The sequence below is a fragment of the Acipenser ruthenus genome, chromosome 49 (assembly GCF_902713425.1).
Source record: "Acipenser ruthenus chromosome 49, fAciRut3.2 maternal haplotype, whole genome shotgun sequence".
Lineage (NCBI taxonomy): Eukaryota > Metazoa > Chordata > Actinopteri > Acipenseriformes > Acipenseridae > Acipenser > Acipenser ruthenus.
This window is the reverse complement of record NC_081237.1, coordinates 3,873,125-3,926,283: the sequence shown is the minus strand read 5'-3', so window position 1 is coordinate 3,926,283 and position 53,159 is coordinate 3,873,125. Positions and strand designations below refer to the sequence as shown.

Sequence of the window (53,159 nt, the reverse complement as noted above, 5' to 3'; positions counted from 1 at the left end):
TACTGCCCAAACTTAAGCTAAAAAGACAAAAACACGTTCTACTAAACAAAAACAACGTCTTCCTTTATTATTGAGCTGTATGTACAGATTAGCTTGCAGTACCACAGCGCCACCTATTGACTGAAATTCACTGTGCTGCTTATACAGGATGGATTCAGCCCCAAATCAAGAGGTATCAGAGTTGTCACGTTTCGTGACGGGTTTTATTGTTGATGCTATATGTAAAATAGATGCAAGCTTTGCACAGGGTGAATGGACCCATGCCGTTATTTTCAGGTGAAAATAAATAAATAAATCAAACATTTGAAACGTTTGCGAAGAGCACACAGACCCGCGGTGCTCCCCTATAATTGCCTGGTCAGACAGAACGCTCCTGCCTATTTCAGAGTTCATTCTAGCACTGCATGAGAATACTCTGGGTGCTTTAACACATACAGGCACAAGAGGGCAGCAGAACCACAGAGAGCACAGCTTTATCAGTCCCTGTACGGCCACAGTGTTCCGATTTGTGGTTCTGATGTTCCAACAGAGTTATCATATTTTCCCTTGAATTTTGCCTTCACCTGGCTTTAAAATTGCTCTGAGCTTGTCTGGAGAACCCTAAGTGCCGGGACGGAACAGCCTTCCTTATTGAATTCAAATCATGTGACAGTGTGACCAGCACCCTGTCTAGTCGTGTAGAGCAGGAAGGGCTGACAAGGCTGTCATTGATTTAAGTGGAATGAGAAAGGCTGGTCAGTTCCGGCAGTTAGGATTCTCCAAGCAGCTCCCAGGCAGGTAAAGGCAATTTCAAAATGTAAGTGGTTACAACTCAGTAGTGGAGCGACAGTACCCAGCCCACTCCTAATGGTTTCAGACCCCATGACTAGCAAGGGGAGCTAGCCCCTTACTTCATGGTGCGGTCCTGTCCCAACATTTTCAAGAAACATCCATTCGATTCAAATTTCAGTGCAGGGTGGACTGTCCTGATCTATTAAAACTGACACAATGGGGACGCACCCGAAACAGGCCACAGCAAATACAATCTTGTATTCCTGTTCATACTGCATTTTCTTTTCTTTTTCAGAAAAAAAACAAGTGCTGTGTCTTTAAACTCCTTGCTGAGTGCTTTAGACTTCCAGCAGCATCCGACAGGGAGAAGTTAACTGGGAGGTTGCCGTGGAAACCAGCTCACCTCATCTCTGCCTGAGGTGGCCTCTGTCCAATCAAAAGCCCCCCTCTACAGTCACCTGACAGCTACCTTTCAGGAGGTCAACATTTTGCAGCAGCCTTGGAAACAACACAGTCTTGAGTCTAATGAGCTGCTGCAAGCAGATGGCATAACTGCTTGTTCAGCAACATTTTCTTTTAGATGAGGAGAGTGAAGTTTTGCAAGTCTAAATATTTAGCCCCTTCCCCAAAAGCAATGCTTTGATGCTGGTCTCTGCGTACTGTTCACACAACAGACACTTCTACACAAAACGTTACCCACTATTCTTAAGGAATCGACACAGTAGAAGATGATAGGATACCATTTACATGACAAATGAATCAGCCATGCATATTCAAGGACAGGTCATACTGCTAATGTTTCCAAAGCGTTGTGCATGTCGAGTATAGTAATAGGAAACGTTTGGACTATGAAGACATGTTCATTAGATTAGAAGAGAGTGCCACGTTTCCCTAATGTACTTCTAGATGCATCTCGACTGTGTTTAACGTTATGGATGATAGCGGAGGTCACCTGTAATATCAGGTGTTGTGTCTACTCTGCATGAATAAGACATGTAAACCAAAGAAACTACAAAATGTAAGTCTACTGGAAGCCATAATAGCAGGACAGCATTTCATGTTCGATTCGGACATTTTTCAATTTGTCTTTTTTTCGTTCAGTATATGGAAAACTACAAAGCGGTGCGTAATTCAACAGGTTAACGTAACATTATTCAGCAGGTTTCAATTTGACTTTATGAAGCAACAGGAGTGAATTCTATCGGGTGATGCAAAACGTTTGGCCACAGCTGTAGTGTTCGTGTTAACCGTGGGCTGTGAAACCAGCCAATTGCAACTCAGCTGTTATAAAACCCAGCTGTACAACATTACACACACACTTCCCTATACAAACATGAAAAACACACAGACACACAAACACATCAAAATAAACTACAGCACACAGCAGTGGGGGTGGTTCACAGGTTTATTGAGCTCTGGAGTCTCATTACCTAACCCGACTGTACACTGCAGCTTCACAAACACACCGTATAGATCTATAGGGGGGTTGGTGGCTTTTGTATCTATAGGACCCATGAGTGAGTGAGGCGTGTGAGGTACTGTAGACAAAAACCCTGACCCCTCCACAATTACAGCAGCGAGCATATGTTATCATGGTTACATTAAGAATGAAATACTTCACTGCAGAAACCCTCTCCTTTGAAAGCACATAGGATAATAATAGCTACTCCATGACATCCCTGCATACAACAATGCACAGCCTTCCCTAGGGGCATCCTTCTCACATACTGTGGATGCTCTATGAACCCTGTGCCAAGTCACAACGAGAGCCAGTTGACATCTTTGAATAAATTACTGTGTTTCATCTCACAGGATATCTTTAACTTTATAAAGGCAAGTAAATCTCAAAAGCAGCATACATTAAAACTTGCACTTGAGGTATAGATCACTCAAAGTTACATTGAACAGCATCCAAGATGACTTCTGTTATTGTTTTGTGCAGCTATCATTTCTTTGGTTTTGTTTTGCATGAAAATGAGTTTGCATTCTGGTTCAGTTACAATTTGCATATTCAGTTTGCATTGCAATGACATGCTTACTCTTCGTTCATGCACATTTGCACAGAACGCTAATCTGGCAAACATTCTGAATGTCAAGCGATACCTGTTGACATCCCTTTCAAATCCATTTTGAATGCAAACATAATCCTGAATGAATGCATTTAGAATCTATAGAATTTTAACTTGGGGATGAAATGCAAATTCATTTCCTCAAAAAGTTGGCAATGCTGCAGTTTGAGAGCCAGATGAAGAACACAGAGCCAAAGACACTTCCTTGGATAATTTATTCTTTTTATATTATTAGTTATTGATTTTTTATATTAAAAAGTGATGCTATAGGTTTATAAACCAAAGGAATCCAATATCGTAAGTTTATCAATCAATATTAATCAAAAACAATATTATCAGGGTAATATTGGTTGTAATTTAGGGCACAGTCTGTTTTTCTATACTGCACACTAGTCTGCATATAAAGAGATTTCCGTTGATTTAATTTGGCATCAAGCATCCTATATCAATCCTATATCTTTCCAACATGGCACTTAACATTCACTTATTAGTACATCACTTAGACATCTTTCTGAAAAAAAGAAAGAAAGAAACTTAATTGGGTTATAAAAGAAGCATATTTATTGAAAGAAAAAAAAACAAACATTAGTGTTCAATACTGAATCAGCCTTCATTAAAATACACTCCTTTCCCCTCTGTTACCAAAAGCACAGGAAAATCACAAGCGTCTCACTGTGCAGCTAAGCAGCCCACAAGGACAGATTCTTACAGCTGTGATAGAGCTACAAACATTCAACACTGCAAATAAGCAAACATGATCACTTATTTTCAGAGTTTTGTTTTACGTTTTAAATAAGGGGGAGGGAGGGGGAATGTAAATGTTGTCAACATGTGGCAATAGCAGGGTTTCCTGTCAATTACCATATCTGTCCACCAGGTGGCATGTGTTTATTATGAATAATGTCCTTCTGAATATCTCACAACAACAAATCGCCAAACACAAACTTCAGGAGCATTTACTTGTTTTGTTATTTTTAGGGGAAGACATTATAACCTAAAGAGCCACCTGATGCTTTAGACTAGTCCTTCAAGGGGAAAGGATTAATTCAAATAGGAGGCACCTGTTATTCCTAAAGTTTACAGATCTTCCCAAACTGAATTAATTGATACTGCAAAAAAAAACAAAAACAAACAAAAAACACAATATATTAATTTAAAACAAAAATAAATAAAGATGGGCAATTGAATTTGCTTCTTTTTGTTTTTTTACATTATATTTGAATGGATACATGTTGAATAATTGTACAAAGTTAAATAAAAAACAAAACACTAATTTGCAAGGTCACAGCTTGTATCTATTACTGCACATGTAAACAAGGAGTTAACAGGCCTCTGTTGTTGCCCCTAGCAACATACATAACAGGAAGTCTCCAACATGCCGAATTGTTCATTAATATTCTACATTGTCTGTTTAAGGCCCTGTTCATTTCCTCAAAATATTTGAAAAAAACCCCACAAAACCACATTTATAAAGCTAATCTAAGATTATAGTAAATATGTACTGTATTATATTTAGGATATGTTATATTTAATTTACACCCTCAATATTAAAAGGGAATAAAAGTATGAAATGTGAGGGAGATTGGTTTGTTTTTTGTTATCTTTCAAATTTCAATTCTTTTTAGCAATTCACAATTTGGCCTTTGTACCACTTGACCGAACCATGAAATGTGTCTCAACTTTTTGTTGGGTACAGCATGCTCTTCACCTTTCTAGCCAATTAACCACCTCATCAAGGGCGATCTTTACACGAGTCGGAACAGAGCGAAAGTCTTGAACGAAGTACATCCTGGCCAAAGAAACCACAGCGTTGCCCGTCTAGCTATACTTCCTTTACCCAAAGCAAAAATTAAACCTTAATCCTTCAACTGCTTTAAGACTTGCAGCCTTTCCACAGACAGTTCCTCAAAGTGCATCCGTTCCTTCAGCTCCAACCCTCCGTGTACTCCACCTCCCCACCTCATCTGAAGCGCATGCATTATGTGTGTATAGATTAGGCTAATGTAAGCGTCAATAACAAATACACAAGACACAAGCCTGCTACACACTACAGCATTACTCCAGAAGTAACAAATAAGGGGCAGGGACACGTTACAAATGTGGAGATCACTTTTTTTTTTTTTTTTTTTTTTTTACTTTTACGATATTTTTGTGTAAATATTTTACATTCAGGCACTAAACGAAACCCAGACTCGAAACATTAAAAAGTCTTATAAAACATGAATAGTAACCAAACAGTGCGTATCATCTTAAGATAAGCAAAGTGGTGCAAGTGGCTTCTAAACCGTTAGAATCCATTCCAAATTAGCTATGCAAGCAGCTATTAGTTTGAACCCTTTGTCCACCTAGATAAGATGAAACACTATGTAATCCTACCCAGATTTTTTCTTTTTAAAGCTCTCTGTACATGCATATACGTCTCGCACACACATTATATGCGTATGCAGTGAAAACCTGTAATGGTTTGCAGAGCTTCAGTTTGATTTAATGAAGCAGTAGATATGAGTGCCGCACTATGGGATTATCTGAATTGAGCTCTCCACAGAGATCAGGCGCTGACAATCAGGGGAAGGTCATCGGTGTTGATTGAGCTAACTGACCATTCAGAAGGGAAAGAAGTGAAGAAACAGCTGCTAGGATTTGGGATGTCTGCGGTTTCCCTGCGATCAGCCCGATCGACACCAATGACCCGCGCCTGTGGAGAGCTTGATCGGAATAATCAAAGAACCGGTTTGTGCACTACTAGTAGATATTATATTGTGGGATAGTAAATATAATGCAATTAATTAACCAGTGATTGCATTAAGAAGTTATCACACATTACGGGTTAATATAGTTAATCTTCAAGGGGCAGTTGGATCACAGACTTCCCACCCCATATCATTAGTAGTGTGCCTGCATATTCATGCTTTACAGTAACTGCAGTTACACAATATTTGTTTTTACTATTTTAGTGAGAGTTCAGGGATCAACAGGTGTTTTGTACAAAAGTGCAGGAATGCCATCGATAGGATCACACCACAAAAGCAGGAACGACACTACAGAGCTCGCTCTGGTAAAAGGTACAAGACTGGTCCACTAAGACTACTAATACAGGAAGTCCTATAAAACCACATGGCTGGGTTGTGGATTCTCCAGGCAACAGCCTTTATGCGTCCAAGTGAATGCTTTCCAAGGGTAGTGAAGAAACCCAACCCACAGGGACTCCAATCTGCAAAAGCATCAGCCAGTTACTCTAGTGGGGAAGCAAGGGTGCAGTGAATAAAAAAAAAAAAACTGAATATCAAAAAGGGTCTCCTGCATGGGGGAACCTTCCAAAACAAGGAGCTCAAACACAGGCAACATCCTGGGGGACAGGGAGTGCGGAGTTTCAAGGGATTGGTCCTTTTAAAAAACAAACAAAAAAAAAACAAAAAAAAAATCTTTAAACCATGTCAACTTTTTTTTTTTCTTTTGACATCAAAATGATAGAAAAGTGATTTTGAAGTTACTTCTAATTTTTATTTCTGATCCCAGGTAAAATGTTTCAAAGATATTCTGCACAACTTAAAGGGAACACAGCCTTAGGAAAAATCAGTTCAAACCGTCACAGAATTAGCTGCAGTCATGTCTGCTGTGGAGTTTGGGACTGATCCGCGAGGCAGGAAAATGCAACTCTAAAAGAAAAAACACCCCAATAACACCCTGTGAAAAAGAAAGGATACTTCTGCTCATGTCAGATGCAGGTAATTTCTTAAGATGGCCCAGTGTGGTTTCTCAAAACACAAGAGTGACTTGGTGTGCGGGAGTGACGCTGTTAAACATGGCAGTGCTGCATGCAGTACTCCGACAGCTGACCGCGGGAGTGTGGAAAAGCTTGAAAGGGCTGGTTGTGTTTCACTGGTGGCTGTAGCTGTTTGATTAAAGGGGGAGTGAGGGGTGGGGTTATGGGGGTTTGTTGGGTAAAGGTTCGTGCTGGATTCAGGGGCGCTCAGAACTCCACTTTGCATGCTGGGAAGGTCTCGTCCTGCATGGCCACCGTGCTGTTGCTGCCCAGCACAGTGACGGCCAGCTCACGCTGCCGCTCATGGGTCTGCTGGTACCACTCGTGCATCACCAGAGAGTCAAAGGTCGGGATCAAGGTCACCTATAAAAAGAAGAAGAAGAAAGGAGACCATGAACCAAGCAGGCAAAAACATGAACAGACCATGCACTTCCGTTTTAAGAGCAAAATACAATTAGCCTTTGGTATCTGGTTTTACATTAGCACAACATCCACAAAAATGTCTAAGCAGTTTACTCAATTATCCAGCCACAATGCTATCAAGAATCATTATTTTCTGACCAAATATCCCTGCCACAAAACGTGTGTGCAGCCCAGAAGGGGTACAAGCTGCACAGAATGTAAACTAGGTACTAGGTGTTTATTCTCGCTGTGTCATGGCAGGATAAAAAGGTTAGTTCTGCGAGGCTGCTGCTTTAATGAGCGAGGCAGTGCTGCCCTGACCTGCATGTTGCTGTCCCACAGAGCCTTGCCGTCCAGCAGTGCGTCCAGCAGGGGCCTCATGACGCTCTCCTTGAGGGGCTCGTCGCCGCTGATCACGTAGCAGGAGGAGCGTAGCCGGCGGAAGAACTCCACGTCGACGGAGGGGGCGCCGCGGCCCGAGGGCAGGTACGCCAGGTCCAGGTACACAGGGGTGCCGGCCGGGGGGGTCCTACTGCCCACAGAGCCTGGAAACAACCAGCAGCCAGTCAGATACCACAAAAAGGGACACACTCTCTCGCATGCACACACACGTTACTGACTCACACAAAGAAGTTAGGCACATACCAGAAATAGACCTTAGGTCACACACACACACACACACACACACACACACACACACAGAGGAAACTAATCTCATGAGGGGTTATCTATATAGAACATACGGTATATGGGGCTGGGGGAAGTTACCGCTCAATTGTGATCAGACATGTCGTGTATCAAAATCATTATACTCTGGTTTTAAAAGATGTAAATTCTCTAGTTTTGCAAACTAAGAAAAAGGGCAAGAAAATACTCAAAGTACTAAAACAAACACACTTGCCTGCAGTGGAGGGCCTGGCGGGCGTGTTTTTGGTGTTTCTGGGTGCAGCGGGGCCGCTCGGAGCCCCTTTTGTTTTAGTGTTCTGGGGCGCAGCGCCTGCAGAGCTCGGCCTCCCCGTGCTCAGCTGCTTCTTCACCTTGGTCGCATCCCTTTTGCCGTTCTTCGCCTGCTGCTCGGCTTCGGGGTTCACCATACAGGTGCCGGGCTGGGGGGGCAGGGGAGGGAGGTCCTTCATGGGGGCTGGAGGGGGGTCCCGGGATGACAGGGCCCGATGGGAGGAGCGCGACAGGGGGCGGTCCTGGGCAGGGAAGCTCTCGGAATCATCGTCCGAATCCAAGCCCCCGTCTGCAGTGATAGAGGGGCAGTCTTCAGTACCGGGAGGCACGTCCGAGTCGGACTGGGTGGGTAGAGACTCGCTGGCGGAAGTGGGCGGTGTCTCGCAGCCCAGGGGAGCTTTGCGATTGGCGCAGGACCGCCGCTCGGTTAGAGGCTTGGCCAGTTCCTGGGAAAGGTCACTATCGTCAGAGAGCTCCCGAGGACTGGGGTTGACTAGGGCAGGGGAGAGCTGGTGTTCAAGGGATTTGGGGTGCTTGAACTCGCAGGGGGAGACCAGGCAGAGGTCAACGTCATGAGGAGGGAGCTCGGACAGAGGCAGGACACCATGGGGTGGAGGGATGCGCCCTTCCAAACCATCCCCGGGAGGACGGACATTGTGGGACGTCCTCAGAGGCAGCGTCATTCCCACCTTGGCTTCCGGGTCCACAGAGTAGTGGCCGTTAGAGTAGGGTCGGTCGCTCATCTCCTCTTGGGGAGACTCGCTCACCGGCGGCAGTACCTGCTCAAACGACACCGACAAAGACTCGTCCACTTCCGTGGAATGGGGGGAACCCACTTCGGCTGGGAAGGAGGAGGTGGTGATGGTGGAGGAGACATCAGGCATCATGTCCCTGAAGGGGCTAAGGGATAGGAAGCTGGATTGGTTGTACTGGGAGGAAGAAGAGTTTTCCATGCCAGACCTGGGGCAGCCGGACTCAGAATTCCTGCAAGAACCCAAAAGCTTTGCATCATCAAAGACCAGGCTGGAGATCTTACCTCCTAAACTGCTTTCCTCTCCAGAGCCCAGGGCATCCTCTACTGGGGACTGGTTGAAAGGCGTATGACCAGCACTGGCAGGACCTGAATCTGGAGGAGATACCATCTCCAGGGTCTTCTCATCCGAACTGGCACATGGGTCCTCCTGGCCATTCTTTAGAAATCCATCCTTCAGGCCTCCCTCTAGTAGCATGTACTCTGTAGGGGTCAGGTCGAAGTTCACACTACGGTCACTCTTCGGGGTCTTTGCTAGTGGAGAAGGGGGGCCCAGGCTTTTGATGGGGTTGGGGATGGCCTCCATATTGCGGAACTTCTCTGGGCTTTCAAACTCTTCCTCTCCTGCCGTTTCTCCTTCGTTTTGGTGATTAGTTCCATTGTCCTCGGGTGACCAATCGTGCTGGCTTTCTGTCCCGGTGATCCCTTCATCTGTCGACTCTCCCTTGGCTTTATTTCCAGCATCTCCACCCTGCTCCCTTTTGCTCTCCTCTTTAAGCTTCTCAAACTCTGCGGTCATGTCCTCAGGAGTGGACATCTTGGAACGTTCTGCATCATCTTCTGAAGGGCCAGCTGTTGGTTGGCTCTTGGGATCAGACTCCTTCTTAAGGGTCTTTGGTTTTGCACCTTTGGCCAGAGGTGTAGCTTTCCCTGTCACTCCATCCTTCTTCAGTGTACCCGCTTTACCAGGTAGCTTCTTAGGGTCTGCTGCGGCAGCTGTACCACCCATGGATTTCCTGACCTCTTTGGCTGGCTGCTTGGTCACTTTTTTCTCCTCTGCTTTCACATCCTTTTTGACTTCCTTCTTGGGTTCCACCTTGAGGTCTTTCTTCAGTTTTGTGCTGAAGTCCTTCTTCACTAGTTCTTTCTTCCCCTCCTTTTTCTCCCCATTGTCATCTTTCTTCGCAGGGACTTTCTCTTCCTTTTTCTTGACCTCCTTTTTATCATCTTTTGAGGGATCCTTTTTGGCTGCTGGCTTCTCCTTTGTAGACTTTGGCTTCACGTCAGCTTTTAGTTTGTCATCCCCTTCCTTCCCGACTGCCCCCTCTTTTGGCAAGTCGCTTGATGCAGTTTTGCCTTTTTCCTTACCTTTTGTCTCTGGTTTCTTCTGAACCAATTTATCCTTCAGTGTACTGCTACCAGATCTTGAATCTCTCTGACCAGACTTAAGACTCTCTCTGCTCTCCGTCCTCTTGGGTTGTTTGTCAGATTTGGGGGCATCCAGATCTTTCTGGCTCACCACTGGGTGCTTGAGACACTCCAGGTGCTTCATCTTTTCTAGGCCTTCCAAGATCTTGCCTTGAGGTGTGCAGCCGGGGAAGAGAACACGGATGATCTTCTCCAAAGGATTAGCAGGGTGCCAGATCAAAAGAGCACAGATGGAAGCCAGACACTCAGAGTCTTTGGGGGAACCGTTGCCAGGCCAGTTCTGCATCAAGGCTTCTAGTTCCTTGCTGCCCTTAACAGGATTGAGAACGTACATCTCCAGGCGGCCCACCCCCATCTTCTGGAAAAGGATGACTGGCTCCACCACTGCAGCGTTGGTCCGAAAGAGAGGTTCTGGACGAATAACCAACCTGTCCAGGTGCTGTAAGGTCAGTGCCACTTGATCGCAGCTCCTCAGCACTTTTGGATTGCTCTCTATGGTCTTGAGCCTCTCGGGGGCATTGAGAAACACCACCCCCAGCTCAGGGGAGATCAGATTCTTCAGCCAGTCCTCGTTGCTCTGGGATCCTGCGGACTGATCTTCCTCCACCTCTGCAGTCTTCCTCTGCAGAAAGCTGTTGATCCCAGGCAGGTTGTCAACACCGATGTGGGTCAGTAGTACGGCATCTATCCTGTCTAAATGACGCACCAGTTTCCAGAAGCAGGACCTGGCATCCGAGCCCCCGTTGACCAGGACATTGAATCCGTTAACCGCGAAAAAGGCAGAGTCCCCCCTCCCGCCTGGGAAGATGTAGCAGCATGGCCTGGAAAGCTTCAGAAAGCCCACCGTGTTGGGCTGCTCCAAGAGCTCGAAGGGAGAGCGGGGTTCGAGGGACTCCGAGAGGTATTCTGTGAACTCCTGCAGCCCCTCCATCTCGGGGAGGATGGCAGGGGGGTTGGATTTGATCTCGATGAAGTCTTGGAGGTTGTGTTTCTCCAGCACGGAGTTATTCCAGTCCCCACAGTCGGGACAAGCCAAGGTAAGACTGGCTTTGTGTGTGGGGTCGGCTGAGCTCAGCAACTCGCCAATCTGAGGGGGACAGAAACAAAACCAGGTCAGGAACACAAACCCACGCCACAACTGTAAATTGTAAATTCGAGCCAACAGAAAATGTTGATGACAGTGACGTATATTGACAGTTACTACAGATCAGAACATGTTCTCAAGATACACCGCCAACTTAAATGGCTTCAAAATGCAGGCATGGAAATAACAGTTTCACCCCTTCCAGGTTTTGCTGCTTGATTAGCCATAATGTATTGGTAAAGCTCAGATGTGCCTTATTAAACTCAAAGTAAAACCAGTAATGGATCAAACTGCTATGCAACGGGAGTCTTATTTCCAGCCCTGCATTGTACCGTTTCCAACACATTTCAATAGTTATACTGTATCAATATTAAAAGCATGGGCTGATACTGACCTCTTTGTCTGCGAAGATCTGAATGAAATCCTGGAGTGAAAAGCAGCCTGTTTGCAACACGAGGTCCCCAGTGTCCTCCACACACTGACCCGCAAGAACCAGCAGCTTGTGTCGTGAAACATCAGAGATCAGTCTCCGGACCTGCAGGGAAAGAGCTGTCTTATTTATTCACCTCAGGCAGGGCTGTGCAAGCGACAGCTCTTTAGCCATGTGTCGCTTATTGAGCTCCACAGTATGGCTCTCTTCATTTAGAGGTGCAGACTGGATGACGAGCAGAAAATGGACACGGGGTCTCACCTCTGAGCACACAAAGTCATCCGAAGGGTTAACGATGACCTGTGTCTCAAGCACATCCCCGCTGTGGTGGAGGGTCCTCTGTCCTGAAAAAGAAAGGGAGACAAGGGAACGGATCAGCACGAACAATACTGTGGTCTGCACAGCAAAGAATCAAATACTGGCTTCTGCAAAAACATTCCAATCAAGTGACTGATTCTAAATCTGACCACGGAATCCGACTTCATATCTATAATTTATACTGACTCAGGGCTTGAATATCTGCTGGCTTCCTCGCCGAAATTGATATAGAGCGTTCCTGTAATGACCCAAACAACGTATTTGTGAATTGGTCCAGTAAAAATCATTCTGTACAGAGAGAAAGGGAATGCTACGGCTTTCAGGAGAAACAGCAAAGGGAGACAAGAGTCAGGTACCCGAGCAGCGGTGCATATTCAGTGAAGAACAGCGAGCCAGCGCAGCATGAACACACAACACCACGCCTTAGTAACAAGACAGAGGGAGAGGGAGAGCTTTGATTTGAAAGCTTAGAGCTTACAGTAATACAAAGCTACAAGGTTAAAATGACAGCTGGTTAAAAGAAATATAAATAAATAATTCCCCCCCCCCCCCCCGTGACAACCCCATCACAGCATACAGCTCTACTTGTTTATGAGCCTGTTTGAATGTGTCACGTTTACAGTAACATTGCTTGAATATGACATTTGCAACCTCCCATTTACAAAGCAGCAGCATTCACATTCAGCTCAGAATGACAGTGTCTCAAGTTAGAGGGTCCCAGTGAGCCCAAGAGAGCTAGAGGGGCTGAGAATCCCTCCCCTCCAATACCTCAAATCACACCAAAACAGAAACTGCAACACTGACGAAGATTATTATGTCAAATCAGATCTTCACCTCACTTGGTTTCTTGACCTACTACTTCATGTTAAAGTGATACTGAGAACTATAGCAAGACCCAGGTTTAAAACCTCTGCCCTCAGGATAAACACACTTCTGCCTGGATCTCACAGCCTGGCACTACAGTAGCTGAAATCTATCGCTTGCATTAATGAGCACTGGGGAAGTCTCATCCCCTTTCTCATCACGCAGAGAATTAGCATCCTGCATTATTTAATAAACCTTTTACCAACCTCAGATCGGTCACAGCAATGCACAGGCTTCTCTGCTCCCTGGCAAAGATGAAGAGCTTACTGAGAGAGCATCAACGGGTGCGCAGCGCTTGAGAACAGCAGCATCTTACTGGATTACAGCCCTGTTGAGAAGGGAGCTGCACACAGTGTGGTAGAAGCAGATGGCTCGGGTACTGGATTACCTGACAAGCCCAGGAGGCGCCGTGTTGCTGCGATACATCATGCTCCAGAGTGGAGGAAGAACCAATCAATCAGCTCCCCGCAAGCAACGGCAAGACTATATGAACCCCTTCACCTCTGGAACCAATTTTCAATGCCTCCAGCGTGCCCCTGTGCCACACTGGTACCTTTTAAACCCCTGTGACCGATACACTCCGCTGTGACTCTGTACAAAACTTAGTGCGGAAGACACAAGGTGCTTGAAGACAGTCCCTAGGCCAGGATCAAAGGTAGGGAGCAGAGCAGCTCAGTCATTTAGTGTGGCCCAGTGGTTAGAGCAGAGGAGAGCCAGGCATACAGTGTGACTTCGTGGACAGTGCTGAGGACTGGGAGGGAAGCAGTATGGTCTAGTGATTAAAGGCAATAGACCTGAAGGCAGTGCGGTCTAGCGGTTTAGAGCAGGAGGCAGAGAGGGGAGTCTTTAAATTCCAACACAGGTTAATTATTTAGCTATCAGAGCCTCCTTAAATTAGTGGGTTTCAATGGTTTCCCAATCTACTCAATTGTTTTGCTTGCAGGATAGGCGCTAGAGAAAGTTAACCATTTAATCCCCAAACGTATGACCCAAGTTGTCCGTTCCCAGCCACAACAGGAGGTCACCAATCTGCAAGCAAACTGCGCCTGCCTTCTCCATAGTCACTGTGGATTTAAAAGGGAGCGCAGTACAGGACACAGACGATTCCTGATGCAGAGGGAAACTCTGGAAATGAAGGACTCCCAAGGGAAAGGGGGTTAAGAAAAGCAAATAAAAAAGGCAGCACACTGCTCCATGTTTACACATCCAAAACGCTGGCTTCACCGTTCCAATCAGGAACCTTTGAACTTCTGTTTCCTGAAGCTATGTGTTTGGGGGTGGAAGTAATAAGAGCGACACAGCTGTGTAGGAAATAGTGAATCTGGAAAGCAAACAAGAACTTAAGAACGAGGGATTTAGTTCCACAATTTGGGGAAACATCATCGTTAATATTTTTTGTATTTCTTTAAAATTGGCCCACAGATCTTACTCAAGCCCATAACCCTTCTCACTGCAGACCAGCAGTTTATTTATTTCTCCAACGCTGAGCTCCTCCTCCAGCCAACCACTTTCCACACTGCAGCCACAGAAACCACAATACAGTTCAGACAAGCGCACGGTGTTCCTTTTTATCAATGTTAAACTGACTGACAGATAAACTGTTTCCTAAACAAATTCAGACCCACCTGTTCAGGATGCAATCTCCGTAAACTGTAGCACTTTTTGTTAAGCTCCTCCCAAAGATTTGAATCTGAATCAGCAACTCCCCCCCCCCCCCCCCCCCATTTAATTTTCAGTCAAGGTTACCGTAGTCAGCCTTGACAGAGGGGGAGGCAGCTCAACACAACTTCCTTCCTCTGTAGGCCTGAGGCCTGCTGATTAAGCGGTTGCCATAACAATCGGGCCTACAGATACTGCCCTGAAACCAAATTGGTATACCTAAAACATGCACCGTCTATAAGCGTCTCTTAAAATCCCTTTCAACTGAGTCGGACCGGATTAAAAAGCTTTAGTTGTAGGGTTGAAAGGTATAGGCTTGTTATACCATATAAATGTATTAAACAACTTGTTTTCCAAAACCATTTTACATTCAAAACTTGAGAGAGATGATTTCCTTTTTCAGAGAAAATGACATTAATAAAGAAATCACTAAATCACAGTAACTGCATTAGGTGGCTACTCGTAGCTGCAATACTTATTATAATTAGGGCTTCTGATTTTCGGTTTTAACTGATAAAATACCCCCCCCGATACAAAAAAAAAAATGAAATCTGTGAATAGCCAATAAACACCGGAAAAACTGTGGAAATGGTTAATCAATTCACGCTGACTTTACCCTTTTCCCATTAATAGATAATAGACAAAAATAAACACATTTCCCAGTGCTGCTGGGTAGTGTCCCACCTTCCTGACTTGCATCTATCATTGATTTGTTCTGAATACTTTAAACCTGCCCAACTACTGAGTGAATGCACATTACTACATTTCTATTGGAGACTCTGCTTGCAAGACTTAAAACAAGATTACAATTAGGAAAGGAGGCTTGTTCGCAGGATTTAAAGCTGTATTACAGTTAAGATACAGTGGATTTAAAACAGAATTGTGGCAAAATGTAAAAAAATGCCTACACACAAAAACCCCAGAAGAATGTGCCTGTGGCCATAAGGACTTCGTTGTGGAAGACAGCAAAGGAGAGAAGGTACAACTTAAGTGTGCAAGTACTGTCGAGTTACTACTATACATATTAACAGAAAAAAACCCCAGCATTTTGGAAAGTAACCGAGAACACTAATTTCATACAGTATATGTATGAAGGGAGCTTCATTTACTGTGCATGTGTTGAAATGAGTTATATTTGCCTGATTACTTTGTTGGTACGTTGTCGGCATATTGATCAAATTCAAGTGTAAGGGCCTTATCCATGCAGTCCTATGTATTCTAGTACCAGGCTGTAATAAACCAGCACACTAATTGAGAACTCTGCGTATGTTTTGTGGGGGCTGGCGGCAGGCTGGATTTCTAGCTTTAGTTTATTGCTGACACAAAATCTGCATGACATTTTAAACTAGAAGCGCTGCCTCATCAGAAACTTTCAAAATGCTGCCACACATCAGTGACTTTGAACCCAACATGCGGAAAAAATAACTGCAAATTCAAAAACCACGAGCTGCAGTTCCACTCAGACGTGATGTTTCACATACAGTCGACAAGGTTAAATATCTCAATACATTTCTCCATTGAGTCTCATTGTAAATACACTGGTATGTGTGATGCAGTAATACTGTACTGCTTCCATTGGTTCACATTCTGTAGGGAGTATCATACTGTATACCCCTGAGCCCGTCACATCCTGTGCAGTCTGTTCTGGGTACCTCTCCATTTCACGGGGGGGGGGGGGGGGGGGGGGGGTGACTCTCTAAAGAATCTTTTCATATTCCTTTGATCCGATGGAATTCCTCGGATAACCAACCTTTCCCAAGAACAATCCACGTTTGGAATTGCATCCTCATAAGCACGTCTATTAAAAATGGGGGTTGGGAGCAATGTAGGATTTCATATTGAATTCCAGTCATCTGGGCTTTGGTGAATAAACTATGCATCACACAAAGCTACACTTGGTACAGTAAAAGTGGACAGAGCAGTTGCATGGTTTCTTATCTTTCATAGATATTTCATAAGAGGGTAGCCTTTCTCTTCTTGTCCATTCCTCTGTGTCTCCCCATCAGCACAGACATTTTTAATCTCTTACACAAACTGCCCGACTCCAGGAGTCGCTTGCCAGCACCTGCTGGATTAGAAATGACAATTCTGTTTAATAACCCTGAAGGATTTTCCTGCTGTAGCCAATGGTTCTTCAGGACAACATCAAAACATCTCCTTAGTCCAGGAGCCACCTCCTGCCACAGGCTTCCAACCCCTTCCTGACTCGCTGCCCACAGCACCTTGCTCGCACAGATGCAGTTTCAATTTGGATATGCTCAATAACTTGACCTTCATAATGTCCTCACCGAGTTTTATTACAATTGGATAAGTGGTTCACTAGACATGATTGTAAAATGTTTAGGAGATGAAAATCTCTAACATGTGAAATGTGTCATGGAAGGACTCCAATAAAATAAAACTGTGTTGCTGTGCAGATTTGGCACAGCTGGGGAGTTGATTGTCAATCTTGTGTGTGCCTCTTGTCCAAGCACTTCCACTAGTGACAAGATTGCAGTAACCTCGAGACTACTGACAAGATTTTAAAGAAAGTTATCCTTTGGAGTGAAACAATATAAAACCCAAATGAATGACATGAGAAATCAGGCTGCTGTCACTTTAACAATGATCTGAGACTCAGCAGCAGAGACAGCTGGGCCAGCTGGACTGCGAGATTTCCAGCAGGCCCAGAGAAACCTGAGCCCCGTCGCTCCCACTCGGGAAGCGGCTGGATCCAGGCTCTCGAGTCCCCCCCCCCGCGATACATTTCATCACTGCAAGGATGCCGGAGGCACGGCACAGACTGTCGGGCTCACAGACAAAGAGACTACTGTCACATTCCAGGAGAGCCCAGCCGGCCGCAGCCGCTCAGACAGCCCTGCAGGAGCAATCCTCTCCACGCAGGGGTTAATCCAGGCACAGGAAGCCAGGGATGTGCCGACAGCAGCCTGGGCAACAGCTGGACAACCAGGAATAGAGAGGGGCAGCTTTGCGGCTGCAGCTGAGGGACATTGATGAAGGTCTGAGATGGGGCAACACGGGCCGTGACAACACGCCAATCTTACTCCGGATAAGGCTGAGGCATTGTGACCTAGAGGTGGGAGGCAGGGAGTGAGGGTTTGAACTGAAGGACTGGGTTGGAAGCAGTGTAGCCTCTGGGTAAAAGCTGATGGAGGGAAGCAACGTGGCTTAGAAATGAGTTCAGAATGAGAGGCAGGAGGTATTGGCAAGTGGTTACAGCCAAGGAATCCACAGGTCGACAGGCTCATGGTTCTCTTTGGATCAAAGTGCTGTGTTCACTCAAAAGGAGGCCAACCTTGCATAAATATCTTCAAATAATAAACTAATATTAGCAGTTGAGTTTATCTGGTTTCACTCCTGCCAAGAATCGCAGCTCTGCAGATTCAACAGAGTCCCCATTGTGGGCGTCGGCAGACAGACGGCATCGCCGCACAATCCGTTCCAGGCTGTTTTCATTCTTTTACAGGCTCTGTCAACGCAGCTGAACAGGGACCTGAAGAAGGGCTCCGTTGTTAACAGGCAGTCAGAAGCAAAACAGGCTATTTCTATTTCCCTTGAAGAAAAGACCCTTTTTAAAATATTTTCTTATAAAACAGCTGGAGCCCAAGGCTAGTGCTGAACCAGAAAACTCTGCTCAGATATCCCGAAACCCGGAGACCGTTGTAAACGCCCCAGTTCCGTCCCAGGACTGCTGTTTTAATCCGGGTACGAATTAAGATTTCATTTAAAGATCTGTTCTTCCAGACGGATCTTTTTGCGGACTGCGTAACAATCCATTTTATTGTGGTAGATAGTCAATCATTAACTTCCTTGCAGGAAAGTAAACCACAGTTCACCATTACTCCCCTGGTATCTCACAATGCCAAACCGATAACCGATAAGCTGTGGTTGAAACCAAGCTGCCTGCAACAAGGTTTCACATATAAAACGCATCAAAGTCCGAAATAAATAAAACGCAGCATTGTGCTCTACGAAAGTGCAAATTTTAATTTGTTAGGGTACAGGGTTTAAATATAAACACCACATTACAAGCATCAACACATTGTTCTATCATAATTGGACTGGAAGCGGTTTCTATAACAAATAGAAGGTGTCAGATCAGTATTGTAATGACAAATGATATCGCCACGGGAACATTCATACAGTGTCCATACAATCTGCTGGCGATGATGACCCACTATGAACACAGTGCCCATTAACAACAAGACTTATCACTTGCTATCACACGGTTAGCCCTGGGGCATCATCTAATGGCTTTCTGAATGATCCCAGTGTTTTAGTTGCTACAACAACCTCATCAGTAAGCAGTAAACTATTCATTGCATCTCCTACTCCTCTTACCTCCTCTATAACTTTCCCTCAGCCCAGGGACAGTGTGTGGTCTGGCGAAGTGGATAGAGCTCAGGAATTAGGAGCATTTTCAGAATACATGTTCAGGGATGGAAATCAGACTCCCATTGCATAGCAGTTTGATCCATTCCTGGTTTTACTATGAGTTTATTAAGACATTTGAGCGTTTTACTGTACAAACACACTGGGGCTAATCAAGCTTGTAGTAACACCTGGAATGGATGAAACTGCAATGCAACCGGAGTCTTAACTCCATCCCTGCTGTTCAGAGCATGAGACTGCCTTCGGAGGAGTTCAGAGACTGCCTTCGGAGGAGTTCAGAGACTGCCTTCGGAGGAGTTCAGAGACTGCCTTCGGAGGAGTTCAGAGACTGCTCAGTTCTTTCATCATAGCCCCTCTGCCATGTTAATGGAGCGTCCCTGGAGTAAAGTCCTACAGCACACCAGACTGCAGCGACTCAATACAACTCTCCCTTAAACCTGACATCCAATACCCAACAGCACAAAAAAATAAAATCAATGTCGAGTAACATGACACGGCCACAGATAATGAAATATAGTTACCAATTTGCTCAGCCAATCCTCCAGTGCAAATCTGACTATTCATCACAGAAATATGTAGTACATGCATTCATTTCAAGCCAGTTTGCATGCACATGCATCCATTTCGAACACAAAAAGTAATCTGGAACTTAAAGACTTCTGTCTTGGGATAATGATCTGCGAGTGGTGTGACTTGCAGTGTTAGGAAAACTCCCTTTCAGCTCAGTCTGAGATGGGACACTGTGTTAAACCCTTTGGTAAGAACTTGTTTGGGACGCCAAGATCCTTGAAGCTGTAATCACATAAAAAACAATTGAAATACCACCGCTGTTTTTAAATATTACATTGTGCTGGACCAATGCCAGTGGCATCACATGTTTGAGGCAAAAATATAACAGACTACCTGTATACACCAGTGAAGCAAGGCATTACTTACAAAATGGATTTGTAATAGGTTTAATACAACGCACTGAAGGGATCCAAATTAGACCCAACCTCTAAACTTAGAGGCACATCGGATTGAATGTATAATATAGTGCATGTTTGTGCCTGCGTCTCTCTTGGCTTTGCTGCAGTCCCAGCTGCTTGTTTACTCAGTCGCTCAGCTCCTCTCCACTCCTCTCAGCTCTGTTATTTTTTTTCTTCCATGTGCTCCAGTCCTGGGGGACCCTCAAGGCAGCCAGCGCTATCAAAGTGACATGTTTACATCAAGAGAGAGGGCAAAAACAGGACTGTACCTTTCAGAGCGTCATACACGATTCAAATCACTTTCCAAAAGTAACACTGCACATTGTGTGTGGATACACACACGCACACACGTTTGTTGCATGCAGTATTCCTTCGAATTTAAGACGCTCTTTTATTTTACAATCTTTTGCTTCTCAAATAGCCTGCGTCTTAACTTCGAGTACAGTGATGTGTGTATTAAAAATCGCCAAAGAATAGACGTCACTGCCCGAGTACACAAACAGAAATGTGACACTGCTAGGGGCTCCCGAGTGGCGCATCCAGTAAAGGCGCTCCACGTGGAGTGCAGGATGCGCTCTATAGTCTGGACGTCGCGAGTTCGAGTCCAGGCTATTCCACTGCCGACCGTGGACAGGAGCTCCCAGGGGGTGGCGCACAATTGGCCGAGCGTCGCCCGGGGGGAGGGAGGGTTAGGTCGGCCAGGGTGTCCTCGGCTCACCGTGCACCAGCGACCCCTGTAGTCTGGCCAGGCGCTTGCGGGCTTGCCTGTAAGCTGCCCGAGAGCTGTGTTGTCCTCCGACGCTGTAGCTCTTCGGTGGCTGCATGGTGAGTCCGCAGTGTGAAAAAAAGCGGTCGGCTGACGGCACACGCTTCGGAGGACAGCGTGTGTTCGTCTTCGCCCCTCCCGAGTCAGCGCAGGGGTAGCGGTGAGCTGAAAATAATAAAATAATTGGCAATTGCAAATTGGGAGAAAATAATAAAAATAATTGGCAACGACTAAATTTATAAAAAAAAAAAAAGAAATGTGACACTGCTGAGAAAAAACAAACCCAGCTTCCTGCGGAATACCAAGAGAAACGTTTACAATTTCAGCATTTCTAACAAACAGGACCAGCTTGGACAGATCGGAAATGCTGATCAGACCCCCGTGTTTTTCGACATGCCCAGCGGTGTTCAGTGCTGGTGTGGTTGCTGGGTTACATGTTGCCTGATGCCATGGAGTGTTGAGTCATGCTCGCTGTACCAGGATGTGGGATGCCGTGAGTGAGTGCTGGTGTGTGTACGACAGAGACGCCATCTGAAGTATTATACTGTGCGCAGCACAACAAACCAGCTCTGTGGTTGATCTACAACAACACTGTTTCGGGTCAGTTTTGTAAGATACAACAGTGTAATTGAGGTTGTATCTTTGTAAATGTATATTTATTTGATTTTTTTTCCTCAAATTGAGGATGGTAAATTTGGGCTGTGTCTTATATTCGAAGGAATACGGTAATTTGGGAGTTCACTGAACAAGTGTGCCATCTTCAGTTCCCCTGGGGCTCTGATTACATCTGTATAAATGCCATGACATGCAGCTCTATTCATATTGGAACGTGTGTGCAGGCAGGACAAGAGCTCTGTAATGAACAGATTATCTTAAGAGGCTTGTTAAAAGATAATCCGTTAATTACAAATGGGTTTACTGCTAAAGGCAAAGGGATTTTCAACCTATTACATTTTTGGTAAAAATTAAAAAGTTATACAGGTATTCCGAGCCATCAACGTTTAAATTAATTGAAACCTCTTTGGTATCGATCTCCAGCCAGCATGTTTTCTCTTAAAATAGGTCAGCTTGGGCTAGCCCTGCTCCACCAACTCCAGTTTCTCATGGATTTTACAACCCAACAAAGCAAGACGAACCAAAACACCTTAAAAAGGCTATAAGCTACCATATGGAAACAACGCTGTGTGGATTAGTCAAAACCCGGGTGTTTCTTTGAAGCATTATTTCTTCATACCCTTTGCTTTCCAAGGATGTCAAACAAACATGAAAACGCTGAAACCGCAACAATTCAATCAAAGAAGCTACTGGCTACGGAGAGACTGCGCAGCAAAAACAAACACATACAAAATATTCAGCTTCCAAAACAGAAACGGAGCGCACACAAAGAGGGTCCTCATAATCGATGCTGAAAATGGATGAATTTGTATAAAATCAGTTTTATCGGATTACACCGCAATGTAATCCGTAAGGTTTATATTGAAAACGTATGCTCTCCTACGGTAAGGGAGTCTGAAAGGCTCATTTGTATACTTGCATGTATTGGGTTTGCATACAGTACTCTGTTACAGTTGTTACTCGTACCAAGAACAGCATCTCATCCACAAATCCGCATGGATAGTTCAACTTAACAGGACACAAGATATAGCCTTCAACAGCCAGCCAATCAGGCACAAGGAATTACATTGACAGAAAGCAGAACAAACTTATTATAACAATTAAAACAAATTCAGATTAACTTTCATGACTTTACAGCCTTCAATATGGCAGCCAATCCACAGTAAAATAAAACACACACACAGAGGTTACGGTGAGCTACACTCACAAAACACAGAGAGATTGTTGGAGCAAACATCCCTGCAAAGTGCAATCAAATTCCAAAGCACAATTCCATCTGCATGTGCAATGTCTTTGACCCGGGCAGATGAGGCCGATGTTTTACCTTTGACCTCCTCGCAGAAGGAGGCGGAGTGGCGCGACACGAAGAGCTTGAGCTGCTCGTCCAGGTTGCAGGCAGTCAGCTCCACGTCCCACGAGCGGATCCCTGGAGGAGGAGAGAGACAGGGGCGTTAGAGACAGAGAGAGCTACACACTGAACCAATACTTTATACTCAGCACAGAAACCAGCAACTCCAGTAAATGGAGACGGGCTTAGGACAGAGGTTAGGAGACACTTCTTTACATGAAGAGTGCTACCAAGACACGCTGCTGATGTGCTGAATCATCAGGATCCTGCAAGATCCGACTTGACAAAGCTTTGAAACACACTTAATCACAATTACAACGATATTGTGTTCAATTACAATTAGTTACAATTATGCTGCCGTAACTGCAATTATTAATTACACTAAAAAGTAGTAAATCACAGGTACAAATACAGAAACACACCTATGTAACTAATGGGGTCACTAAAAGTGGTTGAAAATATGAGAATACTGATTGCTCCATGCAAAACACAACATGGAACTGCAGTGGAGAGCAGTGTGGAGTAGTGGTTAGGGCTCTGGACTCTTGACCGGAGGGTCGTGGGTTCAATCCCAGGTGGGGGACACTGCTGCTGTACCCTTGAGCAAGGTACTTTACCTATATTGCTCCAGTAAAAACCCAACTGTATAAATGGGTAATTGTATGTAAAACTAATGTGTAAAAAATAATGTAATGTAAAAATAATGTGATATCTTGTAACAACTGTAAGGTCGCCCTGGATAAGGGCGTCTGCGAAGAAATAAATAATAAGGAGAAGAATAATGGAACTGCAAATTATTAAGCTTGGAGAGGTGTGTAATTGAACTGTAATTAATCAATTACATTGCAATTAATTACAAATTACAATTGTACTCGACCAGCTCTGAGTGTCAGCCTGAATGACCAGTTCAGCAATAAAACTTGTTCAGAATATATGAGCTGAAACCATTAAAAACCAAGTCAAAGTCAAGTTTAGGTGTCAGGTCCTTGCTGCTGGGAATGCAGAATTCTGCATCCGCTTCCCCCCCCCCCCAGCTGGGAATGCAGCAGGCAGGGTCAGTGCTTCAACAGACATCCGCTCTGCAAGCAGATTGCAGCCATTCTTTAATAGCAAGATCCAGCAGACAGTCAGTCAATGCCAGCTACAGCTACAGTCCAGCAATCCTCCCATCAGCCAGGCAGTCAGACAGACAGGCCCTGTCAGCTCTGTTTAATCACATGAAGTATTCCACCCCCCCTTAATTCAATAATTTGGATTCATCTCAAAAGGACAAAGCTGCTGCAGGAAAAAAAATGCAACTCAACTTCCTTTACCATCTTATCTGTCATCACCCGCCACTACAAGAGGATTTCAAACGAAGAATAATTAGACATGGCTGGAAGAGATGGCAGGATCAATTAAACAGATTCAAAGACCCAAAGGAGTCTGCTCGTCAGAGCTTCCTCAACTCTAGGTGGTCACAAGACTAATGAACCAGCCTTTAATGGAAAAGCTGCCGAGTGCCTCACAAAAACTTAGCATCCAGGGGCAGACTGCAATTCTACGGGTCGCCATACAGACCAAACTACACAATGTTGTAAAAGACTAAAATACACCCTGCATCCACAACTCCACCCCAAGAACGACCGGTTGTCTGTGTGTGACTGGAAGCCTCGGCTAAAGGGTTAACAGGAGAGAATTCACTCACTGTGCCGCCAGATCACAATCCCCAGGCAGCAGGAAGATGAACTGTTCAGGCACAGAATGAGTTGCATCGCTGCTGCGTTCTTCACTATTGGCTTTTAAACAGCAGGAAAAGCATTCCTGAGACTAGATCACCTTATAAGGTTCCCTGTCAGTTTCACCAGCACCCTGCCATTGATGCTTCACACAGTACCTCTTTCGAAGTGGATTTTCATGTAACATGGCGCTACTGAATCAAGTTTTCCAGTGTTCGGTTGAGAATTTTTTTTTTGATAAAACAGGACCATTCAGCAGAAAAAGAGAAATAGGGTGATTCACAAAGCAGTTCAGAGACTAACTATACACAAATTAAATTTCTAGAAGACTGCATTCTGCTTTGGATGTAATAAAATAATAATAAAAAATACAACCACACACTTGATTTCAGCATTAGCTTCCAGTTCATCCATTTGCCTGGGAAATTAAAAGCTGCAAATGAAATCAAACCCAGAAAAGGTCTCTCTTCAGCTGCTCCTGGAATCTGTGCATTCTGGGGCCTGCCTGCAATTGGAATTGTTCAAATGGTCTCCTGTACTCTGCAGCACTGCTCAGTACTGGAAGACAACCCCCGAGGACTCTGCACTTTCCAGCCTGTGATATTATTGCTAGTGCGGATAAGAGGTAAGGATTTGAAAGCATTTGCTGTGAGTAGTAAGTGTAACGTGATTAATGTGCCAGTGAGACGTGCCTGGAATCAGCAAGAGGCTGCTTGCAAACAGATCCCCGGACTTTCCAATCCGTCAATACTCTGCGTCTCTCTCTCTCTCTCTCTCTCACCAGCAGGGAAGCTTTGAACTTCAAAAAGAAGATGAGATGCTCCAGCTTTCTGAACAAGGCAGGCAACCTTTCAGTAGACACTGCCTTTGTGACTGCAAACATCAGCAGCCACAAAGAATCACAAAAACTCAAAAGATCTCTCTTCTTCCTATCAGGAATTTACAGTCCCTTCTTATCAATCCTATAGAGATCAAGGCCCAGTGATGCTCTCTCCAGGCAGGGGTGCAGTTAAACAGCTTTGCTCCCACCCCCCCACCCCCCCACCCCAGAGAAAGCAATCAAAGGGCGTATTTACAACAAAATGCATTATCCACAGGATATTACTCGGAGGACACTTGGCCAGTACTGAATTGTACTGAATGTTTGTTCAATTTCTAATATATATTTCATGCCTGTTTAATATCACGTGATGTTTTCGATTCCCTGTTACTGCTTGGATGTATTTTTTTTACTAACTATTACAGCAAACACTGCTTTTGAAAAGGCAGACTGTGGGGAAGCGAGGCAGGGGAGCACAGTAGTGTTGCATAGGCTTCAGTGCACAATGCTTTACCACTGGGCTTCAGTGCACAGCATAACACTAATGTAGATGATATAAAGTATCCCTTTAATGCAATTCACATTTCTTGGAAATGTAGTGTGTCATAAGGCAAATTGAATTGCATTAAAAAATAAATAAGGCTGCTTATCACTGCTGCATTTGATCACATCCAAAATCAAAAGACCAAAACAATTTCGATGCAGACAAATTGCAGTCTGCAGTTTCGCAATACAACGGACTACAGAAAGGAGCACTGCGTCTTTAAGACAGACAGCCCCCTTTGTTTCCTCAGCAGCCGGTGGCGATGAATCACACTGTCGCTGCAGCTCATCATCTTCCCTGTTGAAGGTGTTTGTCTGAGATCACAAGCACAGAGTCCGGGTTTACAGAAAGACCCAGAGCTCTAATCCAGTCCTCACTGCGCATCCCTTCCAGCTGTGGTGCTGCTGTGTGGAGCAGCGTGATCTCAGAGCAGAGACATTGACGTAATTGTTTATATATGGAACTCTAACACACTGGAGGTGATTTAGATTTATAAATCCAATTAGCACCCCCACCCCGATTTTACTGTGGGTTCCGTCTCACAGTCTGCATGGTGCAAAAGACAGGGTTTCAATATTGTTCCTGGAATTTCTGAATCATTCCAGACAATCTTGTTTTAATGCACAGAAGCATTAAACTTACAAAGCACTGTCCGGCAAACGTTGATGACATTATCCATTTGAGCCACTCCGCTCTCATTCAAATACATGCACAACATTGGAGCAGCGTGTGACTGGCAACACATTGTCAGATAGCCAGTAATCAAGAGATCTGAGGCAACACAAGCCCCAGTCATACAGCATGTATTCATCTGTCTCAATACACCTTGGAGGCTTGCCTAAGTTACTGTTGATTCTGCATACTTGGTTTTAAATACATATTAAAGCCCTGGATGTCACCCAGATGAGTGAAGACAGCAAGCCTGTGTACAATACAGTGCATGTACTTAAAACCATCTAAGAAATATGATATCGTCTTTCTGAAAGGGAAGGGTTTTTTGTCACTAATCTTTCTTAAGCACACAGACCGTTCTGAGCACTCAGCTGTTCTAGTGCTGTAACAAAGGGCAAATATAGTCGCAATTAATTCCTCGCCAACAGTACTGGCTACACAGCAATTGAACAAATGAGTACATTTGGGCAGGTTATTAAAACTGGACGTTTGCACCTTAGAAGGCACATGCAGCTGAACACCCTGTGTGTTATTAACAGCACAGAATCATTGTGTGCTCAGTGTGTCGCGTGCTCCACTGGGTCTAATGCAAGAATCCACTGAGGCCTGGTCTCATCCCTCGCACCATCTGCACGGCACTCAGCTGTCACAAACCCACTCCCAGCAGCCTCTTCCCGGGCTCAATTCCTCAAGTGCGCCCAACATCCCCCCCCCCCCCCCCCAAAAAAAACCGGGAACCATCTGGTTTCAATCTGTATCTTGCTTGTCATCACCCACACAAAAGGGAAGCGAGGTCTATGGTCTTGGAAAAGGGTTCTGGAAACAGACATTCCTCCATGTGGGGGACGTGGGTTACACAGCTCTACCCTGGCACCCTTTTCTCCATCGAATGTGCTTCATGCACCATCAACCGCAGACACAGGAAAGACGGACACAGTAAGAGCTTCATTCACAGCAAGCTGAACAACCTCTTAAGAAATGCTTTATGCAATTTCCTGAAGAGTTCTTATCTGTTTGAAAAGGACGATTCACATCGCCCTCTGTGCTGTGTTTATACCCGTCGTCTTCTTCGTAGACACAACAGATCATCTGCCCCCACTTAAAACACCTTGGAAAATGCAAACGGCAATACTCAGTCCTGGGACACATTATTCCAGATGCTTATTGCTTTTCTCATCTTCATACGGTTTCGTATTTACTCTGCGTTTCCTGGTTCTCTCAAGCAGTCTCTCAGAATTGGCTGGGTGGGACGGAGCTGTAGGTCAGGGTGCATCCTGAGTGCATGGCTGCAGTTTGGCTGTACTTCCTTCACAGTAACTGGAGGCATAAAGCACTAGCTTCTGTAAAAACGCAAGGCAGACCGATATCTGTGGCGAGATGCATTATTATTATTATTATTATTAGTTTATTTAGCAGACGCCTTTATCCAAGGCGACTTACAGAGACTAAGGTGTGTGAACTATGCAACAGCTGCAGAGTCACTTACAATTACGTCTCACCTGAAAGACGGAGCACAAGGAGGTTAAGTGACTTGCTCTGGGTCACACAATGAGTCAGTGGCTCAGGTGGGATTTGAACTGGGGATCCCCTGGTTACAAGCCCTTTTCTTTAACCACTGGACCACACAGCCTCCTACTGCATTAAAAGCAGTGATGGGCACCAATATTGATATTTTTCCATATGGCAATATCATGAGACTTTACATTTTTCAATCAAAACCTTTTTTGATGAAACTTGAGAGCTTTTGGTGAAATACGCAGGGTGTACGAGACAACTAAGCTAAACATCAGTTTTCTGAAGTTTTAACAATAATATCAATTTGCTAGGCTGTAAATTGATTTTTTTTTTTAAATAGAACTGATTCATTTTTCAGTATAGCAAAACCAGAAATCTCACCCAGCACACACACTCTCCATAAAGACACATACGGCCAGCTTGAGACATGCTTTGCATTGCTGATGCTACAGAACTAACGCAGTATAATCACGCTTATTTTACATTGAGATACAATAAATCCCAAACACACCAATCACTGTCAGCCTCATAGGCACAGAAACACAGCACACTAAAGCATTACTGAAGCATTGCATTTCATTGACTGACATTTACCAAACGCTATTTGTATTCTGCATTAAGTTTGGCACTGCTGGGGTAGGGTGTTACTCCATGGATATTATGAAGCAAAGGATCACTAAGTTAAAGTTACTGCTTTTCATATGTAAATATCTGTTAACGTCTGTTATATTAATAGATAGATAGGATATTTTTGTGATTTTGTTTTGGAAGAATTAGATATCGCTAACAAAACACATGCACGATATCTGTCAAACTTTCATATCGTTGCCCACCACTGATTCAAAGGATCAGTTACTACTGTTATGATCGTACAGAGAAATGACAATTCTTGAAGACACGTTCCAATAACTTTGACAGTATTGACACATTTTCCAGTCCAGTTTTTTCAGAATAGTTGACAGTTTCTTCATATCACACACAGGTACAGAGATACCCTCAGAGCACATGCTAAGAAATGCCCATCATTCTGTTTGAAACTGGATGAGCAAGAAGCAGAGCCAGGACTCACTGCAATGTTTAAGGTTGATATAAAGCAGCTGTTTATCAGTTTCTCTCTCAGCTTCAATCACCTGTTTACTGAGCGAGAGAACCCCCCGTGGGACCCCCAGCCTCCCCCTCTAAAAAATCTTTTTTTAGGCTTACAGGAAACGCCTACTGGATAGCCAACACAAGTAAATTATAATGGCAAAACCACCCTCCGCTTCTTAGCATCACTAGTGTCAGATCATTTATACAAATGTGTCAGGCTGGGCTGGTGAAAGCACCCAGGAACCGCAGTTCATACAGATATAGACCTTCACAATATACACACTGCATCTATGAAGCTTCTATTTTGGATTCATAATGGATCTCTGAGCTGCCTGTTGCCTCCAGACCACACTGAAAGCAAGCCCTCGAGTCTCAGTGAGTAACATCCCCATTAAACCAAGCTGAAATAAAGAAATATATTATTCATGTACTTCTAGCACTGTCATTATGAGACTTCTCAAAGGAAGCCAAGGGCTAAAGCAGTCGTCACATTATCTCCCATTTACAAATCACTACAGAATAAAGCAGATACCCTCTACCCAGAGGAAGGGAGAGGGGCTTCACAGAAAGATGCCTGACGCTGCACTGGCTACTAAAACAAGTATGTTAGAAACAGTTCCCACGATCACAGTGGGAATAAGACTCCTATTCCACAGCAGTTTGATCCATTCCTGGTTTCACTATGAATTTATTAAGACCCACCTGCACTTGTTACCTATACACTCAGGCTAATCAAGCACATTAAAACCTGGAACGGGTGAAACTGCTATGCAACAGGAGTCTTATTACCATCCCTGCTGGGTGGTACTGGCTGGTATAAGGAGAGGAAAAATAAATCGTAGTGCTTTTGTTAATAACTTAGGAGAAAGAATCACGTGTCCTGAGAAACCTGTCTTAGAATCGTGTTGTCCATGATGGACCTGGCAGACTTCATGTGCTCTGCAATTGCACCAGCGTGGCACAGCTGTCAAGTGAATTTTTAACCACCTTGTACAAAACAAAGAGCAATACTGTTTAAAACTGCCTCACACATGAACATCTGGGTCGTCTGCACAATGCATTCTTTTCAAGTCAGATCTGTATTGATAATAACCTGATTGAGAGCATGTGTGTGCCTCGTCCTCTACAGGAGAGCCAGTATATTTGTGGAAAGGACTTTGTCTATATTAAAACGGTACCCTTCTTCGTGATTCTCTGGCACTGCGGAGACAGCCAGCCCAGCTCCAGTACTCACTGCCAGCGCTGTGCTTGCCTGGGAGCGGCCCTGTAAGGGTTAAACGCACGTCGGTCCTCGGTTCAAACAGAGCAGGGCAATTCTAGAGAGGCTGTCTCCTAGCTGCTTCAGTGATACATTTTGTTTAATGGTTTTCTGTAAAGCACATAGGAGATACGAGCTGAAAAGCGCTACTGAAATAAATCATTCATGTCATCGCCAATGCTATACTGTATAACTGTGGACTTTATATGAAAAAAAAAAACCATGAACCAGTCTTTACTGCAGGGGACTTCCTTATTAGAGTGTATTGTTTTATTATAGTGTGTGCAATCTGGGTTTCTATAGTCTTACATAGATGAAATGGAAGCCGTATCAGTCAGGAGATGACAGACAAAGAGAAGGAGAGGCGATACCTGTTATTGAACTAACTAAACTATAATGAATCAGTCTTTTAGAGGTCTTGAAAGCTTGTGATTAATTATTGTTTATTTAGTTCAATAAAAGGACTCGCATCTAATTCTCTTTGTCTACAGTCTTGCACATAATCATTGCGTGGCGTCATTCAGTTTGTTTCAACATACATGTTTTGAACATGCACCGTTATTATGGGAGGGGTCGTTTATAGTTACAGTACAAACACACATTCTACCAGAGGGTAGGGCAGTGGTTATGTAAACAGATCAATGAAGCACGTTGCACAGATATCACGGGTAGGGGACGGGCTATAGAGAGCGGGCACGGTCGGGTCTTGCTAATGTTTAGTTACACAGAGAACACAAACGTATGGCCTTCCATCCTGCGCGGTAGCGCGCAGCTTCAACTAAACACAGTCCTTTCGTCCTGTCCGGAGCAACTGGCATCGGAAGGCCCTCCTTTAATTCAGATCGCACTAAATAACATACAAGACTGATGATTCTTAAATATATAGCTGTGGAACCAGAGATACGCGCACAGCCATCACCCAGAAAACCATATATTTTCTGTGGATCGCTATTTAGAACCGCTCTGTAACCCGACGTCATCACTTTAGAGCACACCGAACTAGGATGTCGTGGCAATGCTACCGGATTTACTTTCTGTCAGTTCTGCGGGTTTCAATTCAAAAACAGACCTCGGCTGCATAGCAGTACCTGTCTCTTCAGCCCTTTCGATCTCAGGGTGTGACTCCGCAATACACAGCATCATCAAATCCGTTCATCTACTGTCATCCATCGTACTTTGTAAAAATGACACGTTTATTTATTATTTTCCATTACTAATAGTATTGTTGTTGTTGTTATTATTTGGCCAATGCATAGTGAAAAGACGAGAGGTGTATCTAAATTTGTTATGTTTAAAATCCTATTCCCTCTACCAAATTCACCATAAGCATGCTAACAGTATCTCCCCTCCCCTCCCCTCCCCTCCCAGAGTCGCGGGTCCACATTATCATATGGCTCAGTTGTTGCCAAATTTCTTGGCGGGTTTTTGCCACTTCTGCAGAAAAAAAATTCTGAGCCACGACAAGCCAATTGCAATAATAAATTATATAAAAAAAACACAGTTATAGTTTTAAAGGAAAAAATGAATACCATGCAATGCTTATTGCTTATTGCGTCTAAGTAAGAAGCATTGTACTGAATGGGAAACTTTGTATCGGTATACACATTTATATAACAAACGGCTCACCTCTCTCTATTTCCGAAACTACGTATTCCACCAGGCCCTGGCGGCTGTACTCCCCGACAATAACAAGCAAGGAGTATTTCTCATTGCTGAAGCCCGGGTGTGGAGATCTGTGCTGGGTTAGTGCTCCCTCCATCTCTCCTGCCTGCTCCGTCGCCATGTTGAGAAGCTAACCCTATGACGTCACCGCGCAACAGCCCTATTTATAGAAGGGCGGTATGTTCCGCCCAACTTCCCTCGCAACCAATCAGAACGCGATTACGTAGGCGTGGTATTAGAACGCTTAAGGAATCATACACATTCTGACACATTTTATCCTGTACGTCCAGGGTGAATACAGTGTTGATGAGGTATTTATTTTTACAGTGATTTGAATTTTCTGAAATAGCGTCCATATACTAAAATGTCACGTGATTATAATTTACCTAAACACATTCGTTGCTTTTCATTGATAAGGTTTCAGCATAGTTACTAATCATTTGAGGGGGTAAGATAGTATTTGACCTTAAATATGATATGCACGTGTTGTAATCATTTAATTTGGTAGTTGGGTGCGATTTTATTTAGACAAACTGGATTTTTTTTGTGTAAGGGGAGATTTTACAGCTTAAATGTAGCCTAAACTTAAACTGAAACAAGTCGTCATTCTGGTTGGGTCCGAAACTCACGGAAGTGTCATTATTTTTAGTGACACAAGCAAGTGATTCAACCCCATGACAAAAACACGGTGCATTTCATAAAATGAGTAACTTCCGCGTGCTCAGAAAGAACGGAAAAAACAGTCCGAGACTAAGAGTGATTCACGATCGACCTCTCATTCCTTAAACAACAAACTACATTTACCACAACCCCCCTAGATTAGTCCCCGAGTTCTGTTCCCGTTACTTTCAGTGGCGTTTGTCGCCCCCTGGTGATGATGCACTACTTCCAGGACTCTTCCACTGTATTCCAATGCAACTGCTGTACGAGTAATTACCGTTCAGTTCTGCTCATGCACCTTGGCGACCTCTGGTGGTTTAGGCTTGTATTGCAATACTCATTTAGTCATCCATTGACTAGCGAAAAGGGAAAGCAGCTCGTTTTGTAAATAAAGTATTTATTGACTTTTATACAAACAACATCGGGATCAACCACATTACACATTTCACTAGGATCACACACACGCACGCACTCACTCACACACACAGTATAGATTCTATTGTTTGCACAGGGTCTGCAACATGATGTGTTACTGATTAATGTAATTTACAGTATCCTATATATCCCGAAAGCGTTTATATCCCAGCCCAGCCACTGCCAGACGTATTTCATTACTGAGTTCGAAATGGAATTCATTTCGTGCTACGTCATCACTCGGGCTACGTCATTATTCGAGTGACCGATTGGCCGCGCTGTTTTATATTCTAGGTCTGCATGCTGTGGGTATAGAAATTGAATTTGAAGTCGGAAACAGACTTGTATTGGCGCGTCGATTTGCAAAGCAGACGTTCAAAACCAAATTCCACCTGCAATATAACTTAACAATTTGGTTTGCACGGTGGTCTAAATCTGTATGCATTCAAGGCTCCAACACGAGGCACTAACCCGCTTGTTACAGTTCAAAGTATTGTACCAATCGCATGGACTTCACTCGACTGTTGTGCCAAATAACAATCTCTGTGATTAATCTCTGTGATAATCTCTCTCTACACTAACATACAACGTAACCCCTTCATTACTGAACCGGTGATGTTGTTTCATTTTGTATATTGGACACACTGAGTAGCGCTTTCTGGTTGTGCGTTGTGGGTTCGAATCCAGGCTCCGGGTCCCCGTATGGACCCCTAATCTATACCATCACAATGGGGGTGGGGACGCTGCATTTATGCAAAAACAAACTTTTATTATACAGCGCATTGCCCTGTGAGGCAGCACAGGCAGGAGGCGGGCGTTTCACTTTTTATTTTCTTTTATTTATTTATTTTTTGTACAGAATAAATATAACAAAAAGTGCCTTTTGGATGGGGATCAACGACAGTCTTCCTGTCGCTTTCTGTGAGGATGAGAGGCGAGCCAGAGGTGCTTGCTGCTGTGACCACGTCTCTGAGTCAGCCTCACTCTCTCACACACGTACACGCACACGCACACACACTCCCGCCCAATCCATCTCTATAAACACTTGAGGATGTAGAAGTTGCAGGACGTTCCTCTCGGGCAGTTACACAGCTTTCCAATCCTGGAGCCCTTCCGAACTGCGCACTGCTCTCCCGCATCACACTGGAGAATAACAATAATACATACAGAGAAAATGAACAACAGTACACTACTACTACACTACTACACTACTACTACTGCTAATAATAATAATAATGCATGTGCACATTCCGATTAATAAGGCTGTAATTCTGGTGGTATAAACTATAAGAGGATTGCAAGGTCAATGGTTGCAATAACTTAAGCTACATGTCTTTGATCAGGTAACACAGACTGCTTCCAGATTTCCACACCTTCTACCGGCATATAAAATATTATCACACCGGAGCGTTTGTAAAAGATCTGGGGCTGGATCGCTTCAGAAATCGATTCCAGTGCTTCTAGCCCGTGCTCCTTTACTTATGCGAGAGAAGATCGCTGATCCTCTCCCGCGAGCAGATCGGCTGCTCGAATCGCGTAATTGCGCGTGCGTTTTAAAGGAGTCATGGAAACGAGGAGAGCGTGCTTACCGACGGGACCCAGCCCAGCTTCTTCTCTGCAGACGGCAGTCTCTTGCTCTTCAGCTTTTCCAGAACTTCTTGCAGCGCTTCAATCTGCGAACCCACAAGTTGAAAAAGCATGAGAGGAATGCATTTACCACCAAGCGTGCAACAAGCGCCAGCGATGCAAACGAGCAATCGTGCATGACAGCCACTCGAAGCTGCCAGTTCCTTTTTAAAGAATGATATTTCAAAGTATAACAACAAAGACACATACTTGTCATCTCCAAAAATAACAATGGTTAAATGGTTAGCCATACCTGGAAAACAATGTAATCTATAGCCTGCTATTGCTGTGGAGAAATTTAGCAATGAATGCGTTAACCTACACAGAAAATACATTTCTTTTGTAAAGATCCACATTCACAATGTGGTATAGCTGACATACGTACTGAATTAACTATGATTTTAAAGCAAACAACCTCTGTTTAATATTAACTAATCCTTAGTGTGATCTTGCAAATGCGTTCAAATGAAACACCTTTTGCTGTAATGTATTTTTGTGGGTAAGACGATTGCATCAAATGATGGCATCTAATCTATTTTGTAGCACAAGAGCTCGCCAGTCGGGTATTATTAATTATGAACAGAATCCCACAAATCACCAAGATGCAGGTATTCTATCACCGGTATTCTATCACTGGTATTCTATCACCGGTATTCTATCACCGGTAATCTATCACTGGTATTCTATCACCGGTATTCTATCACCGGTATTCTATCACTGGTATTCTATCACCGGTATTCTATCACCAGTATTCTATCACAGAACACCAACACGGCGTCGTCTCTTTCCTTGTGTTAATAGCTAAAGCCGGTTATATAAGAAATATGAAGAAATAAAACACAGACGCAAATCAAGCGTCCTGTAAGTCAGGGGTTTGTCGTTGACGTGTTTGATGTATTTCTTTTGTTCAGTTTTTCTATTCATATTTAATGTAATGACTCAACACTGCAGCGAGGAATGAATGAAGTTTCAGATCAGAAACTATCTGACACGCAGCGTTCCTACCAAGTGTTAGAGGCTGTGATTTTTAACACACGCCAATACAGTTTAATGGGACAACTATTCAAGTTTAATTCAGTCTTTCTTTACACTACTGTTAAAATTCACAGACTATATATAGTTAGTAGACTATATAAAACAAAGTATGTTCTGCATCTCCTATGAAGGAAGGATCTATCTATCTATGGATCTAGGATATTCATGCCTGCAACATTAACATTGCGTCCACAGCTGCTATAACGAGAACGTCTTTCAGTTTCTCCCTTTACTGTTCTTAAGATTTACTCCAAATACTCATCAGCACATGTATCTATTTATTTTTTTCAGAAAGGTAAAACGCACCCAATAAAGTAAACCAGGAATGTAAAAAAGTCCAGACATTGAATCTAAGCGATTGGTGTTCGTGCGCACTGTTCCAATAGTATTATACTGGTGCTGGCATTTATTTCAGTGTATCGTCTGCAATGTAGCATGTTTCTTCAAAGGTTTCAGTCGACACGATTTTGTATTTCCTTCATACTGTACATTGTTTATAATGAAATCAACATTAAAAAAAGGATAATACAATATAATATAATATCTACCATCCATTAATAAGTTATCTCACCAGTTCTTTCTCTTCTTGGCTTTTGTTAGAGTCTATGGACCGGACTTCCACAGCCTCCTCGCAGTAGACCAGCACAAACAGGACAGAGCAGGTGATGCATAGCAGGAGTAGGCGGCTGCTGACCATGGTGCTGAAAGAAGTCGTGGAGTTCACTTGCAACCGAGAACGTTCGAAGAGAGTTTCTGTGCTTCTCAATGTTCTATGGAACACTCGCCCGGACCTCCACTTTATATACTGCGCTGACATCACCTGTTGAAATATTTACGTCCCAATTCCGAGTGATGAGATTGGTGTATTGATTTTCTTTTTAGACACTTGTCTTTAACAACCCGTGTTTGTCATCGTGTCTCCTGGCTAGATCTTTCTGATACACACACACACACAAACACAAACACACACATACACACACTCTCTCTCTCACACACACACACACACAGACACACTCACACAAACACACTCACACACACACACACTCACACTCACTCACACACACCATTAGACGACCTTAACAGCTTCCTAGCTCTTCACATCTAACCGCGCTGCTGCCAGGGGAGTTTCCCTCGGCTGTGGAATGGCTCGTTTCTGATTCTTCTCTTTAAGATTTTTGGGTAAAGTGGAAGGGAGCTGATATTTCATCATTTCAAAGGCTCAATTAATCCAGTCAAATTCAGTGTGGTGATGAAGGAACTAACACATTGTATTCAACTGTTCCCGGGTCATTAAACTGAGGAATTGCTACCGTAGTAATTTCCCTGTCTACCACTCCTGCTGTGTTTGTAGATAATCTCTAGTTTTCTATTTGAGCATCATGTTTCTGTGTGAAAACAAAATGTATTTTTTTGTTAAAATCAGCAACAAGGTTAAAAAGAGATCTATGTTTTCCTCATATGTATATCTGTGCTATGTATGATTCTCTGTTGGTATTTCTGCTTAGACTACTGTTTGACTGAAAAAAAATGCTCCTAACAAGATCCTCAAGTCTGATTATGGAAAAGTGAGGTGGGGAAGACTATCAGTGTTGCACCGTTTTCAGTGCACCACTAATATGCTTCCCCACCTCCTTTTATAAACAATTTTTGCTGGAACTGTAAGCATGGCAGATAATGATCTAAGCAGAACAGCAATATAGAATCATACTGACCACACATAATAGAATATAAAACAGGTAGGAAATTAAACAGTAGGAAAATGTAGATGTTTTTTCTTTAGACAGACTTTGATTAAGACACAAACTCCTGTTCTTTCTGAGATTACAGTATATAGCAGAACTGGGAGTCCTTGCCGCCCACACCAAGTTAAACTGAAAATTGTTTGCGAAACCAATTCTGTGACTCCCTGCTGTTCTTCTGGCAAGGGGATCCCTGGTCTAATTGAGAAGGACTTTTCTAAGACATATAAAAATGTCAGCATGGTGTAAAGCAATGTAATATGTGCGCGTTGGGGGTCATTAGAGCCCCAGTCAGATAGACCAGTTCCCGGTTACCGTGAAAACTACATGGACGGCAAACGGATGACTTATCAGAAATAATTCCTAGATGGGCAGCGCTGACAAATAGAGCCAATATTTCAAAAATCTATTAGGTTTGCAGGACTGTAAATCTATCTAGTCTGGGCAAAACTGAGTATCGACACTGGAATTAAAATCTCGCTGAGGGATAGGATAACTTGCTAATAATTAACTTTTTTTTTCTATTACTGAACAGTAATTTGCTCAGAGGAGACATGATAATAGAGGGAGGGATCTGACACGTATTATAAAGCTGACTGAAGCACAGTTAAGTGCACCAGAGCTGTGTTTCCACTGCACAGTGCTCAGATGTGTTCTGCATGAGTATTATTATTTATTTCTTAGCAGACGCCCACAAGATATCACATTATTTTTACATACATTTACATTCTTTTTTACATACAATTACCCATTTATACAGTTGGGTTTTTACTGGAGCAATCTAGGTAAAGTACCTTACTCAAGGGTACAGCAGCAGTGTCCCCCACTAGGGATTGAACCCACGACCCTCTGGCCAAGAGTCCAGAGCCCTAACCTCTACTCCACACTGCTGCCCCGTATTGTTTTCTGACAACTAAAATGAGGAAATTAGAAATTAGTCTTCAATGAATCCATTAGGTCATGTATCATCTATATAAAATGCGTGACAGGCTGTGTGCAACTACTCAGCAACAATCACGGGAAAGCTGAAGTGTTTTTATGGCTTCACAAGGGGCATGATCGTGGGTGCCCGTGCGACTGGCTTGTGCTTTAACACAGTAGCTGCATCAAGACAGTCTTCCAGGTATTCCTGAAATGGTTCACAGAAAGCCACCATCGGGAAGAAGACACAGCTCCGGACTCTGCAGACGTGCACAACGTATTGCAGCACGCAACAGACAAATAACCAACAGTAACCTTCAGCCCTTTATACTCAGGTTCATTTCTCCTGTTCTATGGCGCTATTCAATCAATCACATTTGAACTCATTTATTTCACAACAACTGTATATCATTTACAGGTCACTCTTGTAAAATTAATAAATGATGAAAAAATCATGTCTCTGTAAAGGGGTGAATTTTGCAATGAATCAGAAATAAGATGGGTGCTGTATATGTTGATAGAATCTACCCCGTAGTAACATATGGATTACAGTAGTGACACTAACTGTAGAATGAATGTTGTCTCCAGGTATTCCGGAATGCTCCCCGGGTGTGAGTGTCATCTTCGGTGACTCCCCTCTCCTCTGATTGAAGTGCAAACACTGGCTCCATATCCGCCCCCGTGCTGTGTAAACACCGCTCTCTCCTGGGACTGCACCGTGGATCCGCTGCAGGTTGTTCCAATCTCCACTGGCTGACCTGCAGGGGAAATGAGCCAGGAGCCTGCGTCCCAGGGGCAGGCTGGCTACACAACGGGGGCCTCCAATTAAACCAGCATTACAGGACATTTATATATGTATTAGAATTCATGGCAAGTCAGTTCCTCAGCCTGAAAGACTAACATGGATTAAGAACAGAGATATGAATCTGCTCTGGTCAGTTTGGACTCGGTAAGTTTCTGTTCTGGTCAGTTTGGACTCAGTAAGTTTCTGTTCTGGTCCGTTTCGACTCAGTAAGTTTCTGTTCTGGTCCGTTTGGACTCAGTAAGTTTCTGTTCTGGCCCGTTTCGACTCAGTAAGTTTGTGTTCTGGTCCGTTTCGACTCAGTAAGTTTGTGTTCTGGTCCGTTTCGACTCAGTAAGTTTGTGTTCTGGTCCGTTTCGACTCAGTAAGTTTGTGTTCTGGTCTGTTTTGACTCAGTAAGTTTGTGTTCTGGTCCGTTTCGACTCAGTAAGTTTGTATTCTGGTCTGTTTTGACTCAGTAAGTTTATGTTCTGGTCCGTTTCGACTCAGTAAGTTTGTGTTCTGGTCTGTTTTGACTCAGTAAGTTTGTGTTCTGGTCCGTTTCGACTCAGTAAGTTTGTGTTCTGGTATGTTTTGGCTACTTCTGGTGTGTTTCAGCTTTTACCCACTCCCGATCGTATCTGTGACTTCAAGATTATTCTTTCGAGCGAGGAGCAGCTGCTCCCAAAGTGCATTTTCTCCAAATCCCTTGAGACTCTCACAAGCATTTCTTGGCTTAAGGGTGTAATAGGGAAACACTCATTTCCTGCCCGCCCCTTGGCTGAAGATTCACAACAACTATTCTTTGTAAAAAGTAATTGCACATTCACACAAACGTGAGTGTACGTGCTCTCCTGAGGGTGTTGCAGAGAACAGTTCACGACCAGACCAGACCACGTGTGAACTCAAGTTTGAGAACGTCCAGAGACACGTATAGTTTGTGAAAGTTATTCTTTGTTATTCTCTCAACAGCAGCTTTTGTGAAACGGCCCTCGGCTTCTCTGGCGCTCTGAAATGATTCCCTCAGGAAAGCCGAACACAGAGACTACATCTTGTTTCCACTGACAGCTGTATACAACACGACCCAATAAGATCTTACATAGAGCCTCTCAATACCCAGTATCCCAAAGCCCTGCATATACGGGGCATCAATAAACAACACTGATTAGGACGGACTGTGGGCCTGAGGGGAAAGGATTGCACTGCTGAGATTCATTATCCACTCTGCATGTCACCTGCTTGAAAGGTCTGGTTAAATATTTAAACTATTCCTGAGATTTTTTTTAAAAGGGGGTTGCATTGGGCAGTGGGGGGAGGGGGTAGCTCCGCAATCGTTTCACGAATGATCTTCAATGGCAATGCAGCTGCAGGGTTGAGTCGTAGGGATGAGCCATTGTGGGAATGGTTCCACAGTAAAGTGGCCACTTTCTCTTATTTTGACATATCAATGACATCACAATTGCGTGACCCGACACACGGCACTGCAGCGCCATGGCAATACATCATTACCGTTGAACAGTGTTTTGTTCAGATGCATTGTAATGTTGTGGTCTGCTAATGGCTGTCTGGGGTCTCTTCAGGGTAATACAGGGATGGAAATAAGACTCGCATAGCAGATTGATCCATTCGTGGTTTTACAAAGAGTTTAATAAGACGCATCTGAGCTTGTCACCTACACACTGTGGCTAATCAAGCTCATAGTAAAACCTGGAATAGGTGAAACTGCTATGCAATAGGACTCTTATTTCCTTCCCTGTGGAGTCACAGTCACTCCGGTGTAGCTATGGGCAAAAGTGTTGCAGAACCTACAATTTTAAGATTGAGATATAATTCGAAACGTCACATTTTTCAATTTCTTTTTACGTTAAGTATATTGGAAAACTACAAAGCGGTGTGTAATTCAGTATGTTAACGTAACTTTATTTCAGCAGGTTTCATTCAACTTTATGAAGCAAAATTAGTTAATTCTTTAGGGTGATACTAAACTTTTGGCCACAGCTGTAGTTAATTAGGTTCATTTAGAGACATTGTTTTAGAGAAGAGTTTCCAGTGTGAGATTTAAACACCTCTACTGGTTAATGTTACATTAGGAGCAAACCTGTCAAACACACACACACACACTGCCACACACCGTCAGAAATGCTGTTTTTCAAAGATCCCTTCTTTTAATGATTTAGAAGACAGGGATTTAGATCAATCTCCTTTTAGAACATTTGGGAAGACCCATTATTTGCGTTGAATTAACCATAATGCAGCAAATCACAACTTCTCATGAACGTTGAGAATTCAGAATCGAAAATACAGTACTCAGTGGGGGGGGGGGGGGGGGGGGGGGGCGGCACACAATATGAGCGTTATAAAGACACATAAAAACACATATCCGACAAACACAAAATGAAATAACTCCCTCTCTATAATGCACGTATAGTGAAGCAAAAATGTATCATTCCGTGAATTAACCACGCAAAAGCACCATGTAATCAACGCTATATTTTTTACAAAAAAACAAACAAACAAACAAAAAAAAAAGGTAACATTCCCACTCGTGGCTCATTTTAATTAGCAGTTTTTAAACTATAAAGAGCCAGGCTAAAGCGTCCCGTCTCACGGAGAAAGATGAAGCTCCTCTCGCAGCAAGAAAGAAAATACATTAGAAAAGATAACCACGTAATAGGCCTAATATTTATTCAGTTATAAAACGCATGCTGAATAAGATGTCTGTGTTATAAAGTGCCAGCGCAGCTTCTCTTCAGTTCAGATACTGTATCAAAAGGAAGAGACAGAAACGGTACACCACCGGTACTGTACTTACTGTAGAAATATTGCATGAATCACTACTATAGGGAATTGGGGGACATGCTGTAGGAGAGTTATATCCGAGAGCCTTACAGCGAGGGAGCACTGTATTGCACAAGAAAGAGTAGTTATTTCTGTATCAAAGAGGACTAAAGGATCCAAAAAACAAACAGCGTTTATTTTATTTACAATGGCAAAAACACCTTACTTACAAATGTCACCGGCTGTATCACACATTAGCAAAAAGGAATGACCGCCTGGGTTCATGGGACTGCCTAATGTTACCTGGGGTACGCTAGCCCAGGTGTAGTGCTAATCAGGGTCTGCGAAAGCAGACGATATCGGACAAAACCAAAGTGAATCTGAAAGGGCATTTCCAGTCATGGTGGCGTGTCCACCATACTCAAAAGAGAAAAGAACATCTATCTGGTGATGATGAGAATTAACAGCGCAGATCTTCTTGACCAGGTCCAGCCCTGAGATTCTGACCAGTTCTTTTTGCTTGAATCCCCTGCAACAACGAGAAGCGAGCACAGGGAGACAAGTGCTGAGAAAACAACACAAACAGGGCTTCATGTGAAAGTGGCATGAAACTTGGGTATAGCTTTAGCATGTACCGAATCAGACTTTCCTCTGGTACCTCTAAAGCAGACCTGGGTAGATCCCTTAAGAAGTTGGTACCAGAGTCAATCCACGCAATGGACTGGAGTAATAATGCACTATACATTGTGGAAGAGTTACCTCTAGTCTTCTCTCATTTATTGCCAGTTTGACAGAGTTTAAATCTTATTTTAAATGCAATCACCCCTATTTAAAAAACATACCTAAATGGTCCATAACATTTTAATAAACAATTACATGGATTTCAAGAATGCATTTTCTGTCTTCATTGTTGAAACACAGAACCATGCTGATATACCACATGGTCTACCTATTTCCTGCAGGATGCACTGTGCAGGAGCTCATTTGAAGCTCAGAAAAATAACATGGCAAACCTTGCATTTTTTAATTGCGTGCTTTAGAAGTTACAAAAACACAGCGGCACTCTGCAAAAATGCATTCAAATATTATGGTCGGTTTTTAAATAGAGGTAATTTCCATTAACATACATGTTACATCAGTATTCAGAAACATCCAATGAGATCATTGCTGAAGTGCAAAATCAAGTGGGTAGGGAGTTAGGATCCGCACTCATCTGAGCCTATCTGCTCCACATCACATTAGTCCAGACCCTCATTGCACTCTGACAGCAGAGGAGCAGACCGAGGGAGACGCAGCTCTGCCGAGTCTGAATCCCAATCAGGCCTGATAATGTCTGACCGCTGTCACCAGCTTGCTGTTGTATCCGAACACATCTGTAATGAAACACAGGCGACAGACAGACCCTTTCAAACAAGATCTGCCCAAAACCGTTATTAAAAGGTATTGAGCTGCAGACAAGGAGCAAGCGGCAGCCAACAGCTCCCAAACTAATAACGAAAAGATGATCGATGTGAACGTTCACTTGGAATAAAACAGTGCAGATACATCAGCTGGGAGACGTACTGCATACGCCATGTATTGTAAATTCATAAATTTAGTGCAGGAATACCAAAAAAATTATTCAAATGCAAAGATTTGATTTTTTTTTCTTTTTCTGTTCAGAAAAAACTTGTGTGAATCAGATTACAAGCAGCCACTGAAGCACTTCTGTCTGCAGTGCTGCAGTAACAGGAGAGAAGGACAGGGTCTGCTGAACATACCTCTATGAGAGGTTCTTCCTGAGTTTCTTATTGGTGTTCAGCTGAGCTTGTTTGATTTTGGCACAGTTTTTCTCAGCTTCTGCTCGACCCTGCTGCAAGCCCTGAAAGACAAGAACTATAAAGCTATTGAACAGGGAGAGAGGAGCTGGGAGTGTGCTAGAGAAGGGAGGGGGGCGTCAGGACAGAAGCAGATCTCTGCAAAGTATCGGGGGGTTAATTAATAACACCTCGAGCGACAGAACTACATGCACAAAGTGCACTCCTAGGTGTTGAAGCTGGAGAATGGAAGGAAATGGAAGGAGTTTTTTTTTTTTTTTTTTTTTGCAAAATCACGGACAAACATTAAACAGAAATAAATACATAAAAAAACCTGGAAATAATCTAAAAAGCCTGGCTGTACTATCAGGGCTAATCAGAAAAGGTCTGGTTTGAATACATATTTCGGGAGATGCAGATACAGTATGGTAGGATAGTAAAAAAATTGTAAAACGTTGAAATATTGAAGTCTGCAATCCCTGTACCGCGCCCAATGCTTGTGTGACATGACTACAGAACCGTGCAGACCTACAGCTGCTGAAGTACAAGCACGTGATGCTGATGATGCTGGGCGTGGATCTCTTACCAGGTGGAAGCCGGTGTGATATCCACACAAGTACCAGGAGAGCAGCATGCTGGACAGCGAGTCCACGTCGATCTCGTCAGCAGCTCCTTCACAGTTAGAGGAGTGGAAAGTGAAGGCAGGGGGAGGGGGAGGGGGAGGGGGCGGGAGGGGCAGGAAGGTCTGTTGGCAGGTAACAGAACAAAAAAACCAACGTATTTTAGTAACAAAGATCCTGCGTCGCAGCTGTAAACGCAAGCTCAGAGCTTGCAGTATCGTGATAAAGTAGATCACCACGACCGACATCCACTGTATGTTGATATAAAAATTTAAAGCGTGACACAGGCAGATTCCATTCATCCCTGTATTCAGATACTCTCAATAACGTGCAGTAAAATGTCATATCCAGATTTCATCACAATCGGACTGGCATTTCTCTAGATATAAGTATATACAGACAGGCCTTAAGAAAGCACTGGCCAAACTGTTTTTCTGCTTGACTTTGTTTCTTATAAGCTATCACAGAACCTATGATGGAGTGCTTTTTAAGTCATGGATACATTTTCTTAGCAACTTTCACCCCAACTAGCTATGCAGTGACGTGGGAGAGGTAGCTAAAAGAAATCAAAGTTAAGGAGATTTGCTTGACTACCGGCAGTCTGGAAATTCAGAATAAAAACACCACTAACCCCACCGTGTGGCTGAGAATAGAACTGCAAGTTTACAGGTTTATTTTGTGATGCTTTGAAACCCCTTGTCCTGTTACTCACGGGCCCGCCGCTGTATCCCTGTGGCATTGGGGGGGGGAACGGGAAGGGGAACGGGAAAGCGTGGTTGCGTTCAGGGCAGGAGCGGCCCTGCTTCTTTGCCTTTTCCTTTTTCACAGGTTTCAAAGACTCCGGGCGGCTTTCATCCTCGCCATCCTCCTCCTCCTGGTTCAATAAACACACAGCGTCACCCGAAGCATGGAGAACACCACCCATACCCAACGCAAGATCCCTCCTGCTCAGAGGCACTGCTTCCAAAGAATCGGCACTCAATAAAGCCTGGCAGACTCTCCAACCTGTTCAAAGGATTTCTTACAAACGATTTCAGGTTAAAACTTCAGAACTTATTCCCAACCTAATCCTAAGACCTTTTAACACATTCTCTTAAAGCAATAGTCCTATACAAAAAATTACAATTTCCATATAAAATACACATAGCTCCCCAATTGTTTGAGTTTTAAAGTTTTGAATCGCATTAACAGAAAGCAGATACTTGGATTCTCAGCATGTTAACATTATAACCCCTCTCGCAGCGCTGTGTTCAGTTGACACGGATACGCACATGTAGTTCTGTGGTGTGGGTGGGCTCAGAGTCTTGGGTTTGGGTGGGACCGGAGGGCTCAGGGTCCTGGGCTGGCAGCAGAGCGCTGAGATCCTGCTCCTCCTCGTTCCCGTAGCCCTCAAACCGAACTACACACCTCCCTCGGTCCGGCAACAGCTTGCGCACCACTGCGGGGTACACCAGCCCATCCTCCGACCAGACTGCACAGCACCGCCACCCAACCTGCCACTGACACACACAGGGAGAGGAGAGCTTAGAGCAGGGACACAACACACTGACACACACAGGGAGAGGAGAGCTTAGAGCAGGGACACAACACACTGACACACACAGGGAGAGGAGAGCTTAGAGCAGGGACACAACACACTGACACACACAGGGAGAGGAGAGCTTAGAGCAGGGACACAACACACTGACACACACAGGGAGAGGAGACAGAGCAGGGACACAACACAGTGACACACACAGGGAGAGGAGACAGAGCAGGGACACAACACACTGACACACACAGGGAGAGGAGAGCTTAGAGCAGGGACACAACACACTGACACACACAGGGAGAGGAGAGCTTAGAGCAGGTACACAACACACTGACACACACAGGGAGAGGAGACGACAGAGCAGGGACACAACACACTGACACACACAGGGAGAGGAGACAGAGCAGCGACACAACACACTGACACACACGGATATGCACCAGGGCCACAATGGCACACACCAACACACAAGGTCTCTGACACATAGGGAGAGACCAGCATGGCACAGACTCTGGACCTCAGACAAAGGACACAGTCACAAGATCAGTAGGGGGTGTAATGATTGCTTATTGATAAATCCTGATACTTTCTTTGTACAATTTATTGTATTGTTACAGATGTCTGAATTACATCATGATGCAGGACCAAAAGCACTAGAACGCTATTTGCTGTCCATCAAATGCTTCTTGAATGCTGAATTTATGTGATTTCAGAATCAATAAATGATCTCTCTCTTATAAATGTTTGCCTTTTTATAAAATAGTCATTCATGACCACATAAGTTACTGACCTTAGCAGAGCCTAGAATAGCTTGTGATACTACTACTTTGTAGCTCTCTATAGAGCACACAGTCTTATCTTTTTGCTCATTGTACAAAACAGCCCATCAGTACCAGAACATTCAGCGTAAAGAACAGTGTATTGTGACCTGCACACTGAGATGTGTATTGCAGTGTGATCTTAGTGTATACCCACGGAGATCAGGTCTAACACCAGGGGAACGATGACACACAGGTGGAGTGCATTGCTGCCCTTCTTAGTCCGCATGCCTGACCATAAACTAATGATTTCAGTTGAAAAAGAGAAAAGGTATGCATTAAATTTTCGTCTATATCAACCTTGATATTCTGAAAACAAATATGCATCTGAATTAAAACAAACAAACATGATACCTGTGATGCCTGTCCAGATTCTGGTTGTGGTTCAGAGGTGTGGGTGGGATCGGAGGGCTCAGAGTCCTGGGTTTGGGTGGGACCGGAGGGCTCAGAGTCCTGGGTTTGGGTGGGACTGGAGGGCTCAGGGTCCTGGGCTGGCAGCAGGGCGCTGAGATCCTGCTCCTCCTCGTTCCCGTAGCCCTCAAACCGAACTACACACCTCCCTCGGTCCGGCAACAGCTTGCGCACCATTGCGGGGTACACCAGCCCATCCTCCGACCAGACTGCACAGCACCGCCACCCCACCTGCCACTGACAACACAAAGGGAGAGGAGAGCTTAGAGCAGGGACACAATGCACTGACACACACAGGGAGAGGAGAGCTTAGAGCAGGGACACAACACACTGACACACACAGGGAGAGGAGAGCTTAGAGCAGGGACACAACACACTGACACACACAGGGAGAGGAGACGACAGAGCAGGGACACAACACACTGACACACACAGGGAGAGGAGACGACAGAGCAGGGACACAACACACTGACACACACAGGGAGAGGAGAGCTTAGGTTCACAATGATACAGGTTTTACTGGGAGCTTGGTTAGCCCCAGTGCATAGGTAACAAGCTTAGGTGTGTCTTATTAAACTCATAGCAAAACCAGGAATGGATTAAACTGCTATGCAATGGGAGTCTTATTTCCAGCCCTGGACCAGGGACAAAGTGAGACACACAGAGATAGACAACCTTACACAAGGGACACAATGACAGACAGAAAGACAGAGAAGGCCTTAGATCAGGGCCACTGTGGGCCGTCCCGTATTGGAACAGTTCGTTTTACTCACCTGCACTTTTGTCCCCTTGTCTTCCTCTTCCTCTCTCTTTGTCTCGTTCTCTCCTTCAGATTCCCCCGGGACAATGACGTGCGGGTGACAGCCCTCGCGCTCCATCGCTGGGAAGCTCTGTTCATTAGAAATGAAAAACAAAATAACCAGCTTTCGACACAGGTCCACAAACCACAGTGTGAACTTAACAAGCTCAGGTGTGTCTTAAAGTCATAGTAAAACCAGGAATGGATCAAACTGCTGTGCAATCAATGAGAGTATCATTTCCATCACTGAACAGGTAAAACTGCTACACAACAAAGGGAGTGTTACACTGTTCTTGCAGTGTTAAACAACACAAGCACACGCACAGTGTAAAGAGCTGTCTTTTTCACCTGTAATGCCTTGTCATAGGCTCTGACCAGCGCTGTATCCTCACAGAAAGACTCACCCACCTGGACAGAACACAACAGTCTGGTTAAAGACAACGAGGAGCTTAATTCAGTCATAGTGAGCTGACGGATAAATGCGAGTCACCCCATATGTCCTAGCATAAGGATTTATAATTGACGATTCTTTTGACAATATCAAATATAAAACCGGGCTTTCAAAATAATTTAAACGTGAACAGTTATAATAATGACAGTTTTCACTGGTGAACGTGACTCACCAGTGAAAACTGTCATTATTATAACTGTTGAAAGTTGAAAACTGACAGATTAATGTGTCGTAAAAACGTCCACTAAAAATACAACAATGAAACGGTAGCGTTTGCAAACGTCCACCACTTATAAAACATATTTAAATTACTAAATTATTAAAGTAACGCGGAAAATGTCATTATGCTTTATTATTATTATTATTATTATTATTAATAAACACAAAACGAGTTACTTTTTAAAACTTACTTCTGTTCTGCCACTCTGGTAGACTATTTCTCCGTCCAATTCCGCCATTGTGAAACAAAAAGGGTTTATTTATGTATTATTCCAACTAATAAACAGGAATAAACAAACGCGCACTCCTGTTCAAATTAAACCAAGTTCAGCATTCATACAGACAGCACAGCTCGTGTGGCTGTGCTCAAGCTATGTGGGAGTCGTAGTTTTCACGTGTATTCGGGGTGCGTAACGCAATGGTATTGGACTACACCTCCCACAATGCAGTGCCTCCGTTACAGTTGCAGAAAAGATCACTTGATGGTTTAAGGTTTTTACAATATCGCCTCCTCGCGACGTGGAAGAATACATAAATAATACACGCAATGTTCTCCAAATAGCAGTCCGTAAACCACGCAGCTGTCATTTTGAAATGTAAATGTGGTTACTAGACCCGGAGAAGGTGACGTTAATTCGGTGGGCTCTGCTTTGAGTGATTGCACCGCCGATGGCATTCAGGCTGAACTGCTCTATCACTGTATAAGAGAAACGATGGTCCCTCCAGTCCAGCGCAGGCTTCGGCTAAGCCAGCATTTGCACAAGCACCAAATTCAACCACTGAAAATAAAAAATAAACAATAAAAGTGCATGTATATATTTTTCTTGGAAGATAAATCCTGTTTGTATTCATTTATTTTTGGTCAATGCTCACTTAGCCCCCTCTAGCGTTGATTTACAATATAGCCCTAGATATGTCAAGTCTATTGTAGTGACAAAGTACTATAATTAAACCTTTCATGCATGAAATATTAAATGGACAGAAAAATAGTTTTGGACACATAATAAATATATTTTTCTTTGAAAAGCCTTTCCATTTTTTCCATTGCTTTATATGGGGAAACAATGGCATCCTCCTAAGAGGTCATCATGCGTTTGGTCTTCCATATGTCCCAGTATAAAGACTAGAAGATAATAGCGACTCCTCACTTCTAAATATAGCACTACACCACTAGAGGGAGCCATTTATGCTTCATCGCCATCTGCCACACGGATGGACTTATTTCAGATCAGACCTGTTCATTTCCACCAGCAGCAGATCTAGGGGACTCTGTCAGTCCGAGTTCGGATTGCAGGCTGGCAGAATCTCTCCAAACTGATGGGGGAAGTTACCTAACAAGCGTCCAATGCAAAGGGTTTTAAATCTTTGACTGCAGAAGAAAACGTAGGCTGAATATGAAGGCTGTGGATTTATTATACTGTCAGGGAAATACTGGAGGCTGGTGGCGTTTGACTGGCTAGTTTGTCGGGAGAACAGGACGTCCCAGACCCAGGACAGGAGACCTCACCCCTGTCACCCATGTAGTTTGTGATGAGAAGCATAGCCTTGTTTCTCTGCTGTTCAATTCAATACTAAAAGGGCATTGTGGCTCATGAGTCGAGTGAAGAACAACCAGATCAATTCAAGGGATTGAATAAACAAGCTATTACAGTTGAGGGAAGTGGGTTTATTAAGCTTCAAACAAATACAAATTAGAGATGACGTTTCTGTCTTAAAAACTGTTGACAAATTTAATGCTAGCCTATACTTTATCACAGAAACCAAGACCAGAAGAGACAGTTAGAAATTAAGTGGAGACTGAGTGTGGCGTGTAGGAGAAAGAAAGAAAGAAAGAAAGAAAGAAAGAAAGAAAGAAAGAAAGAAAGAAAGAATAATCACCTTTGGTAATTAGGAAAAAACGCTCATTATATTGTGCTAAAAATAGACTCTTGGCTCACCTGAGCGCTTTAACCGTGGGGAGTCTCGCGTGCTCTCGCTAGGGTAACAACCTGTGCGCTCCCCGAGTCGAGACGGTGTTTACAACGACGGCAACTTAAAAATAACACGACTGAACCCAAGACTACAAGTGGGTGCATATATATGTGGAATAAAATACCAAAAGGGAAAACTCAATTTCAACGCGGAGCTATTTATACCTATTAACGAGATCCCGAGGTATTAAAAACAGTTCAGCTAATAAAACAAAACAAACGACGGCCGCTGCGGGGCTTTTTCTTGTAGTATTCATGATTGAATCTCTAGAGAATGCAGCTTTCCTTTGTTAGCTGTTGACTTGTTGTATCACAGAAACGGTGTTTTGTTTTGGTGTTGAGTGAAAAATGACAGTGTGGATATTTGTGTGCCTTACTCTATGCTGACCCTTTGAACTCTCGGCAGGCTACAGTGCTGGTACAGTGACCAAACCCCAGCCTAGCCCGTTGCATTGTTGTCTACTGTAGTGGCTGACCCAACTCAAAGAAAAAAATGAGAGTAATCTAAAGATCTTGGGTTTGAATGGTAGTTTAGTTGCAACAGTCTTTATGGCGCTATATTCATGGCGGGGTCATCGTTTGACACAACTGCACGATAAAATACAGTCAGCTTAAAAAGATTAGGACAGTTCACAGGTGTAGTGTTATTGATGGCAGGACAACGGGCATTAATGAACACCAAGGCACCATAGAACTCAAACGGGTATAGAGGCACCACGAATGCATCTCATGTTTAAGGCTCTGAGGCCCCGGTGACGCCACGCTGTACCCTGAAGGAGGAAGGTGAAGGTGGGGTCGATGGAAGTTTACAGCAAAACATGACCCAGGAAGATTTCAATAGCGCTAGCAAAACTGGACAACATGCTGAATTCAATACCAAAGTATTGAAATCACTGGAATAAAGTGGAAACAAAGCAAATTAACTCCTGCAACTGTGGGGCTGCAAAATATTGCATACGTAGCAACAGCTATTACTGCAGGCATGCTTTACCCTTATAAAAGCTTCCATAGCAAAAGCAAAGCAAAGTGTGATAAAGCACAGTGAAGCATGGGTGCATATTGTAAAGCCAAGAGAGGTGTGGTCAAGTTCTATAGTACGATATGGCAATTTCAAGTATAGCCATGGGAAAACTGCAAATGTAAGTTACAAATTTAGAGTGGTAAACTTTTACAAGGGCGGTTAATCCACATGACCAATTTCTCATATTAATAACATAATGAATTAGAGGGATAGATGTGTATGACAAGATTGCACATTGCTTTCCATAGACAGCCATCCTTTATTGTGCTCACCCTCTATGTGGTTGCCTATGCAGAAAAATGCATTCGCTTCCCTGAAGCACGATTTAAATACATGTTCTTTTGAAATGAGAATAAATGTTGATGAAAACGCACATAACAACACAAAGACATCAACCCTCAAACTGACTATAAAACAAACTCACTGTGCGTCACAGCCGTTTTAGAATAGACGGGCGTCGGTTGGGACGGTGTTACAGAGCTGTCGGAGTCATCATGAGGTATTTTAATGTGTCGATTTTCATCAGAAGGACGTGAAAGATTGCCTTGTGTATTCAGTGCGAGGCCGGTATTAACCAGACAGCCGGGGAATCAACGGCGTGAACAATTAACTGAAAACCATGCGACTACAATACTAGAAGAGCCATTTGTGTTATGAGATCAGATTTAATACGGAGGTGATTTTATTAAATAAAGTGATAATAGTTCTTACACGCTGTACACAATACCTAATCTAGGGTGTTCATTGATGGTCTCACGAGTATTATGCGAACTGTCCATTGAGAAGGGGGTGGGGTGGCGAAAGAGGCGCCGTTATACCATTAATTAACCTCCTTTTGTAATATCCAGCTGGGACACAGTCGAGTACCCAATCCATCGGATTTGAATACAGTGCTACTGTACTGGCTTCCTTTTAATTATGAAGGAAATCTGTAACCATGGTCTGAAATCTCATTTGGCTAATTAGCAAAACGACACTGTAATTTAACTCTGATATATATAAAAAGATCTTACAGCGAACGCTCCCGGGTGTCGGTGTGCGTGCTGTGTGTGTGTGTGTCTGCTTGACCCAACTTACAATTAAATAGCTGCGTTTCTTGTATTGATCATGACCGGGGGGGGGGGGGGGTACTGGTTTTCCCTGCAATGCTGGTTCAAGAGATTGCATTACTGGTTTGACCAGTTCTCGTTTCTCTGCTCTTCTGCAACATAATTCAACGTTTAATGTTTGTTTACATTACCCAAAATGTATAGAAATGTGAATAAAAAACTTGCATCAGTAGCATGTTATAAATGACTTTTTCAAACAAATAGACATATTGTGCGCACAATGTGGGCTACTTTTGAAATTGAAATAGTGAGATTTCGGATATTTTTCTGCTCTCGTGGAGTATTCTCTTTCAAGGCATAATCTCCCTGTGGGAGGTCGCACTGTGGACTCCACACCGCGTGGCTGTGGGGTGTGTAGGTACAGTGACTGACAACACTGCTGATAAACACTGTAGGATGATGCCGTGACTCACGACTAAGGCAAGCTACTACCTCGTTACCTCTGTTAGATGATGACTAAGTGAGTCAGCTCACAGTGTGAGATGTACAATCGCATTTACAGGAACATGCCTAATGGCGTGTCTGTGTCACACGTGTGCACCAAAAACGAGCACAACGATGATGTTAAAGAGATGACCTCCCTTCGATTAAAGGGGG

The 53,159-nt window shown here is 43.8% G+C and overlaps 3 protein-coding genes across 7 annotated transcripts; all 3 read right to left on the bottom strand.

Moving 5' to 3' along the window:
- Positions 1–3,378: 3,378 nt before the first annotated feature.
- On the bottom strand, positions 3,379–32,020 carry LOC117428896 (microtubule-associated protein 1B-like). The gene is made up of 7 exons (XM_034047902.3): positions 31,828–32,020; positions 22,562–22,663; positions 11,917–11,999; positions 11,620–11,760; positions 7,907–11,228; positions 7,327–7,550; positions 3,379–6,966 (listed from the first exon to the last, which is right to left on the bottom strand). Exons 1-7 carry the CDS (start codon positions 31,982–31,984, stop codon positions 6,811–6,813), a joined length of 4,185 nt encoding a protein of 1,394 aa, XP_033903793.3. The 5' UTR covers positions 31,985–32,020; the 3' UTR covers positions 3,379–6,810.
- Positions 32,021–32,938: 918 nt separating this feature from the next.
- LOC131721873 (cocaine- and amphetamine-regulated transcript protein-like) lies at positions 32,939–36,556 on the bottom strand. The gene is made up of 3 exons (XM_059015133.1): positions 36,170–36,556; positions 34,527–34,610; positions 32,939–34,080 (listed from the first exon to the last, which is right to left on the bottom strand). Exons 1-3 carry the CDS (start codon positions 36,413–36,415, stop codon positions 33,973–33,975), a joined length of 438 nt encoding a protein of 145 aa, XP_058871116.1. The 5' UTR covers positions 36,416–36,556; the 3' UTR covers positions 32,939–33,972.
- Positions 36,557–38,082: 1,526 nt separating this feature from the next.
- Positions 38,083–48,900, bottom strand: LOC117401304 (survival motor neuron protein-like). Of its 5 annotated transcripts, none has more exons than XM_059015131.1 (9): positions 48,654–48,897; positions 48,141–48,200; positions 47,767–47,883; positions 46,937–47,230; positions 45,505–45,732; positions 44,946–45,107; positions 44,200–44,358; positions 43,578–43,678; positions 38,083–39,062 (listed from the first exon to the last, which is right to left on the bottom strand). In XM_059015131.1, exons 1-8 carry the CDS (start codon positions 48,699–48,701, stop codon positions 43,580–43,582), a joined length of 1,167 nt encoding a protein of 388 aa, XP_058871114.1. In that variant the 5' UTR covers positions 48,702–48,897; the 3' UTR covers positions 38,083–39,062; positions 43,578–43,579. The 5 variants fall into 5 exon arrangements, with proteins under 5 accessions (XP_058871114.1, XP_058871112.1, XP_058871113.1 ...); XM_059015129.1 differs by lacking the exon at positions 38,083–39,062 and adding an exon at positions 41,993–43,190; XM_059015130.1 differs by lacking the exon at positions 38,083–39,062 and adding an exon at positions 41,993–42,346.
- Positions 48,901–53,159: the final 4,259 nt, after the last annotated feature.

Excerpts from the sequence above, each read along its gene's own strand:
- LOC117428896 (XM_034047902.3), bottom strand. The coding sequence starts at position 31,984 with ATGGCGACGGAGCAGGCAGGAGAGATGGAGGGAGCACTAACCCAGCAC. Across the intron at positions 11,761-11,916 it reads ATGACTTTGTGTGCTCAGAG|GTCCGGAGACTGATCTCTGA; the intron begins GTGAGACCCCGT and ends CTTTCCCTGCAG. Across the intron at positions 11,229-11,619 it reads AGATCTTCGCAGACAAAGAG|ATTGGCGAGTTGCTGAGCTC; the intron begins GTCAGTATCAGC and ends TGTCCCCCTCAG.
- LOC131721873 (XM_059015133.1), bottom strand. The coding sequence starts at position 36,415 with ATGTCAGCGCAGTATATAAAGTGGAGGTCCGGGCGAGTGTTCCATAGA. Across the intron at positions 34,611-36,169 it reads GCCAAGAAGAGAAAGAACTG|ATTGAAGCGCTGCAAGAAGT; the intron begins GTGAGATAACTT and ends GTGGGTTCGCAG. Across the intron at positions 34,081-34,526 it reads AGCTGGGCTGGGTCCCGTCG|TGTGATGCGGGAGAGCAGTG; the intron begins GTAAGCACGCTC and ends GTTATTCTCCAG.
- LOC117401304 (XM_059015131.1), bottom strand. The coding sequence starts at position 48,701 with ATGGCGGAATTGGACGGAGAAATAGTCTACCAGAGTGGCAGAACAGAA. Across the intron at positions 47,884-48,140 it reads CCTATGACAAGGCATTACAG|AGCTTCCCAGCGATGGAGCG; the intron begins GTGAAAAAGACA and ends TCTAATGAACAG. Across the intron at positions 44,359-44,945 it reads AGGGATACAGCGGCGGGCCC|ACCTTCCTGCCCCTCCCGCC; the intron begins GTGAGTAACAGG and ends ACCTGCCAACAG.